The following is a 72089-nucleotide window of genomic DNA, read 5'->3' as shown; positions in this document are numbered from 1 at the left end:
ACAAAAAAATTAACAAAGATATGGAATTTTGCTACAGAGTAAACTGTAGCTAACATATTAACAGTTAATGCCAAGTATCCAAACAAAGGTATCTATGTTGTCATGTGTCATGGATTGAATTGTGTTCCCCCAAAATATCTGTCAATTTGGCTAGGTCATGATTCCCAGTATTGTATGATTGTCTGCCATTTTGTCATCTGATGTGATTTCCCTATGTGTTGTAAATCCTATCACTATGATGTGATGAGAAGGATTTGTGGTGGTTATATTGACGAAATCTACATGATTACATAATACCTTAAGCCAATCTCTTTTGAGATATAAAAGAGAGAAGCAAGCAGAGAGATGGGGACCTCGTACCACCAAGAAAGCAGTACCAGGAGCAGAATGCGTCCTTTAGACCTGAGTTTCCTGCACTGAGATGCTCCCAGATCAAGGGAAGACTGATGACAAGGACCTTCCTCCAGAGCCAGCAGAGAAAGAAAGCCTTCCCCTGGAGCCAGCACCCTGAATTTGGACTTCTAGCTTACTAGGCTGTGAAAGAATAAATACTTGTGGTATTTCTGTTGGAGCAGCACTAGATAACCAAGACATGTGTTGTGGATTAAGAAATACACTACGGCATGGCAAGACAGGTGACGCTACAACAGAACAGCCCTATAAGTCAACTCACCACCACACACATTATTACTGACATTTGGCTGTTTATATTTTAATTAGCAGCAGAGTTGTGTTTGACTCATTTATATACATGGGTGAATTGGTCATTAGCAAGATGTGGGGCCAATGAATCCCAACACACTAAATTTGTGTTCTTGGTGGTAAAATCAGTCATGTCTCACCTTTCTAGAAAGGGTATCTTGCAGCTCCAATAAAAAGACACTAATGTAGAGGATTGAAATGTAACATCCAAGATCAAGATTCATCGTAAATTCTATGTGTGTAATAATCCTAGATGATATTTGGAAATATTTTATAAACAAAGACTAGTGAGTACCCGAGTATCCCTTTATATTTGTGTCTCCAAATATTGTTCAACACTTCTTTACAGGTGAGGTTGAGCTTTGCAGGGAGAAAGAGAGGAGAAGGTAGGATGCTGGTAACAGTGCCCAGCTCAGGCCTCAATCTTTCATACCCAATAGCAAAATAGCAGGCACTGAGTTAACTGAATGAACTCTTGATAGTTCGGTGAACACCTGGCGCTACTCCAGAATGTCCCTTGTATGTCTTAGCTCTCATTCTCAGCAGTCTATCAATGTATGACCTACATATACAGTACTCTCCCTAAGACCAGTTCTGGTGAATACAGTTTTCTTAACCTTATTATATTTCTAGATGCATCCCTTAGAGGCTGGTGCATCTGCCAGAGGCCCAGCTGACCTGTTCTGTAATGTGGCTTGAAAACATCTAACCCACCAAAACCATTGCCATCGATTCTGGTTCACAGCGACCCTATAGGACAGAGTAGAACTGCCCCATAGGGTTTCCAAGGCTGTAATCTTTATGGAAGTGGACTACCATATCTATATCCTGTGGAGCAGCTGGTGGGGTCGAACCAGCTTTCAGTTAGCAGCCGAGTGCTTAACCATGGTGCCTCCAGGGCTCTTAGAAAAGTTTTCTTCTCTAGCTGAATGACCACGTGTTAACAGTGTTTATCGAGAAAAGAAATGTATTCTACCACCCTACAGAAGGCTACAAACCCTTATAACTGATATTCTATGGGACAACTGGAGGTATGGGATGATGTGAGGCTTACACAATCACAGAATCAGGGACTCATAGAGAAGAAATGAAAATAGAGGGTGTTGTTCTTTTTTTTCGGAGTCCCTGGGTGGTGCAAACAGTTAATGCACTCATTGTTGACCAGAAAGTTGGAAGTTTGAGTCCACCCAGTACCTGGAAAAAGTAATGGTGATCTACTTCTGAAAAATCAGCCATTGAAACGCTATGGAGTGCAGTTCCATCCTGACACACATGGGGTCATAAGTTGGAATCAACTCGATGGCAACTGTTAGTATTTTTTGTTGTTGTTATGTAAGTGGATGTCTCTGTTTTTTTTCTAGTTTGACCCCAATTCATGGAGACTAAACAAAGATGTAAAGGACACAAGGAGAGATCACCTATGTTGGCAAATGAGATTCTGAGGCCACATTTTCATTCCTAAGAAATAAAATCCCAGGTATGTAGTATGAGGGCTGGAATGCCTTAGAGTTGGATATTAAGGAAGAATATATATGAAACTAGAGCTGGCCTTCCTCTAATTTGCTAATAAAAAACCAACCAAACCAAACCCATGGCTGTTAAGTTGATTCCGACTCATAGTGACCCTACAGCTTGATAATAATAGCAAAAGAATAATTAAGTTCCTACATGTCCCAGGCACTGTGCTACATGCTGATGACATTGCTTATCCCTCTTTCATAGTGAGGAAGGTGAGGCTCCAAACTTTTAAGAAATTTGTTTAAGATTTTCCAGCTGGTAAGGGGTGGAGCTGGGATTCACGCCAAAGAAAATTACTTAATCTCACTCTCATTAGTAAATTGGGATAACTGTGTTTAACTCATAAAGCGATTTTGAAGATTCAACATAAACATATGCTAAGAACCTGGCATCCAATGCTAGGTATTGAGCAGTACATAGAATCTATTATTAATTTTTGTTTTCCCTAAATGTCTTCTCTGCAGACTGAGTTATGACTTCTATCCATTTCTTTTCCTAGCTATGGATTGCTGTTGTTTTTAGGTGCTGTTAAGTTGGTTCCGATTCATAGAGTCCCTATGTACAACAGAAACACTGCCCAGTTCTGCGCCATCCTCACAATTGTTATTATGTTTGAGCCCATTGTTGCAGCCACTGTGTGGGACTGTTCCCTCTTGACAAAAAGTACATGAGATGAAGTCTTGCTATATGTCATAGTTTACTAGCGCTGCTATAGTGGAAATACCACAAGTGGATGGCTTTAACAAAGAGAAATGTATTTTTTCAAAGTCTAGGAGGCTAGAAGTCCAAATTCAGGGTGCCAGCTCCAGGGAAATGTTTTCTTTCTAGGGGAAGATCCTTGTCAACAATCTTCCCCATTCGAGGAGCTTCTCAGCATGGGGACCCAGGGTCCAAAGGACTCACTATTCTCCTAGCTCTTGTTCCTTGGTAGCATCAGGTCCCCATACCTCTCTGCTCGTTTCTCTTTTATATCTCAGAAGAGATTGGTTTAAAACAAAACCTAATCTTATAGATTGAGTCTTGCTTCATTAACTTAACTGCCGCTAATCCCATCTCATTAGCATCATAGAGGTAGGATTTACAACACGTAGGAAAGTCACATCAGATGACAAAATGGTGGACATTCACACAATACTGGGAATTGTGGCATAGCCAAGTTGATAGATATTTTTTAGGGACACAATTCAATCCATGACACTCTCCTTGCTTCTAAGGAGCATTCTGGCTATACTTCTTCCAAGACAGATTTGTTTGTTCTTCTGGCAGTCCATGGGATAGTCAGTATACTTTGCCAACACCATAACTCAAAGGCATCAATTTTTCTTCAGTCTTCCTTATTCATTCACCAGCTTTCACATGTGTATGACGTGATTGAAAATACCATGGTTTGGGTCAGGCACACCTTAGCTCTCAAACTGATATCCTTGCTTTTGAACACTTTAAAGAGAGCTTTTGCAGCAGATTTACTCAAGGCAATATGTCATCTGATTTCTTGGCTGCTGCTTCCGTGGGCATTGATTGTGGAACCAAGTAAAATGAAATCCTTGAAACTTCGATCTTTTCTCCATTTATCATGATGCATCCTATTGAGCCAGTTGTGAGAATTTTTGTTTTCCTTATGTTGAGGTGCAATAACTATGGATTAAAACTCATTTAATATTTTCCTTCTATTCAGTTGTATTCCCTTTTAGACCACTACAGAGATTATTGTTCATAGTTCTGTACCTCTTGCACCATGTTTTAAAATCAAAGCAAGATATGGGAGGAAGAGTGTATTTTTTTTACTGTATTCTCTTCTTTAAAATTTTTCATCATGCATATGTATTAGCTCTTCAAAAAGTAAATATATTCATAAAATTCATTTAAGAAAGGCATTGATGAAGCACCACACCTCGTCAGTGAAGTGATTTTTTTGTCACATTATTACTGAAATGCCATTGTAAAAAGTGGCATGATGTCAGCCCTGTCTAGAGGGAGGAGAGAGAATCAAGATCAACATCAGCCCAAGGCTGATTCTGATGAGGTAGAGGTCAGACATACTGCCAGTCTCCAAACTTTTAACCAAGTCTGACACCAGCCATCCCTCCAATGACACTCTCTACTTCTCTGTTGGATTTGATAATTCATGGCAATGACCACACAGAACTCATGGACCATATTCATGATTATGGGGTTTATTAGGGAGACAATAGATACAACTCAGGGTCAGGATCAATAGGCTACAACTCAGGATCAGGACCCGGAAGCAAGCAGGCCAAGTCTGGAAGGCTCCCCTGAAGTGGACAGCACATACTTCCCTTCAGTGCAGGACAGCTTTCTCAGCTCCTCTTGGCTGTGCAAGTAAGCAGGCACCTCTCTCTGCCATGCACACGCCCCCACCCCCCACCCCCAGCAATGCAGACTTCCTCTCAGCCCCTTGACGATAGGCCTCCTCTTGGCCCCCTGAGGACAGGCTTCTCTTGGCCCCCTCATGACAGGCTCCTCTTGGCTCCCTAGGGACAGGTCTCGTTTGGCCCTGGCCTCTACCCTGCTTGGGCAAGTGTTATAGCTATTTCTTAGGTTCACCAGTAAGTGCCCAGAGGCACTCCCTCTGCCAGGAAGGCTCCTGCCCGAAGGTGTTCAGCTTTCTCGTTCCACGAATCAGCACACCCACTATGGCCGCCTCACTCTGTGAGTCAGGAAGCCCACTGTGCCATCTCTTGCTGGCCTCCTGGTTCTGCAGCTACCATTTCTGTGCCACTACTTCTCACCCTCTTGTGCAATCTCCAGTGTCACAGCTCTGTCTGTCTCTTGGGTCTAGGAGATTCTCAGCGCAGAGACCCTGGGTCCAAAGGACTTGCTCCACTCCTGACTCTTCTTCTTGATGATAGTAAAGTCTCCCCCCGCCACCCCCCACAACCTCTGGGATTGACTAGTGGGATGAGAAAACTGGCCAGTCCCCTACAGGGATTCCATGTACATTATTTGTATGGTCCCACCCCATCAAGTGTTCCATGCACCTTATTTGCTTTAACAAAACTGTCAATACCCTTGGTGGGCCACAAGCACCTTATTTTCATAGTCCCACTCAATCATTTTGTATAAGTCACAAGATCATGGCTAGAAGGGCCATACAATAGCAATTCACTGCACGGCAGCCACCTTGAATTGAAATATAGGTATTTTAGCGTGGTGAATTCTTTAGCAGAGCCCTGGTGGCACAGGGGTTAAGAGCTCAGCTACTAACCAAAAGGTCAGCAGTTCGAATCCACCAGCACCTCCTATGGGAGCCCTATGGGGCAGTTCTACTCTGTCCTATAGGACTGCTGAGTCAGAATCGACTCAATGGCAATGGGTTTGTTCGTTTGTTTGGAAGTTCTTTAGCGGTTAGGCTGATGTTTTAACATATCAAGTACTCAGGGAAAAATATATTCATCCAGAAAGTATTTGTGCAATAGAGTATCACCAACACATAAATATCTCCGGAAATACCAGTTGTTGTTAGGTGCTGTCGAGTTTGTTCTGACACATGAAGACCCTGGTGGCGTAGTGGTTAAGTGCTACGGCTGCTAACCAAAAGGTTGTCAGTTTGAATTCACCAGGTGCTCCTTGGACACTATGGGGCAGTTCTACTCTGTCCTGCAGGGTTGCTATGAGTCAGAATTAACTCGACAGCAATTGGTTTGTTTGGTTTTTTTATGTACAACAGAAAGAAACACTGCCCAGTCCTAAGCCATTCTCCTAATCGCTGCTATGTTTGATTCCATTGTTGCAGCCACTATGCCAATCCATTTCATTGAGGGTCTTTCTCTTTTTTGATGACCCTCACTTTACCAAGCATGACGTCCTTATCAAGGGCCTGGTCTCTCCTGAAACCATGTCTGAAGTACATGAGACGAAGTCTCATCATCCTCATATCCTCACATCCTCACTTTCCCACATCCTCTTGGAAGAAGTACAGCATTCTGGCTGCACTTCTTCCAAGATAGATTTGTTCGTTCTAGCAGTTCATGGGATATTCAGTATTTTTCTCCAACACCATAATACAAAGGCATCAATTCTTCTTCAGTCTTCCTTATGCATTGCCCTGCTTTCGCATGCATATGAGGTGACCGAAAATACCATGGCTTAGGTCAGGCCTGCTTTAGTTCTCAAAGTGACATCTTTGCTTTTGAACACTTGAAAGAGGTTTTTTCAGCAGATTTGCCAAATGCAATACATCCTTTGATTTATTGACTGTTGCTTCTATGGGCTTTGGTTGTGGATCTAAGTAAAACGAAATCCTTGACAGCTTCAATATTTTCTCCATTTATCTTGATGTTGTTTACTGGTCCACTTGTGAGGGTTTTTGTTTTCTTTATGTTGAGGTACAATCCATACTGAAGGCTGAAATCTCTGGTCTTCATTGGTAAGTGCTTCAAGTCCTCTTCACTTTCAGCAAGCAAAGTTGTGCCATCTGCATATCGGAGGTTGTTAATGAGTCTTCTTCCGATCCTGATGCCGTGCTCTTTTTCACAGAATCCAGCCTCTTGGATTATTTGCTCAGCATACAGACTGAATAAGTATGGTGAAAGGATACAACTCTGACACACACCTTTCCTGATTTTAAACCACACAATATCCCCTTGTTCTCTTCAAACAATTGCCTCTTGGTCTATGTACAGGTTCCTCATGAGCACAATTAATTAAGTATTCTGGAATTTCCATTCTTCACACTGTTATCCATAATTTATCATGACCTATACAGTCAAATGTTATTTCACAGTCAGTAAAACATAGGTAAATATCTTTTTGCTATTCTCTGCTTTCGGCCAAAATCTGACATCAGCGATGATATCCCTCATTCTACAACCTCTTCTGACTCTGGCTTGAACTTCTGGCAGTTCCCTGCTGATGTACTGCTGCAACTGCTTTTGAATTGTCTTCAGCAAAATTTTACTTGTGTGTGATATTAATGATATTGTTCTATAATTTCCGCATTCTGTTGGATCACCTTTCTTTGGAATGGGCACAAATATGAATTTCATCCAGTTGGTTAGCCAGGAAGCTGTCTTCCAAATTTCTTGACATAGACAAGTGAGTACCTCCAGCGCTGCATCGTTTGTTGAAACATTTCACTTGGCTTTCAGTCAATTCCTACAGTCTTGTTTATTGCCATTCTCTTCAATACAGCTTGGACTTCTTCCTTCAGTACCATAAGTTCTTGATCATATGCTACCTCCTGAAATGGTTGAATATTGACTCTATATATTCCTTCCATCTTCTTTGATGGTTTCTGCATCATTCAATACTTCCCCCATAGAGTTCTTCAATATTGCAACTTGAGGCTTGAATTTTTTCTTTAATTCTTTCAGCTTGAGAAATGCCAAGCGTGTTCTTCCCTTTTGATTTTCTAACTCCAGGTCTTTGCACGTTTCGTTATAATACTTTACTTTTGTCTTCTTGAGTAACCCTTTGAAATCTTCTGTCCAGCTCTTTTCTTCATCATTTCTTCCATTCGCTAGGCACCTGAAAAATCCCAAACAACTGACATCCACACCTGGGAGAAAAAAAAAACTGCTATTTGTCATAGAGAAACATTTCTCTTTCCAGAATTAAGACACGATTGAGTTGATATTTAAACAAAACTTCCAGACCTGTCTATCAAAAGTGAATAACGTCATTCGAGGAAACCTTATTTGGAAAACTATCAGTGTCTCTCTTTAGGTTTGCAATATTTCTCAGGCTTTGTCTGTTAAAATCTCAAGGAATCCAGGTAAGCTGGCTCTGTGGGTTTATGAGTTGGAATCGACACGACAACAACGGGTTTGGTTTGGTTTTGGTATGGGTTGATTGTATTTAAGTCCTAACCCCGTTAAGGTGAACTTATTTGAAAATAGGATCTTTGCGAATATGATTACTTAACATGAGGTCATACTGGGTTAGGGTGGGCCAAATCCAATATGACTGGGTTTCTTATGAAAAGAGAAGAGACACAGAACGCCCTGCTGACAACCTGAATTCAAACTTCTAGCCTCCAGAACTGTTAAAGAATAAATTTCTATTTAAAAAAAATTTTTTTTTTATTGTGCTTTAGGTGAAAGTTTACAGCACAAATTAGTTTCTCATTCAAAAATTTATGCACCAATTGTTTTAGGACTTTGGTTGCAATCCCCACAATGTATTAGCACCCTCCACCTTTCCAACCCTGGGTTATTTGTGTCCATTTATCCAGTTTTCCTATCCCTTCCTGGCATCTTGTCTTTGCTTTTGGGTAGGTGTTGTCCATTTGGTCTCATATACTTGACTGAACTAAGAAGCATGATCCTCACATGTGTTATTGTTTGTTTTATAGGCTTGTCTAATCTTTGGCTCAAAGTTGGACTACGGGAGTGACTTGAGTTCTGAGTTAGCAGGGTGTCCAATGACCATAGTCTTGGGGGTTCCTTCAGTCTCTGTCAGATCAGTGAATCTGAATTTCGATGTACTTTTTTCTCCCACTCTGTCTGGAGCCTCTATTGTGATCCATGTCAGAGTGGTTGGTGGTGGTACCTGCCACCATCTAGGTCTTCTGGGCTCAGGCTGGTGGAGGCTGTAGTTTATGTAGTCTATTAGTCCTTTGGACTAATATTTTCTTTGTGTCTTTGGTTTTTTCATTCTCCTTTGCTCTAGATGGGATGAGATCAATAGATGTATCTTAGATGGCCACTCACAAGCTTTTAAGACCCCAGACACTATTCACCAAAGTAGGATGTAGAACATTTTCTTTATGAACTATGTTGTGCCAATTGACCCACACGTCCCCTGAGACTATAGTCCCCACCTTCAGCCCTAGTAACTCAGTCCCTAAAGGTATTTGGATGTATCTAGAAAGGTTCTATGACTTTGCCTTGGTCAAGTTGTGCTGACTTTCCCTATAATGTGTGTTGTCTTTTCCTTTGCCAAAGTTAATGCTTGTTTACTATAAATTTCTATTGTTTTAAGTCATAGAGTTTGTGGTCATTTGTTACAGCAACCCCAGGAATACTAATACAGATTTTGTGTGAACTGCGGGGGCTAATTATATGTTTCAACTTGACTAGGCTATGGTGCATTGTTTGGTTAAACACTAGTCTAGATGATGCCGTGACGGTATTTTGTAGATGTGATTTACATTTACAGTTAGTTGACTTTAAGTAAAGGATATTACCTTTATAATTTGGAGATATTACCTTTATAATTTTATCCAGTTAGTTGAAGAACTTAAGAGCAAAAATCAAGGTTTCCAGGAGAAGGAAGTTTGTCTGAAGACTGTAACAGAAATCCTGCCTGAGTTTTCAGTCTGTCGGCCTCCCCTATAAATTTTAGACTTAAGTTTGCAACATCAAATTCTTCTTGGGTTTCTGGCCTGTGGGCCTCCCCTATGGATTTTGGGCTTCGCAGCCCCCATAATTACATGAGCTAGTTCCTTAAATCTCTCTTTCTTTCTCTAGTAAATAATAGCAATGGCCTGGGTGGTTGAGGGTAGTCGGGGTGTCAGGAAGTTTCTCAGGACTAGGTAAGTTTGGTGTCTGAAGACACCTTTGCCTATACCACTGCAATTCTAGTTCATTTTGTTTCCCCTGAGGCCATGTGGGATGGAGCCACTTCCTGGAAGAAGAAGGCCTTTCTGACTGATTTGGGGCAGATAAGCATCATTTACTAACCATATCTTAGGTTCAAAGCCTTGTCCTGATGGTTATAGGAAATGCAAAGGTAAGTCCTAGTCATTGACTTCTAAGAGATGCCACTCTATTGGGAGATATAAGCTTCATTCTAAATGGTTGTAACACAAGGGCCCTGATTGGTACAAAGAGGAGTGGTATGAGTTCCCTGGAGGTATTAAACTGAGCCTTGAAAAACAAGGAAAGCTTGGACAATTGGTGATGAGGAAGGAAGATATGGAATGCACAAAAACAGTGAAAACAGACCAAAAGTGAAGCATGTTCTGGAAACACCTCAGGGAGTCACTGGGGAATGAGACTGTCAGCTAGGTCAGCATGCACATGGCTGGGGTCTCTCCATCAAGGAGTGAAGGAACCCCCAGGCTTCTGAGTCTCAGTGTCTCCATCTATACAAGCAGTAAACAACACTAGGTGTGTGGAAATGAAGTAATAAATTGTTAGGTTGTTAGACAAACATTGGTGTCTGCCCCAGCTCTGAGAGGATTCTGATGCCTTTCCAGGAGGTCTACCAATATCAGATGCAGGCCACACCCCAAGGAAACTCCATTTCAACTGATTGGCTACTCACGGCAGATCCCATCATGGAAGTGATCACATTACATCAAATCTAATCATAGAAGTGATTACATCATCATACAACTGCCAAGCTACATCATAACTGCCAAACCACTGAGAATCATGGCCCAGCCAAGCTGACGCACAACCTTAATAATCACATAAGCCCATTAAGGCTGTCAGCAGAATTCAGTTCCTTGCAGTTGTAGAACTGAAGTCCCCATATTCTTGCTGAATGTCAGCTAGGGGCCTCTTTCTGTTCTTAGAGGCCACCCACGTTCCTTCTTACACAGCCCCTCTATCTTCAAAGCAGCAAGGGTGTGTCAAGTCCTTATGCTTCAAATCTGTTTTCCTCTTTTCCCCCAGTTGGAGAAAACTCTCCATATTTGAAGGTTCCTGTGATTACACTGGGCCCTCCAGCATAATACAGGATAACCTTTTTATTTTAAGGTCAACTGTGCCTTATAACATAACGTAATCATGAAAATAATTACATCTTATCATATTCACAGGTTCTGGGGGTTAGGATGGAATATCTTTCAGGGGCTATTTTAGAAATTCTGCCTACCATAGCTTCTCATCCACTTCCTTGTTTGTTGTTTTTGTTGTTAGCTGCCCTCAAGTCAGTTCTGGCTCATAGACATCCTGTGTACAACAGAACACGATACTGCCCGGTCCCATGCCATCTTCAAAATCATTGCTATGTTTGAGCCTATTCTTGCAGTCACTGTGTGAATTCATCTCACTGAAGATCTTCCTCTTTTTCAATGAACTCCTACTTTACCAAGTATGATGTCCTTCTCCAGGGACAGGTCCTGCCTAATGACATGTCCAAAGTACATTTGCTAATTGAAAAGTCGGTGGTTTGACCCACCCAGCGGTTCTGTAGGTGAAAGACCTGGTGATCTGCTCCTGTAAAGATTATAGCCTAGAAAACTCCATGAGGCAGTTCTACTCTGTCACACGGGATCATTATGAGTCAAAATCAACTCGATAGCAAGTAAGAACAACACAAGGATGGAGTGTATAGCTTTCTTATAAGATATAACAATGTTGAAGGAATGCAAGATACTTCTCTCAACACTTGCTCTATAAATTTGAGTTCATGGAACTCCTTACTGAAGTGTGGCTGCTAAGGGATTAAATATGAGTTTACCCTCTCTCTTAAGACCATGTGGTTCTGCTCATCTTTGATTGACAAAAATGAAATAGGCTTCCCTTCTCCAGTTAAAAAGGATTTTATCAAGTTAAATACTAATCAATACACTGTGAGTATTATACACATCATAGGAAACAGGGTGGGACCTTTTCTGGCTTGCAAAGGAAAATTCTTTGCAGAGCTGTGTAAATTTCTCACTTCGCTAGTAAATAAGTCAGCAGAAGGTTGGTGGGATTCTTGAGTTGACAGTTGACATATGCACTAGGGTTCTTTGGATAGCACAGATTTTATGGTTTCTATAAGGTTCATTCATCCTATTCAAAATGCTACTGAGAAGTGTGGTGTTTCTGCCAAAGATGCGATTCAATAAAAGAATAATAAGACAAAAAATGTAACTGACTACCAAAAAAAATAACAGACAATAGGAATAAATCCATAACAGGTTCAGATAATGGGATTATCAGACATGGCTTCTAAAATAACTACCCTTAATATGTTTAAGAAAATAAAATAAATAAATAAAATAAGATTGAGAACATTGGCAAAAAACTGAAAACTAAAAAATATAACCAAATGGATATTCTGGAATCGAAAAGTTCGATAAATGAAACCGATAACTCAGTAGACGGGCTTAATAGTGAACAAATACTATCAAAAAACTTTTCATTACAGAAGTTACTAGGTTACTTTCCTCATAGTCTAATCTCAGAAAAAGCTTAGCTTCTTAAAGTTGACAAAAGGCAATCTAATTTGTCCTAGACAGTTCATCTGGCAGGGCTTTATTCTTAGGCGAATGGGCATTTGTCATCTTTGAGTTTTGCTCTCTAAGTCCTTCGCTTTAACTGCCTGATTCAGTTTGATGTATTTAAAGAATGTTATTGGCCCTGTAACAGTTAGGTTGGAGGAACCTTCTCCAGACAGAGTTTCCAGGAGTAGAATTCTATCTTTTCCTCTCTGCAACTCTACGGCCAGCACAGAACCTGAGGGCAAAATTAGTCATTCATATGAATGCAAGAATTGGACTTGAAGAATAGAGGGAAAGTGAAGGAAGGGTTAATGAGAAAGACTTTGAAAGAACAAACCCTAGGCCAAGGCTTGAACTAAGCAACACTTTTTTTTTTTTTTTTCTCTCAAGGCAGTTGCCTCTCTGCCTGTGTTTTCCAGAGCTCCTCATCACCACTTTCAGCCTAGCCCAGTCCTCCCTTCAAAATGACAGATAGGAGTGTGGTATTTCTCTTGTTACTGAGAGATATTGTGTTTATTATTTGTGAGACTAATAAAAAGTGGAAGATTTTACCCATCAACAACCTGATTGGCGGTGATGGAGCTCGTGGTGGAGGAGCAGAGGGCTTCTTTGGTAACTCTAACTTTTTCTCCAGTCTCATTCACATGTTTAGCAGATAGCTCAAGTGTACAGCTAAATTTCATACAATATGAAGGAAATTGCAGGGATCACAATACACAATTGAAATAAGTTACTCTTCAGTTGCTTTAGCCCCAAACTAAAATATATAAAGCAGAGAAAAGCAGTGAATCAAGTTGCTGCCAGCTCTGGTGTAAAATGTAATAAGGGGGAAAACCACTGTATTTGTATTCCCTCAACATACAACTTCTCTCCCCCTCCAACCTTTGAAATAAATGGACAGTGAAGTCCATGAAGAATGAGTTTTGTCCCTTTTTTGATTTTTAGCTGCTTTGTTTAACGGAGGAGAGTTAGTATTCCTAAATGACCGCTCTGAAGGTTATTGGGAACAGTCAAGCTTTCACCTCAATAGTCCTTGGCTCTGGAGTACCTGCATGGTGCAAACGGCTAAGTTCTCAGCTACTAATCAAAAGGTTGGTGGTTTGAGTTCACCCAGAGCCACCTCAGGAAAAAGGCCTGGTGGTCTACTTTTGAAAAATCTGCCATTGAAAACCTTGTGGAACACAGTTCCTCTCTGACACCCAGGGGATCACCTTGAGCCAATGGCAGCTGGTTAGTCCTTGGATCTAGAAGACTCATTGTTACCTGTCAAATTGTTCCTGTTGTTTTTATCCACAACAGAAAAGGGCATTGACTGACTTTAGTTTAGAATTAGGGTATTAGGAGATTTGTTGCCTGTGTTACCACACCCCAGCCTCCTGGGTGTGATTTTGTTTTATGTAAAAAGTTAACAAAATAAAACAAATGTTTGTTGCCCTTGTATGTATAGAATAGCTTAGGTTGACTCTTGGAAAGAATAGCCTATGGGAGGGGTTGATAAAGGGAAGTAACTGTGAGAACTCCTGATTTTAACACAACATGCCATGGGATAAAATTAATTTTTAATTCTTAGGTGTGAGAAGTCCAATCACTCTTTTAAAGAGGAAATAACTACCACCCTGTCACATAATGTACAGTCTGAAGAAAAATGATGTCAGTACAAAGGAAATCAAATTCATTAAAAAAATAATTAATTTAATTTCATTTAAAAATTAATTAATCTCACTGATGCTAACAACTGTGCTACTGGGTAAAGTCACTATTTCACATTTTCATAGCTCCTGTTGCTTCACTTATATCAGTCTCAGTAGTTACAGGAAGTTTGGGTAATTCTACATCAAAAGATTTAGATGCAAAAAGGAAAAAAGAAATCCCCCTTAAAAGACATTTTGAAGAGTATGTTTCAAACAATTTTATGCAGCAGTCAGTTCTCAAAGAGCAAATTTTGCAAATATTCTACAAGTTTAGAATTTATAAAGGCTACTGAGTTAGTGAGATGCCAAATAGGCCAATTTTTACTGTCTAGTATTTATCAGAGAAGTCCTGGTACCACAGTGGTTAAGCACTTGGCTACCAATCGAAAGGCCAGTGGTTTGAACCCACCAGTCGCTCTGCGGGAGAAAAATGTGTCAGTCTGCTTCCATAAAGATTACAGCCTTGGTAATGGTAATGGAAGCTCCATAGACACATTCAAACTTCCTGAGGGGCCAAATTACTGGGCTGAAGGCTATGTGGAGGCTATGTTCTCATCTAGCTCAACTGGCATAACATAATTTATAAAGAAAATGTTCTACATTCTACTTTGGGGACTGGTGTCTGGGGTCTTAAAAGCCTATGAGTGGCCATCTAGGATGCTTCACTGGTCTCACCCTTTAGGGAGCAAGGAAGAATGAAGAAAACTGAAGATAATAGGGAAAGATTAGTCCAAAGGACTAATGGACCACATCTACCATGGCCTCCACCAGACTGAGTCCAGTACAACTAGACGGTGCCTGGCTACCACCACTGACTGCTCTGACAGGGATCACAATAGCGGGTCCTGGACAAAGCTGGAGAAAAACATATAACAAAATTCAACCTCACAAAAAAGACCAGACTTACTGGTCTGATACAGACTGGAGAAACCCCAAGAGTATAGCCCCAGATACCCTTTTAACTCAGTACTAAAGTCACTCCTGAGGTTCACCCTTCAACCAAAAATTAGGTCCATAAAACAAAATGAGACTAAATGGGCACACCAGCCCTGGGGCAAGGGCAAGAAGGCAGGAGCAGACAGGAAAGCCGATAATGGGGAACCCAAGGTTGAGAAGTGGAAAACACTGATATGTCATGGGGGTGGCAACCAATGTCACAAAACAATATGTGTATTAATTGTTAAATGAGAAACTAGTTTGCTCTGTAAATCTTCATCTAAAGTACAACAAAAAAAAATAAAAAAAAAAAGATTATGGACTTGGAAACCCTACGGGGCTGTTCTACTCTGTCCTATAGGGTAGCTACAAGTTGGAATTGACTTGACAGCAGTGGGTTTGGTTTTAGTTTGGTTTACTATATAAAAAAAAATAGCAAACATTGTATATCAAACCACTAATTAACAATATTATAAGGTGATTAGCCCTATAGAGAAGTCATTTATGATCCTAAATTAAAATTTGGGCACACAGCAGTTTTTTATCACTTTCTACCCTCCTAAGTCAGTATTATTATTCAAATGCAAAGGCAACTGGATCTTGACGTGTTTTGAAACTTCAGACTCAGGTTAAACTTCACCATTCAGTTCTGCTTCAACTTGTTCTCACTGTGAGTCACTTGACCTCTGAATGCCAGTTTTCCATTTGGTAATTTTTATGAGGATTTGCCCAAGTAGACTAAGTGAGTCTAAGTACAATGACACATAGAATAATGGGCTAATCTGGTAAAGATTATGAAACTTCCAGGTGAAAAAAAAACACCAATTACATAAGGATATGGGAAATAATTGGTCGTGTGTCTAAATTATGATTACTAAAATACAGTTGATTTCACTTATCTGTCCAACTCTTTTTCTGCTTCCACTTCCAAGATGTTGCTATTTTAGAGGATGAAGGCTGATTTGTAGTAGTCAATTTAAGGAACATGATATAAGTGACTGTTACGGATTGAATTGTGTCCCCCCAAAATATGTGTCAACTTGTTTATGCTATGATTTCCAGTACTGTGTGATTGTCCTCCATTTTGTGATTAATGTAATTTTCCTACATGTTATAAATCCCAAACTCTCCCTTTGGTTAATATGGCAAGATTAGATTATGTTAAAGAGGATTAGGGTGAAATGTAACACCCTCACTCTGGTCAAATTCCTGATCCAATGTAAAGTGAGTTTCCATAGGATGTGGCCTGCACTACCTTTTATCTTACAAGAGATAAAAGGGAAGTGGCAGAGAGGAGGGTCCCCATACCACCAAGAAAGAAGCACTTGGAGCAGAGTGTGTCCTTTGGGCCTGGGGTTCCTGCATAGAGAAGCTCCTAGACCAAGGGGAGATTGATGACAAGAACTTTCTCCAGAGCCAACAGAGAGAGAGAGAGAGCCTTGCCCTGTAGCTGGTGCCCTGAATCTGGACTTGTAACCTACTAGACTGTGAGGAAATAAATTTCTCTTTGTTAAAGCCATCCACTTGTGGTATTTCTGTTTCAGCAGCACTAGATAACTAAGACAGTGACATTTTAAAGTAACATGCTGTTAAGTTTCAAGGCTGATAACAAGGTGACTTAAATACTTTCTTCACAAATCGTCTTCTTATACTTCTTTGTAAATATCTGTATCATAGCATGTGTCATATTGTAGTGTGGCTATCTGTTTACTGGTATGTCAGCCAGAATGTGAGATCACTCAGGTAGGCCTTAAACACAGGTTTAGTCATACTTTTTCTTCTACATTTGGCAGACCCTATGTGCTCAGTAAAATTTTGTTGTGGAATGGATGAATTAAAGAATCAATGAATTAATGACATGTTTTAGGTGCTGTTGAGTTGGTTCTGACTCAGTGACCCTATGTACAAGAAATGAAACACTGCCCGGGCCTGAGCCATCCTCACAATCATTGTTATGCTTGAGCCCATTGTTGAAACCACTGTGTCAGTCCATCTCATTGAGGGTCTTCCTCTTGTTCGCTGACCGCCTACTTTACCAAGAATGATGACTAGAGGGAAAAAAAAGAATTGTTGCTTTTTGAGTCTTAGTATCCTCTCTAATAGGATTAAAATCTGTGATTTGACACAAAAATTAAAGATTATCTTCATATCCTGTTTTCTTCATACTGTATCTCCTAACCAGTAAGTGTTCATGATCATCTTAGGAACCACCTGCCTTGCTTTCTATTGTCATAGTCTGTTGACTTAATAACAAGAGACTGAGATGTAATAATTGATATTACTTTCAAATGCCTGAGGTCATTGTAGAGAAAAGGATCTGAGTTTTTCTCCATAACACAAAATAAATTTAAAATCTTTTGCCCACACCTAGGGCTTTGTTCTCCTTTTCTGGCCTGTATTCTTCTTCTAATATAAATGCAAGGCATTTTGCCTAGTGGCATATTTGGAAGTCCAAAGCAATATTCTCTTGAGTAGAAAACCTGTTTTGGGGTTCTTTGCCATTTAGTACAAAGATCAATGACCTGGGAGTCAGGAAAACAGTTCTGTTGCCAGGTCTGTCACTAATTAACTGTGTCATCTTGGTAAATTTTCTTAACCTCTCTGGAACTTTAGTTTCTGGATCTTAAAAACAAGGGATTTAAATAATCTTAAATTCCAGATATCAGTAGTCACATATATTTACGTGAGAAAGGATCCATCATTGTCTTCCACATCCATGAAAGATAAAAGAATACAACTTAAATCAGAGCAGATGTGATTTAGGAAAGATGAAAATAATTTCCAGCTCCAAGGCTTAGAGAATAAACATGGTAACTTCTGCATGCACTCTACCCTTGGAGTAGATGTTAAGGATGCTAAGATGAGTCCAGAGGGAACTGCTGGTCAACTCTTTATTTCCCATACCTTACATATGCGCAAGAAAGTATGAGAAGGTATGAGAGCACACTAACCTGCAGATATAGGTTTGGTTGTGGATATTTCTACATACATAATTATAGGTGCTACATACTCGACGGCACTGGCACATGTATATTAATATAGACAATAAAGCACACAAGTGGCACAGTTAGGGAAACCTCTTAGACATAACCCAAAACTTCAAGGGTAGAAGTTCCTAGACACAAAGATGAAGGACCATAGATTTGGGGGACATTTACGTCAATTGGCACAACATAAATCATAAAGACAACGTTCTGCATACTACTTTGGTGAGTATCATCTGGGGTCTTAAAAGCTTGTGAGTGGTCATCTAAGACACAGCTATTGATCCCTTCCCATCTGGAGCAAAGGAGAGTAAAGATAACCAAAGACTCTAGGGAGCAGTTAGTCCAAAGGACTAGCAGGTCACATGAACCAGCCTACATGACCCTGAGACTAGAAGAACTAGATGGAGCCCAGCTACCACTACTGACCACTCTGACTGGGATCACAACAGAGGGTCCAGGACAGAGCGGGAGAAAATCATAAAACAAAAAATCAAATTCACAAAAAAGACCAGACTTACTGATCTGACAGAGGCTGGAGGAACCTCTGAGGTTGTGGTCCTAAGACACCCTTCTGACCTGAAATTGAGGCCACTCTGAGAAACCACCTTCTAGCCAAATAATAGACAAGCCCATAAAATAAATAATAACACCTGAGAGGACCATGTTCCTTGGAACAATCAATTATATGAGATCAAAAGGACAGCGTTTGCTTAAAAGCAAAGATAAGAAGGCAGAAGAGGTAGAAAATTTGGATGAAAGGCAACTGGGAACCCAGGGCAGAAATGAGGGGAGTGTTGACACATTGAGGTAATGCACCCAATGTCATGGACCACTTTATTACAAACTATTGAGTGGGAAACTAATTTGCTCTGTAGACTTTCACCTAATGCACAATAAAAATTAAAAAAAAAAAAAAAAACCACAGTGATTAAGGTTCTAGGCAGGAATACTAAATTCATTAATTTAGTAACAAATCAAACTCATGGCAACACAAAGTTCACTTTTGTGTTTTACTAATACAGATATATGTGGAGAATGCTAATACTGCTGAACCTAGTCATTTTAGTTGTTAAATGTTCATTCAGTCCTAATTAACCATTAACAGAATTTCTCTTGGGCAATATACATTGCTAGCATTATTAGGTCTAATGCAAAATATGCTTTAGGTGGAGTTCTTCCCTTTAGCAAGGAGATAAAGTTCAGCGATAATCTTGTAGCCTTTCCAGTATTATGTTACACCTTTGGAAAACTTAAAATAGGTAGTACAGTTTTATACATTTAGGTATACAAATCTATTCTCTAATGACTTGTCCATTAACAGTACAACTAAATACAGCAATTTGGAAAACATGGGGCTATGTTAAATCATACAACTCTGCTACTAAAGCAATATAAAGTAGCATGTACCTCCTCCTCTTTTCTAAAGCTGCCAAACGGCAGTGTGCATGTATACGTACGTATGTAGACACACACATACAAGGAACATACTGCACAGCAGATTACTGAAAACTAAGGTAGCTAGGCTAGACTCAGGGTCTTATGAATATTTGTAAACAATGGTTTGCCTAGGAAGAGCTAGATTACTCTCATGGAATGAATTATGTCCTCCAAATATGTGTTTATCAATTGGGCTGGGCCATGATTCCCGGTATTGTGATTTTCCTATATGTTGTAAATCTTGCCTCTAGGATGGGCGGCAGTTGTGTTAATGAGGCAGGACTTAACCTACAGGATTGGATTGTGTCTTGATGCAATCTCTTGAGATATAAAAGATAGAAGCAAACAGAGAGACAGGGAACGTAATACCATCAAGAAAGCCACACATTCTTTGGACCCAGGGTCCCTGAGCCTGAGAAGCTCCTTGACCATGGGAAGATTGAGGACAAGGACCCGCCTCCAGAGCCAGCAGAGAGAGAAAGCCTTCCCCTGGAGCTGACGCCTTGAATTTGGACCTTTAGCCTACTTTACTGTGAGGAAATAAGTTTTTCTTTGTTAAAGCCATCCACTTGTGGCATTTCTGTTACGGCACTAGATGACTAAGACAATTACTAAATCAATTTTTATTTGTATCCTGAAAGTCCCAGGTAGATCTAATAGATGTGTGTTCTGGATGAAACATGCCTGCAAACACAAAGCTTATTAGCCTATAGGCTGCATCTCACTCAGTCTTCACGTATGCCCAAAGTATGATTAAGCAAAGGTAGAAACATTTTTTACATAGCAGGAACAAAGAATTCTATAGATAGAACTTCTGAAGTATATAAAACGTTTGTCATTCAGATTTCGGCCCAAGCGTTACCTTCTCAGAGGTCTACCACCCAGACAACTGCTTTATCATATCACTGTTTTATTTTCCTTATACCACGACTTTCTGAAATATCTTCTTCATTCACCCGTTTTGTTTACTGTCCATCTTCTAGCTTTAGAATTAAAACTGTATGAGAACAGGGATCCTATATGTCTTGTATTTCTAGCAGATGCTTAACAATACTGAATAAATGAATTTCTTAGTGTACATGAGAACAAAATAGACCGAGTCAATCGCTCTCTCTCCATTCACACGCATACATGTGGATTTACCCGCACTTCAGAGTTGTTGTTAGCTGCCATCAGGTAGACCCCCAACTCCTGGTGAGCCCACACACAACAGAATGAACCACTGCCTGGCTCTGCGCCATCCCTGTGATTGGTTGTGTACCAGACCTTTGTGATCCACAGGATTTTTATTTGCTGATTTTTGGAAGTAGATCATCAGGACTTCCTTCCCAGTCCTTGTTAGTCTTGAAGCTCTGCTGAAACCTGCTCGGCATCATACCAACAAGCCAGCCTCCACTGACTACGGCTGCTGGCTGAGCACGAGGTGCATTCGCTGGGAATCAAACCAGGTCTCTCGCCTGTAATGTGAGAATCCCACCACTGAACCACCACTGGCCCTGCGGGATAGAGGCTTTTTTTTTTAAGTATATTATTCTAAACCAGTGGTGGAATATTTTGCAGCTTTCAAGTAAGTAATATATGTTGCAGTAAAAATCACTTAAGCTTATTCAAATTGAAGAGCTTTGATGGAGATAAAACTTAAAATAATATTTTTGGGAACATAATCCAAAAGCTACCCATAGAATATAGTTTATTCCCACAACTTTATATCAGTTGAAAAAAACAGATGAAACAGCTTTAAACATGGTAATTTATTTGTATGCAGTTGTTTAAATTCACTGTTCAAAAATGTTCAAAAGGCACTTTAAAAAACGTATTTAAAAATACATTTTTCTGACTTACGGTGATCACTTAAAATAAGCAAGTCACCATTTTTTAAAACCCATTCATGACACATATTAAATTCCAAAACACAAACATTCACTGTGTAATACAACACACTGCTTAGCAGTAAGATTAGTTTCCCTCTAATAATATACTTCATGTGGGTTATTTGCAGGGCTCTGCAAAGTTACTTAAACTTAATATAAACTGACTACTACTTTTTTTTTTTACTACAGAGGTAAGGGAGTTGAAATAGGGCACAATTCAACTGTGTAAAAGGTTGTAGAGTTGGTTTCTCTAAAGAGAATTTGTAAAATTTCTTATTCCCAGCTGTGCTAAAATTTCTATTTCATCTCTGATATTAGCAATATAAGTCATTTTTTAATCAATAGAGGTTACATTTTGCCTACAATAAACCACAGGTTGTCATCCAGATTTCTTAAGTATATTTCTGTCAGATCTTCTATAAAGAAGTGAAGCAAATTACTTTTGTTTTTTGAGAGAAAAGGGAACAGGGAGAAGTAATCCATATAACTTTACTTAATAGTTGTAGATTTATAATTTGTTAAATATTGTAGATTTTTAAGTTAGGAAAGTACGCTGATTTTTAGATTTTTACTTTCAATCTCAAAGGGAAACCCAAAGTTATTAGGTATAAAATTAACAGTAAGTGATACAAATTCTAATCACTAATCATAGCCAAATTAACCTTGCGAAGGGAGCATTGAGGGTAGCTAGAAAACGGAAGTTAGCTATAAGGGAATTAAGGAAGGGCAATAAACACAAAGCAGCAGAAACTGTCAAAGACGATAATGTAATGAACTGAAAATTTAAATAAATAAAATTTTATTTATTTGAGAAAATCTAATCACTTAAGTGAGGGATTCTTTCAAGTACAATAGTGCCTCAATCTGGTACTAATATAGTTTGATAGGCTCAAGGAAGTGAAAATTAATACTCAAGAAACAATTATGAAAATAACCAGTTAGCAAATATAATGCTCAAATCCAATCACCATACTTGAAGAAATATTATAGATTGGTCACTAATTTATTTTTGAATCTTATTACAGTAACAAAAACTCCTCTGAAATGTAAGATACTTGAAAACAATCTCTGGGACAAAAACTTGTTTTTTAATCTATGAACTTTACGTTAGAAAATAAAGCATACTGTTACTAGAAACCGTAAGACTGCCTTATGTCTTGAGACCACAGTAAAATCATTTATCTGAATTTCAAAGATCGTAATCTAAAAGAAGGTCAATAAATCATTACCATCATGAAATCTGATTTTGAGCTCTAACAAAGGCTTGGAGAAGTTTTGTTTTATTAGGCCACACAAGTCAGTCAACTGATTTTTGAAAGGAATGAAATTCTAATTGATAGTATGAATTAGCAGAAAAAACATTCTGCATATTATAAAACAGCATTTTGCTACTTCTACTTTTAAAATTTTTACTTAACAACTGTGGGCATTTTTTGATGATACTCATCTGTGTATGCTTTTAATAAATTAATATGTACTTTGTACTTAAAGGACCCTACCTGCCCCAATGTGAGATTATTAAACTTGGAGAATTGCAGATTTTACCACAGCCCTGGTTATTAGTCACTCTGGAGAAGCTAAATAATTTTGCCAAAATGAATGATTCACTGACTCTTTAATTATCAGTCAGGCCTTTTACATTTAATATAATGTGATCTTGGACTACACTGGTTTAAAACATGCTTTATCTAAATCTGGGTTATCTAAATCTTTGAAAAATACCTTACTGGGCAGTAATCTTCAGTGTGTCCAAAGGCTATCTGCATCAGAATTACCTAGGCCCTACGACAACAGTTCTCAAACTTTAGCATAATAAACTCACCTGGAGGGATCATTTAAACACCAGTTACTAGCCCTCCACCCCTAAATTTCTGATTCAGTAGGCACAGGGAGAGATTCCAGAAGCTGCAGTTCCAAAAAGTTCGCCAGTGATGCTGCTGCTGCTGATTGGGACCGCACTTTGAGAACCACTGTCCTAGAGTAACTGGTAAGAATGCATACTCTTCAGCGCGATGCTAGATTCAGAATATTTGGAACCGGGGCCTTCAGATCTACATTCTAACCAGTTCCCAGGCAAGAGTATTAAGAACCACAATTTGAGAACCACTACGACAATCTGGCAGGTTAATGTGACTATTACTGACCAACGTATCACGTTACATATAAGAGAAATGGAAATAAGGCTAAATGACTAATCCCAGCCTGGCATGATGCAAATAACCCACCAGGCTTTGCGTATAAATCCTAGCTCTGTTATTTACTAGCTTTCTGACACTGGGAAAGTTACTTAGATTCTCTGAACCTCAGTTTCCTCACCTGCAATATGGGAATAATATCCAATTTGTGAGGATTAACACTAATGTATAGAGTACCTACAGGAGGCAATAAACACCAGCTATTTTATTACGTATGAGAAATATAAGAAATATTTCTTCCAGTATGATTTGATCAAAGTAGATATTTTTCATTCACTTAAATGGGATATTTATACTCTAAGGTAATAGAATAATAATAATTCATATTTACTGTTCCCTGCTCTGGGCCAGACAGTGTTCTAGGAGCCCTACATATGTTCACTCGTTTAATCCTCTTAAAAATCCTGTTGAGGTAGGCAGCATTATCATCCTGTATTTACAGAAGAGAAAACTGAGACACAAGGAGATTAAGTAAATTGCTCAAGGTTACAAAGCTAGTAAGTGATGGAGCAAGAATTTAAACCCAGGTAGTCTGACTCTAAAGTCTAGAAATCATCACAATGTTGATTTCCTATGAGTAAATTTTAAGGTCTTTGGATTTACCATAAACCATTTATACTTTTAGTACAGAATAATAGCATATATAGACTGCAAATAAATTTGCATACACAGTTGTTCAAAGAATGGAAATGAATCCCTTGATATTTTGGCAGTTGATACCAGTATGAAAGGAACAAAAAACAATTTCATAAGTAAACATCGGTCAGTGTTTTCACTCTGTGGAGACAGTAATAATTAGCCACTAAAATGAACATCCTCTCAAATATACCATCCAAAGAGGTCATAGTTTTGACATGTTCTGGCACAATAAATATAAATCATTCAGTTAAGCAGCAGAGTAAACAGCGTGGCAGACATGTAAAATTAGCATAATGATAAGCATAAGAGAAATATAAATCATTTATAACATTAAAGATAATCCTATAGAAAGTCTGTAAAATATTGTTATGACATACCCACATACTATTGCTAAAGTCAGTGAAAAGTAAAAATTTTCTTTTAGAAACTCTTTAAACAGAGGATCACTAAAATTAGAATGAAACACCTGTGAACGTGTTTTTGAAGACAGTCTAGGGTGGGTATTCTATTTTGTTAGAATTATCCCCTGGCAAAACTTAATAGTCTCAAAATAGGAAAAGTCAGCATCAAACTTCAGGCTGTTATTCATAAATTGAGTATATGCTCTTTTAATATCTCACAGCTTTTAGTTTAAGCACTCACTATTTTCTAATATTTTCAATTAAGTCTGGTCAAAATTTTGCCAGTATAACTAATAATCACCTCAGGTCCTAAAAGCAAAGGGTTTTAAAAACTGCTTTAAACAAGTTATGAAAGGCACAAACAAGTTCTCATCTCTCAAAAGGAAGAGAGTGAAAGGAACTCTAACTATGTAGTTGGAAAGACTGTCAAATAATCAGTTAAAAATGTTACTTGTAATTCCCGAGAGTGGCACTGATACACAAGCATCCCCAAATACCATTAAGCGTGCTATTTTTTGTTATTGTGTGCCGTCCAATCGATTCCGAACTGTCCCCTAGGGTTTCCAAGGAGCAGCTGGTAGATTCGAACTTCTGACCTTTTGGTTAGCAGACGAGCTCTTAACCACTATGCCACCAAGGCTCCAAGTTGACTATTAGTTTACCCATAATTAACAATGGGTACATCTGGGGACAAAACACTTTCAAATGCATGTTTATAGAATGCTATTAATGTTTTCAGTAAATAAATATTAACAGTGGAGAATGGTATTCGAGAATGATTAAACATTTAGAAAAGAGTCAATGCTGAATACTACTCATTCTAGCAAAAGATTAATCACTAATTAGAACCAAGTATATAGTCGAGGCCCATAATTTTAAAATGTGATTTTATTAACGCACTTTAGGACAAGTGCCATTTCTTTCTTTTTTTTTTTTTGAAAAATACTGCCAATTATAAATAACCATAACAAACTTTTCATTAGACTAAAACAGTGTGTGCTGAGGGAGGGGGGACCTGGTTCATTTATGTCATACTGCAAATACAAACTCCTATCTTGAGTTTACAAGTAACACTGAGAAACTATTTTCTTCTAAAATTTTCTTTTAAGGCAGATCTGTTTAACATCATGTGTGTTACACTAAGATGGTGCTGTTGTAGTTTTAGCAAATGTAAACGTTTTTGTTTCTCAGTGACAGTAACACATGTGGTCACAAACAGGCAACAAAGTCTCTTTTCTAGTTTCTCTAAGCTGGCCACCATTTAAAAAACACAAGTTCTTCATATACATATATATTACTGTATCAAAAACACATTTTAACAGACTTCACAGCTCATTTAAAGCTTCAGTTTACAGTCATTCATATGAAAGATTTCTAATATACAATGTTCACTGGGATTCCAGTGTTCTATATCAGAAATGCGGAAGTCCTTCTTCAGTGCAACGTTAGCTATTTTATCTCCGTTCGTGTTTTTCTTTCAAGGATTTCCTAATTTTACTTTTGAATCTTCATTTTTGTATGCTTCACTTATTTCCTCAGGTAAGGCAGGTTGATATCTGTATAAATAACCATATGGACGAAGATGATAAATGAGGTATTCTAACTCATACATAGTTGTAGGGTCAACATAGTGAAAAGAAACTGCAAGATCAGAACAGCACCCGGGACCCTAAAAAAAGCAGTGGAAACAGGCATTATTAATAAACAATTCATTGTTAACATGCAATAGTCACATAACAATAAAGAAAACACTAATTTTAAAGTAATTTAAATATTAAAAGCAGAGGAGCGTAATTTATTAGACTTGTGGAAGAAAACAAGAGTTCTTGGAGGTCCTGATGATTTGAAATCAAACACGAAATTGCCAAAGTACTTCTAACCAAAATAATATTCTCTCATTCTCTCTAATATTTCAGCAGAAAAAAGTTTTGAGGCTTCTTCAGATGACAGGGGCAGCTAGCTATACAAAGCATAAGGTTCTATTTTTCCAAGCTCTGCTTTCTCTTTTCATTTTCTCACTATAATTTTTGTTTGACTCAGCCTCAGAGAGACCTCTGGAGCCTTCAATGACTGTAATGGTTTTCCTATTATGTCTGCAACCTAATACTCTACCCATACGATAACCAAACAGTATAGTGTTTAGCAGAGGAAGCTCTGAATTTGAATTCAAATTTTGCCTACTAGAGTATGACACCTTGATATCAAGTTACTTACTCTCTATTAGCTTCAATTTCTCCATCTGCATGAAGTGGTTACATAAGAGAGACTATATATGTAAAGTGCCTGGGGACTTGCTTTATTTTTTAATAAATGTTACCCGTTATTGACAGGGAGCCCTGGTGGCACAGTGGTTAAGAGCTTGGCTGCTAACCAAAAGGTCAGCAGTTCAAATCCACCGGCTGCTTCTTACAAACTTTATGGGGCAGTTCTACTCTGTTCTATAGGGTCGCTATGAGTCAGAATTGACTCAATGGCAATGGGTTTTTTTTTTTTTTTTATTGACAAGATAATCATATTCAGGTGGATCTCAGCTAAGTAGGTCAGATTAAAAGAAACGAAAAAAAAAAAAAGGGAGTCCCTGGGTGGCGCAAACGGTAAATGCTACACTACTAGACAAACGGTTGGCAGTTTGAACCCATTCAGAAGCGCCTCAGAAGACAGGCCTGTGATCTGCCTCTGAAAGGTTACGGTCTTGAAAACTCTATGGAGCAATTCTACTATGTACACACGATGTCGCCATGAGTTGCAATCAACTGGACAGCAATGAACAACAGTTAAATAATTCTCTTAAATTCCTAGGAGGGTTGGCGTGAGAACAGGTTTAAAATAAAACCAGGGCTTTGAAGCGGTACAGTCATGGCAGACAAAGTGAAACCAGAATAGACCAGAATTTTTATAATTCAGGTGATCCGGAATAGTAACTGGAATGGAAAAAATTATGGGTTGAAGTCCTGGAACGGGAGACTTGGAAGAGGCTTAGGGAGCCCCTTCAGGAGCCTAATGCGTGAGACTGGATTACAGCCAAGATTATGAGAGTGACTGATGCATAAAGCCTTGCAGCAGGCACTTAATTTTTGAGCAGGGCACCTCATCTTTCCCGTTCTGGTTACCCATTCGGTTCACCCAAATTCTAAAAATTCAGGTCTGTTCCAGTGTTGTTTCCTTGGCCATAACTGAACCAGTTCAAAGACCTGAAGAAAACAGCAAAAAAAAAAAAGATGAAAGAAAACAGAAAAAGAACTAGATTGGTCCCAGAGTTAAATGGCCAGAAAGTGAACCTGGGGCTCAGGACTGGTATCTGGAGAAGGTCCCACCCAGGTGACTCCAATAAAACTTCAGGTTCTATATGTCTTTCCAAGGACTGAGGGAGAGAGATAGCCTGGCAAATTCCCACAGAAGATTCATGTTGACCTAGGGAACATTTAATAATTCATGTTTGGAAGTACGTAGCTTACAACGCAATAAAAATTACCAGGGAATTATCCATTGCACTTTCTTTGCCTTCCTTGCTGATCTTTCCTTTGGAACAAACAACGAATATGTAGGATCCTTGGAAAAGTATTTAAGAAAATCATCTGGTGCCTAGTTCTTATACTTTTAGGGAATAATATCAGGATAGGAACAAATACGAAAAATAGATTATTCAACTTGTGATTATCTAAACCAGCTTTGTTCAACAGACCTATCTGAGCCATCTAACAGTTTTAAAAATTCTAGTAGTCACATGAAAAAAGTAAAAAGAAATAGGTGAAATTAATTTTAATGTATTTATTTAGCCCAATAAATTCGTAATACAGGCATACCTCGGAAATACTGCAGGTCAGGTTCCAGACCACTGCAATAAAGCGAATATTGCAATAAAGCAAGTCACACGAGTATTTTGGTTTTCCAGTGCATTTAAGTTTACACTATAGTCTGTTAAGTGTGCAACAGCATTATGTCTAAAAAAAATACATACTTTAATTAAAAAATACTTTACTGCTAAATAATGCTAACCATTAAGTGAGACTTCAGTGAGTCATAATCTTTTTGCTGGTGGGAAGTCTTGCCTTGATGTTGACGGTTGCTGAAGGCCGGCGTAACTGTGGCAATTTTGTAAAGGAAAACAACAATGAAATTTGCTGCATCAACTGACTTTCTTTCATGGAAGATTTCTCTGTAGCATGTGATGCTCTTTGATAGCACTTATTTTGATAGAACTTATTTCAAAACTGGAGTTGATCCTCTCAAACTCTGCCGCTGCTTTTTCAACTAAGTTTATATAATATTCTAAATCCTTTGTTGTCATTTCAACACTGTTCACAGCATCTTCACCAGGAGTAGATTTCACCTTAAGAAACCACTTTCTTTGCTCATCTATAATAAGCAACTCCACATCTGTTAAAGTTTTGTTATGACACTGCAGCAATTCAGTCACATCTTCAGGCTCCACTTCTAATTCCAGTTCTCTTGCTATTTCCATCCCATCTGCAGTTACTTCCTCCACTGAAGTCCTGAACCCCTCAACGTCATCAATCAACTTCTTCCAGACTGCTGTTAATATTTATATTTTGACCTCCTCCCATGAATCACGAATGTTCTTAGTGGTATCTAGAATGGTGAATCCTTTCCAGAAGGATTTCTATTTACTTTGCCCAGATCCATCAGAGGAATTACTATCTATGGCAGCTACAGCCTTCCAAAATGTATTTCTTAAATAATAAGACTTGAAAGTTGAAATTACTCCTTGATCTATGGGCTGCAGAATGGACGTTGTGTTAGCAGGCATGGAAATAACATCAATCTCCTTGTACATCTCCATCAGAGCTGTTGGGTGACCAGGTGCAATGTCAATGAGCAGCAGTATTTTGAAGGGCATCTTTTTCTGAGCAGTAGATCTCAACAGTGGGGTTAAAATATTCAGTAAATCATGTTGTAAACAGATGTGCTGTCATCCAGGCTTTGTTGTTCCACTTACAGAGTACATGCAGAGTAGATTTGGCATAATTCTTAAGGGCCCTAGAATTTTCAGAATGGTAAATGAGCACTGGCTTCAACTTAAGGTCACCAGCTGCATTAGCCCCTCACAAGAGAGTCAGCCTGTCCTTTGAAGCTAGGCATTGGCTTCTCCTCTCTATCTACGAAAGTCCTAGATGGTACCTTCTTCAAATATAAGACTGTTTTGTCTACACTGAAAATCTGGTGTTTAGTGTAGCCACCTTCATCAATTATCTTAGCTAGAGCTTCTGGATAACTTGTTATAGCTTCTACATCAAGCATTTGCTGCTTTACCTTTTATGTTATGGAGACAGCTTCTTTCCTTAAACCTCATGAACCAACCTCTGTTAGCTTCAAACTTTTTTCATATGCAGCTTCCTCACCTCTCTCAGCCTTCACAGATTTGAATAGAATTAAGATCTTGCTCTGGATTAGGCTTTGGCTTAAGGGAATGTTGTCGCTGGTTTGATCTATCTAGACCACTAAAACTTTCACCGTAACAGCAATAATGCTGTTTTGTTTTCTTATCATCCATGTGTTCACTGGAGTAGCATTGTTAATTTCCTTCAAGATCTTTTCCTTTACATTCACAACTTGGCTAACTGGCACAAGAGGCCTGGCTTTTGGCCTATCTTGGTTTTTTACATGCCTTCCTGACGAAGCTTAAGCATCCCTAGCTTTTGATTTAAAGTGAGACACGTGAGACTCTTCCTTTCACCTGAACACTTAAGAGGCCATTGTAGGGTTATTAATTGCATTCATTTCAAAATTGACGAGTCTCAGGGAACAGGGAGGCCCGAGAGACCGAGGAACGGCTGGTCAGTACAGCAGCCAGAACACACACAACATTTATCGATTAATTCACTGTCTCATATGGATGCAGTTCGTGAGGCCCCAAAACAACTACAATAGCAACAACAAAGATTACTGATCACAGATTCATAACAGATATAATAAATAATGAAAAGGTTTGAAATATTATGAGAATTACCAAAATGTGACACAGAGACACAAAGTGAGCACATGCTTTTGGAAAAATAGCACCAAGACTTGCCTGATGCAGGGTTGCCACAAGTCTCCAATTTGTAAAAAATGCAATATCTGCGAAGTGCAATAAAGTAAGGCATGGCTGTATTGTTTCAATACCAATGACTAGTTTAAAAATTATTAATCATTTTTATTTGTGCTGTCTTTGAAATCAGGTGTGCATTTTATACATACAGTGCATCTCAATTTGGACTAGCCACATTTCAAATGCTCAATAGCCACATGTGACTAATGCTACTATAGTGGACAGCATGTATCAAACTAGAGGACTAGAGCAGGAACGGTTAATCTTAAATAGCTGATCCTCTCTTGAAGCAATTTCTATATAACTGACATATTGTAATAACATTTTAAAAAACAATTACTGCATTAATTACATTACACTTTATTATCCTGTTTTGTTTTCTTTTTACTGGATGGCCAGGGTTATTAGTAAGCTTTATAAGCAATAAAAAAAAAAAGAACTACAATTATTAGAAAGAAAACAAAACAGTTCTTTGCAGGTGATTACGGTTACTCCCAAAATTCAAGAGTGTCAAGTGAAAAATCATCAGAAATAAAGAATCCAGTAACAAATCAAAGATGTTAAACAAAAAAAATCCAGCTTTCATAAAAAAAAAAAAAAAAAAAAAACCATTGCCATCGAGTCAATTCTGACTCACAGCGACCCTACAGGACAGAGTAGAACTGCCCCATAGAGTTTCCAAGAAGCGCCCCGTGGATTCGAACTGCCAGCCTTTTGGTCAGCAGCCGTAGCACTTAACCACTATGGCACCAGGGTTTCCTTCACATATTACAGTTAAAACGGTAATTAATTTTTATAAGGAGCTCAAGTAGAACAGTAACTGAAATATTATACACCTAGGGAGGTATATAAGAAAACCGTAAACTTTACTAAGGGACTAGAAAGACAACTTAAAAAAAACAGTCCTGGGCAAAGATGTCCATTGTCCCTAAATTAATGAGTTTATGGACAAGGATAAAGACATGAGAATTGCCAAGACAATTTTGAAAGGTGGGGGGAGGGGACACACACTCTTAGATAAATAACTTAAAAGATTATAAAGCTACAAGATTCAAAACAGTATGATGCTGGGTCAAAATCAAATATGGCAATGAAACAATTGAAATCACAAGTATAGTTCCTACTCTTAGTAATAAGGAGTCCCTGGGTGGTGCAAACAGTTAACGCATTCAGCTGCTAACTGAAAGGTTGGAATTCGAGTCCACCCACAGGTGCTTGGGAAGAAAGGCCTGGAGATCAACTTCTGAAAAATCAGCCACTGAAAGCCCTATGGAGCATGCTGTACTCTGACACACATGGAGTCACCATGAGTAGAACTGACTCCACAGCAACTGGTTGATTAGTTGGTCACAGAACACGATAAAGGAGACATTTCACATCAGTAATAAACGGTACTGAAACAATTAGTCAACAATCTGGAAAAATCAGGACTCTCTACCTCCACTACATACCAATATATTTCAGATGGATAAGAGTTAACATAAACAAAACTGAAGAACTAATAGAATGACAACCAAAAATGCCTCCAGGCATTGCTAAACTACCTCCAGATGAGAACCACTGTTCTAGGCAATGACATGAAAGCCCTGGCTAGTAAAGAAGAGAATGGTAGTGCTGAGACATTAAGGTATTATTTAAATCTTAGGGTCAGAGAAAAGAAGTCATGAAGAACTAACAACTTGCCTCAAGGCATTATTAATCAATAACAGAACTGAATCTAAAAGGTTTCACAATTTTTGGTCTCATTCAATCATTCACTGCAGCAATGCTTCAACAGTAAAAAACTAGTAACAATCTACTAAATGTGTATCAGCAGGACAATGGATAAATGACAATATAGTTATACACTGGATATTACACGGCAGTTTAAATTAATGAAGTTAAGCACATATATTAATGCTGACAAATCTCAATGTATAAAAACGGCAAATTATAGAAGGATATGTATGATATAATTCCATTTACTTGAAGTTTAAAAGCCTGCAAAACAATACTATGTGTTGTTTATGCATATGTAAGTATGGAGGAAAAAATAGAAGAACATTGATGGTAATAAAAAATACTAAATTCATGGCAGTGGTTAACTCTGGGGAAGGTCGTCAGCGAATTGGTTGGGGGAAGGTACACAGGCCTCAACTATATCCGCAACACTTTTTTTCTTTCAGAAAATCTGAAGCAAATGTGGAAAAAGATTAATGTTTGATAAAGCCGGGTGGTGGGTACAAGATAGTATATTATTCTTCTATGTTTGTCTGTACACCTGAAATATTTCATAAAATAATGAACTTTAAATAAAAGTCTTGGGAATGTAAACTGAGGTGTCAAATGAGAACTAAGGTTTCGTAAGTGCTTAATGCGTGATGGGGAGTCTTTGGGTGGTGCAAATGGTTAACGCACTGAGCTGTTAACCAGAAGGTTGGAGGTTCAAGTCCACCCAGAGGTACCTCGGAAGGCCGGGCGATCTACTGAAAATCCAGCCACTGGAAACCCTACAGAGCAGTTGTACTCTGACACACATGGGGTTGCTGTGAGTTGGAATCAACTTGATGGCAACTCATTGCTGTGTGATAGGCACTGCACTAAACTGTAATCACACGGAATGAGACAGTAAAGCATTCGCACTTTACCAATGAGAACGCTGAGGCTCAGAAGTTCGTCCATCCAAGATCAATCAATTTTAAGTGGGAGAGCAAGATCTGAACCTAAGTTTTTCTGAACTTCAAAGACTTTTCATGTGTTGTTCCGATCAGTGAAGGGCTCTTTATCCAGGTCTTCATACAACTTGCTCTCAAACCTCATTTAGGTTTTTACTGTAAGTTACTCCCTTATAGACGCCTTTGGTAATCACCCAAACCAGATCGCCCCACTCTGGGTCACCTTCCACCCCCTTCCCTGGCTTTATTTTTCTTCACGGCACTTACCACTGCCCAAAATCATATTATACCTTGACTAGTCTGTCTGTTTATTGTATGTCTCCTCAACTAGAACATAGGTTCATAAGAACTGGAACTTGGCTTTATTTACTACTATATTCTCAGTGTCCAGCATACACTTAGGTATTTGGTCTCGTCTACTTTGCTATAATGCCTCTCTATATTAAAAAACTAAGGGAAATTCCTAGTCATTGGGACTAAAGAAACGTACACATTTTAGGTTAAAAAAAAAAAGTAAATCAAATTAAGTACTTACACAGTTATAAACCTTCTAAACTTACCTCTACAGGAGAATAATAGTTATAATTCCAGTACCAAAAGGTTTTGGGTAGATAACCTTTGATTAAGTGGTGTTCTGGTACAAAGGGATGAAAAGTTTCTTTTCCAGTGGTATCTCTGGAATCTCCTGCTTCTACATTTATAATTTCCATACATCTCCCCAGTGCTAAGTCTTCAATGGAGGAACTGTGTGTACATTTGTCCGTTTTAAATGCATCAACAAATCTCTTCAAGGCTTCTTTGCTCAGTACATATCCTGCTCCTCCACTCATGTAGCCCTGCTTTACATAGGGCTTAAATCTTCTCCCAAAGTAAATAGGTTTTTCAGGGTCATATTTTGAGAGTAGCCATCTCAAATTGTCTAGTACAACATATGTATCATCATCTGCTTTCATAAACCAATCAGCATCTTCTAAATAATGGTCATGAACATGCTGAAAAGCTTTAATTGTTTTCCAGTACAGTTGGTCTCTGCCTTCTTTAGTTTTTAATCCCACAGTAGGGAAGTCTTTATTTTCTTCTGAACTCATAAACAACACTTTATTACAACGCTGGGCCCATGTAGCTTTGACGTGTTTGGCCTTTTTCTCTAGATTTTGAGGCCCTGTCATCACCCAGCAAAGAATTTTAACTTTCTGATAGAGTTTTTCAGAGATGTCTGTGTTCTCATCTATTAAACAAAAGAAAAAATTATATACACAGATATAATCCAGATTATATACAAGAAAGCACTTTCATAGACAATTTCAAAGACTTCTCCCTTCTGTTCACCCATCTATCATTAGTGATTTAGCTAGAAAAAAGCAAAACTCAACCTAACGTGCACCGACATTCTGATTTACTGGTTTCATGTCAATCCTACCCAGGAGATCATTGGAGCTAACAAGAATTGTCACTGTAACTTAAATTCACACTAATCGAATTATGTTCATTGATCAAAAAGCGCAGGTATCACCTGGGATTTTGTCAGAAATGCAGACTCTCAGGCCCACTCCAGATTTACTGGAGCATAATCTGCATTCAGCCGCGTTCCCTCGGTGATTTGTGCGCACCTTAAGCATCGCCTTAAATAGCCTCTGCTTTCCACCCCACGCTACAAAGAAAGTCTCAGCTGGCTCTCAACAGTACATCGACAAGAACTTCTCACCGCTCTGAATGAGCTTCTGAAGGACAGGAAAGACATGTTGCTTACGTGGCACTTGTTATCTATTTCATTATTCTGGAGTTCACAAGAGCTGATGAATTTTCTGTAAGTACCCTGAGATGGTCTTAAAAGTTTTTGTAACTACCCCAACTTGAAGAACAGTTAAGGCAAGGTTAAGATTACTTTTGATAGTAACATACCTGATTTCAAAACACAAATCCACCAATCAGAAAGAGAACATAGGTTAGAAGTAGCACTTCCAAGACTGTCTAGAACAGTGTTATTCAAAGTACCAGTTTGCAAAGAAATAAGAAGCTTATGTCAGAAGATGAAACAACACAGTACTGCTTTAAGAAAGTCTTACTATTTGAAAAAATTCACTTAACTAAAACATCAGTTTAGAGCCTTAACTGATTAACATCTTGGTGTAAACTCCTTATCTGGGTGCAGATAGGTAACAATTCACAGGCTGTCAGGCCTAGGACTACACTTTAAGTAGCACTGGTCAAGAGGAGGAGTCCATCTATGAGACTCTAGACCAGTGCTTCTCAAACTACCTGTGCTGAAGGACCACTTATTTCTAATATTGGAAACCTATACTTCCGTAGCGTACAATAAAAAAGAATTACTGGGATAAAGTTTAAGAAAGAAATACAAAATTCTGTAGTAATTCGTAGATTCAGACAAAATTACTGTCAAATTAACACAAAAGTTTCTAAATACTTCCTCTCAATTTCCACATTTATTTTGTCATGGACCTGTAACCAGGTGTGGATCAGCACAGTCTGCAGACCACACTTTGAGAAGCAATTCTCTAGGGAGTTATCTTGAGGAAGCACCACACCCTTACAGTTAATGTCACTCAGTGAAGTACAACAAAATTTCTAGTTAACTAATTGAGATGGAGAAAAAGGAAAGGTTGGGCAGGGCATGAAAATTTTCGGGTCCCTCAGAATACCAAAACTCCACACTAAAAAAACTCCACACTACAAAAGGACAAAAGAAGTCAAATTATCCTGTTTTTAGTCAGAGAGTATTCACAGCCTACATACTTCAGAAACCCATTCTCCTAGCTATACACATATACACACCCCTGGATGGACACGGAAAACGGTGGATGCAGGAATCCTCAATCTGTTTCACTTAGAGCAAGATAGCATTAACCTCACTTCCAGGGTCTGGGAGAAAACTCCCTCTCATTCTTTCAATTATTCAATCATCACTTACTTTGTACTAGGCAGGCGCTGACACTGAAGATGAAAGAATGAGACATACTTCCTACCAGAGGAATTCACAGTCTAGTGGAAAAGCCTGATGTGCAAACCAATAATTGCCAAATACGAAGATATTCTATAAAAGAGGAATGTACCTTGGTTCAATGCACTGAGGAAAAAGAAAGTGGTAACTGACCAATCCTATAGAGCAGAGGGATGGAGGCTTGGGTAGAAAAGAGAAATGAGACATCAAGGGATGCTAGAAAAATAAGAGATAAAGGGGAACGTAGGTCTTTGAATGAGCAGACACTTACCAGAGGAAAGGACAAAAGGCATGGTGAAGTTTGGCTGAGTACAGATACATGGGTGTAGTTGCAGGTCTGAATTAGGGGAAATGCAGTGTGGCTTGAGAGGACAAAGACTTGAAATGGTAAAGCAGAACTGTTAGAATTTAGAGACAAATGGAGTTGATTGGTAGGCAAAGAAGCTTGAGAGAAAACCAACATTTAAGGGGCACTAAGTGGATTCAATTGAGAAAATCTGGTTAGAGATAGGACGCCAGGGAAAATGGAACCTTTGTAACACATCCTCAGCTTTCTACTTCCCTAGTTCTTCATGCCTCTCAAAAGGATAAGACTGATTATATTAGCTACTGATAAAAATATAAATTGAGATTTATGTACTTCTTGAATGTCTCCAGGAAAACAAGACTAAGCCAAAACAAGACAATAGCAAAAGTGAGACACAGATATAAACCATGAAAAACAAATAAGACCTAAAGAACAATTTTCAGAAACAAATCTAATCTGAAAAGTTGTTTCTTTCCCCAAATTACAGTTCCTGAACCGTTACTACTTAAAAATAATTTTAAAGTGAACGTCTTACTCCCTAAATGAATCTGGGTTTTAGCAGTTTCCTCCCTCTGAAGCAAACCAAGAATTATTGTAATTTACTGCTATGAGTCGGAATTGACTCGACGGCACTAGGTTTCATCTGGAATAGAACTCGTTTTCTCTATTAAACAAATACAGTTATATCACAAAATTCAAATAAATTTTCTCAATTCTCCTAATACTTTCATAGACTGAAATCCTATTTATATGTACTCCTTAATAAAGTAAATGATACCTGTATGTTGGCTGGCATCTGCATTGAAGTTCATCTGCCCTTCTAGATGATTATGTCCGTTATCATCTGAATGTCTAGCATGGGGATCATTATGAAGAATATTAGGCTGGATGTCCCCCTGTTCTCCCAACAAAATACTAAATAGCTGAGAACATAAAAAAAATCCAATTGCTGATCCACAGAGGAATGTTAAAAAATTCAGCCAAGATTTAGAGGCCATTTCCCGAAACTGTATTTCTGTAAAAAAAAAAAAAAAATTAGCAGGATATAAAATAATAAAACGATATACATAGCAAGAGTAAAAGGTAATAACTTTTAATTATAACCAGCTGCAGCTGAGTTTTCCTACTCATGGTGACCCCATGTGTGTCAGAGTAGAACTGTGCTCCACAGGGTTTTCAATGGCTGACATTTTGGAAGTAGATCACAGGCCTTTCTTCTGAGGTACCTCTGGGTGGACTCAAACTTCCAACCTTTCATTTAACAGCTGAGTACGTTAACCATTTGCACTACCCAGGGACCTTTCAGTTATACTGGTAGCTAATTCCTTCCATATAGGAAAATATTTCTAATAGTACTTAACTTTTGATTCCTTCCATTACTCCAAGTTTCAGACTTATATACAAATGCCTACTAAACATTTCCACCTGGACCATAAAACCAAAAAATCCAAATCTGTTGCTGCTGAATCTATTCTGACTCACAGTGAGCCTACAGGATAGAACGAACTGCCCCATAGGGTTTCCATGGGTGTAAATCTTTATGGAAGCAGACTGCCACATCTCTCTCCAATGGAGAACCATAAAAAAAAAAAACGGAGAACCATAGGGACCTCAAATTCAATGTGTCCAAAAGTGAATCATTATCTTAAACCCTTAAACCTGTTCACCTTATCTAAGTTACTGGTAATCATGTAAATTACCCACCAATGGATTCCCATTCCAACTGGAGCCATATGATTATCTAAGCTACAAGTTAGAGAAATGTCCTTGATTCTCTCCTTACCCTCATCCAATATCCAATTACCAAATCTTGCCAATTATATAACCTAAATATTTGTTTAATCATTCTTTCCTCTCCATTTCTACTACTTGTCCTACTTCAGACCCGTATCTCTTCCCTAGGCTTCTGCAATACATAACCTGTCTCCCTGCCTCAAGCGCTGTCTCTCCTCAACTCATTCCCATCTGTCACCAGAATGACCTAACTAAAATTAAAAGGTGACTATGTCACCCTATAAATCCCTCCATGGGTCCCCATTACCTACAAGACAAAAATGAAGCATCTTTAATTAACATGATATATAAATGCTCTCTTTGAACTGGACTCAGTCCAGGTTTCAAGCCTCATCTTTTGCTATTCCCTACCTAATAATTTATGCTTCAGGAACACTGAACTATCTGTAGTTCCCTAAACATTCCAATACAGTTGGCTCCTCTATTCCTATTGTCTTCTCCTATCTACAACACCCTCTTCCCTTTGCCCTCTATGCCCCAACCTTTGTAAGTCCCATTAACCTACAGTTTTCAACCTAGGCACTACTGACATTTTTGGCGGGATAATTCTTTTTTGTGGGTACTGTCCTATTCATTGTTAGATGTTTAGCAGCATCCCTGGCCTCTACCCAACAACCCATTGCTGTCGAGTCGATTCCGACCCATAATGACCGTATAGGACAGAGTAGAATTGCCCCACAGGGATTCCAAGGCTGTAATTTCTATGAATTACAGATTTGAAGTTACACACAATTTATTGTGGTTATTGCATGCTTAGCCATATAATTTATCTTATACCAAGAAGACGGAAGTAATATACAGAATCACTGTCCCAAAAAGAATTGGTTGTCGTTCAACCATTTCAGGATCAAGAACTGATGGTGCTGAAGGAAGAAGTCCAACTGCACTGAAGGCATTGGCAAAAAAACAAGGCTCCAGAACCTGATGGAATACCAACTGAGATGTTTCAACAAACGGACACAATGCTGAAGTATTCACTTGTCTATGCCAAGAAATTTGGAAGACTGCTACCTGGCCAACCTAAGGGAAGAAATCCATATCTGTGTCATTCCAAAGAAAGGTGATGCAACAGAATGCAGAAATCATTAATATCACATGCAAGTAAAATTTTGCTTAAGATAATTCAAAAACAGTTGCAGCAGTACATCGACAGGGAACAGCCAGAAATTCACGCCAGATTCAGAAGAGGACATGGAATGAGGGATATCATTGCTGATGTCAGAAGGATCTTGGCTGAAAGCAGAGAATACCATAAAGATATTTACCCGTGTTTTACTGACTATGCAAAGGCATTCGAGTGTGTAGATCATAACAAATTATGAATAACACTGCCAAGAATGGGAATTCCAGAATATTTAATCATGAGGAACCCATACATAGACCAAGAGGCAGGTGTTTGAACAGAACAAGGGGATAAGGCATGGTTAAAAATTAGGAAAGGTGTGCATCAAGGTTATATCTTTTCACCACACTTATTCAATCTCTATGGTGAGCAAACAATGTGAGAAGTCAGACTATATGAAAAATGAGGGATCAGGATTAGAGGAAGACACATTAACAACTTGCGATATGGATGGATGACACAACCTTGTTTGCTGAAAGTAAAGAGGACTTGAAGCACTTACTGATGAAGATCAAAGACTACAGCCTTCAGTATGGATTACACCTTAACATAAAGAAAACAAAAATCCTCACAACTGGACCGATAAGCAACATCATGATAAACAGCAAAGATACCAAAGCTGCCAAGGATTTCATATTACTAGGATCCACAATCGACATCCAAGGAGGCATCAGTCAAGAAATCAAATGATGTATTGCACTGGGCAAATCTACTGCAAAAAACCTCTTTCAAGTGTTAAAAAGCAAAGATGTCACCTTGAGGAGTAAGGTGCACCTGACCCAAGCCATGATATTTCTGATCACCTCATTTGCGTGTAAAAACTAGACAATGAATAAAAAAGACTCAAAGAAGAATTGACGCACTTGAATTATGGAGTTGGTGAAGAATGTTGAATATACCATGGACTGCCAGAAGGAACAAATCTGTCTTGGAAGAAGTACAGCCAGAATGTTTCTTAGAAGCAAGGCTGGGGAGACTTTATCTCATGTACTTTGGACATGTTATCAAAAGGGATCAATCACCGGAGAAGGGCATCACACCTGGTTGAAGGTCAGCGAAAAAGAGGAAGACCCTCAGTGACACGGTGGCTGCAATAATGGGCTCAAACACAGCAACGACTCTGAGAGTGGTGCAAGACTGGCATTGTTTTGTTCTGTTGTGCATATGGTCGCTATGAGTTGAAATCGACTCAATGGCACCTAACAACAACAATAATAACTTTTATGGAAGCAGACTGCCTCATCTTTCTCCCATGGAGCAGTTGGTGGGTTTGAACCTTAGACCTTTCAGTTAGCAGCTAAGCACTTAAACTGTTGCACCACAGGGCCAAATGTCCCCTGAGGGCTAAATGGACCTGGTTGAGAACCACTCCCTTAACCTGTTGAAATTAATTTATAGAAGAATCCATAAAGACTAATTTTAACACCTGTTGCCTTTGCGGAGAGAAACTGAGTGACTCAGGTAACTAGAGTGAGAAGAAAAAAACACTTTCCTTCTTCTGTTCTGACAAGTAACTAAAGTAATCCTTCCTTTTAAAGCTTAGATCATTTGCTCAAAACCGTTTGGTGCCTTCCCATCTCACTCAAGGAGAAATCTAAAACCTTGAGATGACTTTCACACAATCTGTTGTCCTACACTCACCCCTTTTGTTCTGATTTCTCCTCCTAGTAGAGTGTTTGGTGTTTCTGTAGGTAAAAAATGAATGAATAGCAGCACTTTTACAGGATAAAAGCTAACACTATCTGCTTTCCTTCCTGTGTTCTAGCTCTGGAGTCCTTGCTGTTCTCTATTGGAAATACATCTCAACCAGATACTCACAAGGCTCACCCTCTAACTCCTTCAAGTTTCTACTTCTTGGGGGTCTACTCTACAGCGCTTATCAACATTTAATATATTACAAATTTTACTCATTCATCTAATTTATTGTTTCTCTTCTCCATCTTGATCAGTGGTTCTCAAGCCTGAGTCTGTATCAGAATCACCTCGAAGTCCTGTTAAAATAGTTTCCAGAGCATGAAAATTTGCATTTCTAACAGGTTCCCAGGTGATGGTGATACTGTGGATCCAGAGGTCACATTTTGGGAACCAGTGCTGTAGAATGTAAATGCCATGTAGACATTTCTGTCCTTCTGTTTACTGCTATGTCACTAATGCCTGGTACATAATAAGCACTCATATATACGAATGAATTTAGAATTACCCAACTCTGTTCCCACTATACCCTATGCTTAAACATTTACTGAACACCAACCCTGGTGGCGTAGAGGCTGAGAGGTAGTGGCTAAGAGCTACGGCTGCTAACCAAGAGGTTGGTGGTTCGAACCCACCAAGTGCTCCTTGGAAACCCTACGGGTCATTCTACTCTGTGCTATAGGGTAGTGATGAGTCCGAATCGACTCGAGGGCAACGGGTTTTTATAAGATAAAAAGAGCCCTGGTGACACAATGATTAAGCACTCAGCTACTAACCGAAAGGTCCGCAGTTCGAATCCACCAGCTGCTCTGTATGACAAAGATGTGGCAGTCTGCTTCCATAAAGATTTACAGCCTTGGAAACCCTATGGGGTAGTTCTACTCTGTCCTATAGGGTCATTATGAGTCAGAATCAACTTGATGGCAATGAGTTTGCTATAGGATAAATTAAATTATACGACAAAGTATGCAAATAACCACCCCAAATTGTATATAATTTTTAAATCTGCCTATTATTCAGCCGTAACCCCGGTGGCATAGTGGTTAAGTGCTACGGCTGCTAACCAAAGGGTAGGCAGTTCAAATCTGCCAGGCACTCCTTGGAAACTCTATGAGGCAGTTCTACTCTGTCCTATAGGGTCACTATGAGTTGGAATCGACTCAATGGCACTGGGTTGGGTTTGGTTTATTATTCAGCTTCCATCAGTTTAAATGTGTTTTAATATACAGCTTTCATTGTGTACTAATCAAGTTTCCTGTTTCAGAATCTCCGCAATTTACTAATCACTCTCCCTCTCCTCCAACAATGTACAAGGCAGCCCATGCTACAGGTGTTATTTATTCAGATTTTCTTTTTGGCTTCTTATGGGTTTCCCTGACTCACAAATACAAGCTTCTTTATATTTTCTTGTCAAAGAGACACTTCCTATTTTCACACATCACAGATTTTGGCATCTATTCTTTCCTCAGTTATTTGAATTAGTTCCAAAGTAAAAAATTAGTATTTTAAATACACATTAGGTTCTTCTCAAACCAGATTTTAAGGTAAAATGCTAACTTCCCTTTTTATGGAACAACTCTTCTGTTTTCCCCTTCTTTTAAAAGAATGACCTTGATACTACTGAACTTTGGGTAAAAAGAATCTTGCTATACCTTTCTTTCATCCTTGCTATAGTTATATATCAGCCTCTTTACTCAAATCTCAACAAATCTTTTAAAAGTAAGACGGCTGTATTCGAAAGTTTCAAATTTTAAGGGCATCAGAAGTGTATTTCAGTAGTGAGTTGCCCATTTTCTATTTATTTATAGCTGGTCTGTCACAAGGAATTCAATCAGTGATTTCACCACACAAACTCTACTTTAAATTACTGTGATTTATAAAGTTTATAAACTGTAAAATGCAATCTTTACCTTAGTGAGCACAAACAAATACACAAATAGGAGATAAGATATACTCAGTGACACACTTTTGTATTTCTATTTCTATGACTAAGTAAACATAAATTAGTTATAACCCGAACACCCAGTGCCGTCGAATTTTTCCGACTCATAGTGACCCTATAGGACAGGGTAGAACTGCCCCATAGAGGTTCCAAGGAGGGCCTGGCAGATTCGAACTGCCAACCATTTGGTTAGCAGCCCTAGCGCTTAACCATTACACCACACATGTACTCCTGAGTAAGTCTGTGATAAAATTCTAAGAATTTCTGGATATTAAATTTACTAAAAAATATAGACTGGTAGTCTGGGAGAAAAAAAAAAGAGCACAACCATCTCTAAATGGGTAGTAACCACAGAATATTTTAAAATGCTGAGTCTTAAGTAAAAAGATACAGAAAAACACAAATTTCAGGCAAATTTAAGACAGACATTTAATAGCTTGCTACTGGTGCTATAAAATCATACTATTTTCCTGTGAAGAATTTTAAATGACTCATACTTTCTTTACTAAATCACTGTTTTACTTAACATACGGTGAAAATAGTTAACCGTTTGGTAACTTGGAACTTTATATTCACTTACACTGTACATCAAGATACTAAAGCTGGTAGGAATAAAACAAGAATAGTTTACTATGTACAATACTTAGTACTCACAGTATCAGGTGTATAAGGCTTACTTTAACATCTATCTGATAAAGAAGTGGAAAGCTGTCATCTAATTTCTAAAAACTGATATTCCAACTGTCTGAGCTTACACCAGAACCAAACAACATGAAATTATGCACAACACTTTTTCTTAGCACCAGACAGATCTCTCTATGTTCTATGCCCAATTTTTAGTAAGTGAACATAGTTCTGTCTCTTACACACTGGCCTAATTATCTCCTCTAATGCATTAAAGTTCTGACTTTGTAACTAATTCATAATGAAATCAATTCATGGTTAGCATAATACTTTTCAATCTTAAAAGTATTCAAAGGAAATACCGCAATATTTATAACAAATTTAGAGAACTAGATTATAAATTTGGTCAACTTTTCCCGAATGTGTGCTCCCCGCCCTCCCCCCGACTTTCTAAAATAACAAGGGGGGAGGGCAAGGGCTAACCCAAACCAAGGCCGTTGCAGTTGTCGATTCCGACTCATAGAAGGAAGAACAAATCCTCTCCTAAATGGTTAGCTTCTAAAAGCATACACTTTACCCGAATTCAAAGCTATATGGACAACTTGTGAGCACCTACTAATGCCATCACACTTTGCTTGGGGGTGGGGGGGAGGAGGTGAGAAAAGATGTGTGACGAAAGAAAACTCCCTCTTTCAAGCAGCAAGTGCCCTGACACACCTGGCTCATTCACTCTACCAGCAGAAAAGAAACTTAGGGAAAAAGAAAAAAAAAAAAAAGCGCCAGACAAACCTGATGATCCAAGCACGCCCGAAGCAAGTCCCCGGGCACTTCTGGAAGGCTCCCGCTCGCTGGGCGCTCGGGCGGCGCGGCAGCCCCGCGGCTCTCGGGAAGGTGCCTCAGGCAGGAGCGCCGAGTCCGGCCGGCCCCGCAGGTCAGGAGGAGGCCCGGGAGGAAGCGCGGTGGGGGCGCGGCTCGGCAGGACCGCTAAGTGGTCCAGCCGGGATCCCGCAGCGCAGCCCGCGCCTCACCGCCGCTACCCAACGCCAGCGCACGAGGGCAGGCAGACAGGACCCACGACGAGGAGGCGGCTACATGTCAACAAATAGCGGCTCGTGAGCACGCGGCCCCTACCACAGCTCCCTGAGGCGCCGGGAGCAGGAAGTGCCCCGCGCCTCGGTCAAGAGCCCGGACGCCCCTTCGCCCCGGCCCCGACCTGGGACACCTGTTTGGCGAGGCCAGGGGTTTGGTTCCACCTTCCACGCTCCCCACGCACCCTCAATACACGTACACACTCGAAAGAGGGAGGGCGAGGGGAGCCAAGACCTTGGACCCGCAGTCTGAGGGCGCCTCCGCCGGCCGTACCTGACATCAGCGGGGGCTCCCTCTCATCCCTCCTGGGGCGGAGAGAGGGACTGCACGGGGTCGGCGACCGTCGCTCCTCTCGGCAGCCGCAGAGGTACTCGGGCTGCTAGCCGAGACCGCCCGCTGCCGCCCAGAACATACCGGGGCAGTGGCAGCTACGGCGGCTGCGGCCGAGGCGGGCCCTACGCGCGCTCCCGCCCGCTCGATCCGCCCCTCCCGGCAGCGCGTCCAGGCCACGGCCCGCCTACGGCGCAGCCGCCGCCCAGGGTCTCCTAGCGCCGACGTCGCCGCCGCCGCACTCGCCTTAGGGGAGGGCGGAGCGGGTGGGGGCAGGGGGAGGCGGGGCTACGGCGACGTGCGGACGCGGGGATTGGCCACCGAGCTCACGCTCCGCCTTTCTGCGAAGGGGCCTGGGAAGTCGGGGTCTTCTAAGAGCAATAGGTTTAGACGCAACCCTCTTGTGGCTTCTCTCTTCCGGTCTCCACCTTTGTGATTCCGCTGTAGGAGACAGCAACGGTGTTTTTTTTTTTTTTAATTGTAGAGAAGCCACGGGCACTGAGGCTGGGATGCCTAAAGGACCTTTGGGGGACAGGGTCTAACCCTGCAGGAGTCCTGGCCTCTAGCCTGCTTTTAACCCGTCCATTTTTTGTGTGTTCTCTCCCCGTCCTCTCATTACTCAGCCTCTCCCTAGCCGTATTGAAAAGAAATACACCGAGATAAGGTATGCAAACGGATGTACGGTAACCACAGGAGTGAACCAGGAAGGGTTGAAAACCCAGGTAGTGATACCACAAACCCCCTGTAGGCACACGTGGTTTTTCGGTTCTGTCAGCACTCCAGGCAATGGCAGGAAGAGGTTCCTCAGGCTTTGCAAAACTCATCTCCCTTTTCGCTGCCAAAAGGGCTGTGAATCCGGAAGCTGCCTTTGGAATAGAGCTGCAGCCTATTGAGGTAACCCTACTGAAGTCAGAAGGTGAAAGAAGGTCTAGACCCTCTGGCCATTAACCATCTATCTGCAAGGCGAAGCGATGTTAGGAAAGTTAACCCGCTTCCTTTACATGCCCTCTTCAGGCAGTTCTTTAGTGGCCTATAACATGGGGATTAAGAGAATGTGGGCTCTGAAATAAGACTTCTTGGGCTGGAATCCTGGTCCCTCCACCTCATTAGCTGTATAACTGACAAGTTTCTTAACAGTATGCCTCGGAGAAATAATAAACAATTTACGTTAGTTTATTACTTTCCGTTTAATATGCCTAGGTTCCACTCTCCTATAGTTTGCCAGAACGCTCCATCAATAGATCCAAAAGAATTTTAAAACTTAAGGCATGTCTAGTGATTCTAATCCAAACCTCTAATTTTTCAGATGAGAAAACTGAAGTCCAGAATTAAACCGATGTCATCATAGAAGTGCAGATAGCCTGATTCCCCAGGTTAGTGCTCTTTCCATAGCCCACACCTGGAGACTTCTCCCCTTACATCCTTACCTCCATCCTCTTCTCTCTTCCCCAACTTGTTTACAGTTATTGCTCAGGCTCACCCCCTTCCCTTTCAACAGTTAAACCAGTTGCTCATGATGACCCTGTATGTGTCAGAGTAGGACTGTGCTTCATAGAGTTTTCAATAGCTGATTTTTCAGAAGTAGATCTCCAGGCCTTTCTTCCAAGGTGCTTCTGGGTAGACTCAAACCTCCAACCTTTCGGTTAGCAGCCAAACGTGTTAACCGTTTGTACCACCCAGGGATTAAAGAGTACTCTTTCTGACTTGGGAGACAGTTATGTCCATTGGCACAACATAGTACATAAAGACAATGTTCTGCATTTTACTTTGTTGAGTGGCGTCTGGGGTCTTAAAAGATTGAGAGCGGCCATCTAAGATACAACGATTAGTCTCTTCTTATACACAGCAAAGGAGAGTGAAGAAAACCAAAAACTAAAGAGAGCAATTAGTCCAGAGGACCAATGGACCACATGAACCACAGTGTACATGACCCTGAGACCAGAAGTACTAGATGGTACCCGGCTACCACTACCAGCTGCTCTGACTGGGATCACAAGTCCTGGGCAGAGCAGGAGAAAATTGTAGAACAAAAAATCAGATTCACAAAAAAGACCAGACAGAGACTGGAGGGACCCCTGGGACTATGGCCCTAAGATACCTTTCTGACCTGGAACTGAAGACCACCTCCCAGCCAAACAGTAGACAAGCACACGTGTTAAACGATAACACCTAAAAGAGGAACATACTCCTTAAACCCCAAAACCCACTGCTGTCAAGTCGATTCCGACTCATAGTGACCCTATAGGACAGAGTAGAACTTCCCCATAGAGTTTCCAAGGAGCGTCTGGTGGATTCGAACTGCCAACCTTTTGGTTAGCAGCCGTAGCTCTTAACCACTATACCACCAGGGTTTCCACATACTCCTTAGGACAATCAATCATAAAGGCATTATCAAAAGGTATCATCTGCCAAAAAACATAGATTAGAAGGCAGGAGGGGATAGAAAATGAGGATGAAAGAAAATAGGGAACCCAGGGCGGAAATGGGGAGAGTGCTGACACATTGTGGGGAATGAAATCAAGGTCACGAAACACTTTATGTGGAAACTATCGAATGGGAAACTAATTTGCTCTGTAAACTTTCACCTAATGCACAATTAAGAAAAAAAAAAAATAATACCTTCCCAAAGATTACAGTGCTCCAAACAGAATGCAAAACAAAACAAAAAAACTGGGACTCTATCACATTTTAACTTTATTGAAAGGTATAATGAACAAGGAATAACATTTTTCTAGTAAAAGTTAAGAAATCCTTTCAAGGTTTTGTGCCTAGGAAAATTTCGGGTAAGAAAGAATGTTGATATGAACAGTACTGGATCAAATCATCCACTTTATTTTGGTTGTTATTTTTTGAAAATAGCCGTTGTTTTTATAAAAATGGTATATACATATTCAGACAAATTCAAAATGCAAATATGCAAGGAAGATGTCATGGATTAAATCATGTCTCTCAAAAATATCTGTCAACTTGGCTAGGACATGATTCCCAGTATTGTATAATTGTCTACCATTTTGTTATCTGATGTGATTTCCCTGTGTGTTGTAAATCCTGTCACTATGATGTAATGAGATAGATTGGTGGCAGTTATATTAGTAAGAACTATAAGATTCGATAGTGTCTTAAGCAAATCTCTTTTGAGATGTAAAAGCGAGAAATAAGCAGAGAGACATGGGGACCTCATACCACCAAGAAAGCAGTGCCAGGAACAGACCAAGGCCTTTGGACCTGGGGTTCCTTCGCAGAGAAGTTCCTAGTCCAGGGGAAGATTGATGAGAAGGACCTTCCTCCAGAGCCAACAGAGAGAGAAAGCCTTCCCCTGGAGCTGATGCTTTGAATTTAGACTTACCTCATTTCCTATGAGGAAATAAATTTCTTTTTGTTAAAGCCATCCACTTGTGGTATTTCTGTTAAAGCAGCACTAGATGACTAAGACAGAATTTGGTACCGGGAGTGGGATACTGCTCTAACAGGTACCTAAAATGTGGAAGCGGTTTTGAAACTGAATGGATAGAAGACTCAGAAGGAAGTGAGGAGAACTGTTAACACTAGAGAAGGCACAGATGGTGAGAAACAGCAGCAGAGGACCGGCAGCAGCAAAACCAGGAGACCAGTGTGACATGGCGCTGGAACTGACCCACGGAGTGCAAGAGCTGAGTGTCTTTCCACAGGAGGCTTCCTGGCGGAGTGGGATGCCTCTGGGCACTGATTAGTGGAGCTAGGCTTGCTGACCCACAGAGCAAGAGAGCTGAGTGCCTTGTGGTCAAAGCTCCTGGCAGAGTGGGGTGCCTCCAGGCACTTATTGGTGGAGCTGCAGAGCTTTGGAACACTTGCCCCAGCAGGGCAGATGCAGGCATGATGCCCAGGGGTCAAGAGACCAAGAAACCAGGATGCAGAAGCCGCTTCAGTCTCAAAAGGTGTGGCCTCAACCTATGGGGTTTCAAAGGGTGGAGCTATGGCCTCTGGTGTTTCTAAGGATGGAGTCACCACTCAGATGGACTAGGAGAATGGTGTCCCTAAAGGTGAGGGAGCAGAGTTGCTGTCCCAGGTGGAACTGAAGCCCAGGGCCAGGGACCTCCACTCAGAATCCAGAGAGTGTGGCCAACACCTAGAGTCTGGAGGGCGAGGCCATTGTGTGAACTCTCTCAGAGAACAGAGGATTATTTGCAAAGCCTTGAGGGCTAATGTAATGTGTTCTGCTGACTTGATTGGTGCTTGTTATGCCTTCTTTCCCTCCCATTTCTACCATTTGTAATGGAAATGTCCAGCTTGTGCCTGTTCTGCCATTGTACTTTGGAAGCTGATAACTTGTATTCTAGGTTTCACAGATAAAGAAGAGTTTTTGGATTTTGGACTTGGAGTTGATTTAAGACTTCTGCTATGATACGATGGGATGAATACGTTTTATATGTGGCAAGGACGTGAATTTTGGGGGGCCAAAGGGTGGAATGTCATAGATTGAATTGTGTCCCCCAAGAATATCTGTCAGCTTGGCTAGGACATGATTCCCAGTATTGTATGAATGTCTACCATTTTGTCATCTGATGTGGTTTCCCTATGTGTTGTGATTCCTATCACTATGATGTAATGAGATGAATTACTGGTGGTTACATTGATGAGATCTACAAGATTAGATAGTGTCTTAAACCAATGTCTTTTGAGATATAAAAGAGAGAAGCAAGTAGAAAGACAGGGAGACCACATTCCACCAAGAAAGCAGCACTGGCAGCAGAGCACATCCTTTGGATCCTGGGTCCCTATGCCTGAGAAGCTCCGTGACCAGGGGAAGATTGATGACAAGAACCTTCCTCCAGAGCCAACAGATAAAGATAGAGTTCCCATGGAGCTGATGCCCTGAATTTGGATTTGTAGCCTACTAGACTATGAGAGAATAAATTATTCTTTGTTAAAGCCATCCCTTGTGGTATTCTGTTATAGCAGTGCTAGATGACTAAGACAGAAGATGTTTACAATTTGTGGGAATCCCATAATCTAGCCTTAACTGTGGTTAAAATTTTATTACATTCTTTCAGATACCTTTCTAAGAATAAAGAACACATAAGGACATAAATACAATATTTTATAAATTGCATCTTGCTGTGTACAAACGTTTCTTTATTTACTCAGAAGTATGCCATAAATAGCAACATTTGAAAAGTTGCGTAGTGTCCATTAAATGGAGGTACCATCATTTATCTAACCACTATTCTATGGATTGACAGTTTTTTCCCAAATTTTTACTATTACAAACAACTCTTTGATGAATTTTCTTATGCATATGCCTTGCCCAAATGTGCAATTATCTCCTTGGACAAATTCCTAGAATTAATTCCTGGCATTAATATCAGCCAACTCTTCAATGCTCTCAACTAGAAAAAAGAAAGTTGTGATTACTTTGAAAAATATACTTCATATATGGTACTCAAAACTGACCAGATCCTCCCATTTGAAACAGATAAACTTTGGACAATATTGTTGTCTGTCTGGTATTTATTGTTTTAATAATATATGTCAAAGCTCCTGGAGTAGGGTGGTAGACACTGCCAGTTGTCTGAACCAATATCCATTTGTCCTTACTAGCAGAACTTTTACTATTTTGAGCGTGACAGTGTGTCCAGTAAAAATTCATTTCCCCAGATTCCTGTAAGTCTATGTGACCTATCAATGAAATGAAAGCAGGTGTCCCTAGGAGGGGCTCATGGAAAGCTTTGTAGAAGAAATGTTCCATTATCCATTTGACCTGCACATGTGCCTTTTCTTACCTGGAACAGAGATGTGATACTGGATGTAGAGCAGGTTTATTTTGACCATAATAACAAAAGCCACATAAAATTAATAGTGTAGGAAGCCAGAAGGTGCCTGGGTTCATGATTGCTTAGTGGAGCCACAGTATCAGCTCTGCACTGCCCACTTCTGAATTGGTTGTTACTTGAGGGAAAGTAAACCCCTCCCTATTTAAGTCTTTGTTTTGGGGGTTTTCTGTGGTAAGAATTGAATGGAATTCCTAACTGATACAATAAGATAGGTCAAGTCACCATTCATTTAGTACTGTCTGTAGAATTTTGTAAGAGCGTGAGATAAAGATGGGGACACAAAATGTAAACAACAACAAAAAACCCACTTCTCTAAGAGATTTAGTTTTCCTCAGAATGCCCAAGTATTACAAATAGATTAACAAATCACTTTTATAATGACTAAATTAAATTTAATTCTGTAAAATTAAACTGTTTGGTGGTTTGGCAGTTTTAAAATACATCCACAAAATTTTTGATGTGTCTTCCTTCAAAACCACAAAAAAAAAAAAAAAAAAAATCCAACCTCTTGCCATTGAGTCGATTGCAAATCATAGCGACCCTATAGGACAAAGTAGAACTGCCCCATAGAGTTTCCAAGGAGCATCTGGTGGATTCGAACTGCTGACCTTTTGGTTAGCAGATGTAGCTCTGAACTATTACACCGCCAGGGAAGGTGGAGCTTAATTCCCCTCTTCTTGAGTTTGGGCTGTATTTGGTGACTTACTTCTCACAAATAGAATATGGCAGAAATGATAGAGTATGGCTTCGGAATGGAGATTATAAAAGATGCCAGCTTTCATCTTGTTCTATTTCTGGGATTGCTTGCTGGAGGAAGCTCGCTCCTCATGTCAGAGTACATGTAGGCAGCTTATGGAGAGACCCCCATGGTAAAGAATTGAGGCTTCCAACCAACAGCCAGTAAGGAACTGAGGCCTCCTGACAACAGCTATGCAAGCGATCCTGGAAGGATATCTTCCAGCCCTAATGAAGTCTTCAGATGACTGAATCTCTGGTCAACACCTCAACCTCAACCTCAGGAGAGGTCCTGAGCCAGAACCACTCAGCTAAGTCACTCCCGAATTCCTGACCCACAGAAACTGTAAGATAATAAATGTTTCTTGTTTAAGTCACTGAGTTTTGGGGTAATTTCCTGCAATAGATTACTAATAAAGCTGGGTATAATAGAGCCTAACACACTACCTGCCACATATGCGAGTGTTCAATTATTTGTTGTTTGAATGAATTAAAAATCAAATGAAGTAGCATGTATGTTTTTCACTTTTAAGGGCAACGTACAATGCTAGTATTATCTTTGATCCCTGACACTTAATATAAGGATTTTGTAGTATCATCATAGAGAAATCAATTGTGAATTTCACTGAGATTTGAACACCAACAGTCCTGGAGTAATATATGGTGAATAGAGCAATGGAATCCCTTAGACTTGAATTCTCCTCCTAGTTTTATTATCAAGTAGCTGAATGACCTATGGCAAGTCACTTAACCTTTCTAAATCTCAATTTCCTTACCCATAAATTGGGAAAAATTATCCCAGCCTGCCTCTAAAGACAGTCAATGAGATTATAATGACAGTGTAATCGTGAACCATTAGCATTCTTTTAATTACATTAGGATCATGAGGTCTGTCCAATTTTATATTTAAGCAATTAAGGATTAAGTATTTTAGGTAGGAACACCATAAACTTTTTTCTTCAAAGAGGTGACAACTTGTTTACTGATTTTATTGTGTACCTTTATAAATATTGACATCATTCATGGTAAGCAGCTGGGATTCAAGAATATGGCAGGACAGCAGGTTATTTGTCAGATCTCATTTTATTATCCCACTGTAAATTTATTGCACTTTAAAAGAATATGTAATTATGACTAGCTCCTTTTTCTTTTCATGAATTAATTTGTAACTCTGCCTGGGTGTCTGCCCGCTTTATGGTAACAGTGGTAGTTAAACATACTTAGTAATAAACATTCATTGAACTAGTAATTTGGTCCGAATCAAAGAGTTTACCCTAGAGTAAAATTGCACCCAACAGCAAGAAAAAAAAAATGGTAGATTAAAAATCATCAATATGAGACCAAATGGCCAACAATCACTTTAAAACAAAGATGAGAAGGTAAGGGGGCAGGTAAACTAGATTACTGACGTAAAAATGTCCCAGTGTCAGATTTCCTCTTAACTTCAGAGGGGACAGAATCAAGTTCAGCAGCATCAGTCCAAAGCTGATTCCTGTGAGGCAGAGATCAGACATATTTCCACTCTCCAACCTTTTTACCAATTCTGACACCAGCTGTCCCTCCCACAGCACTACTTCTCTTTTGCGTTCAGTAATTCATTGCAATGGCCATATAGAACTCACAGATCATACTCATGAGCTTTATTAGGGAAGGAACAGGCTACAATTCAGGATTGAGATCAACTTAAAAGTAATAGGAACAACTCAGGGCATAGTTTTTCAATCAGGACAGCTTCTTGGCCATGCCCACAGGCAGGCCTCTCTCTCAGCCCTAGGCCTTTGGCCCTTAATCTTGGCTTTCACTCTCGGTCTGGCCTCTACCCTGTTTGGGTAAGTGTTACAAAGCTCTTTAGCTCCACCCATAAGTGCTTGGAGGTACCCTACTCCACCAGGAAGCCTCCTGTCCAAAGGCCTCCCAACTCTCTCATTCTGGGTCAGGAAGCCCCTTCAGCTCCACCAAGTTCCCAGAGACATCCCATTCTGCCACCAATCCTCCTGTCTGAAGGTACTCAGCTCTCTCGGTCTGTCAGTGAGCAAGCTCACTGGAGCCATCTGCCGGCCCTGTGCCTCTGCCATCTCTTGCTGTCTTCAGTTTTACAGCCCTGTTTCCTGGGTCTAGGAGGTTCTCAGCACAGGGACCCTGGCTCCAAAGGATGCACTCTGCTACTGGCTTTTCTTCTTGATGGTAGTGAGGTTTCCCTCCAACCTCTGGGACTGGCTCCCTTTAAGTGTAGTGGGATGGCAAAACAGATCAATCCCCCGCAAGAGTTCCATGCATTTTATTTGCATGGTCCCACCTTTGCAAGGGTTCCATACACCTTGTTTGCATTAGTAAAATTGTCCAATCCTGTTGGTGAGCCACAAGCACCTTATTGTATAGTCCTACCCAATCATTTTGTGGGAGTTACATGATCATGGCTACAAGGGTCATATTAAAGCAATTCGCTGCACTGCAACTGGAAATTGAACAACCAGAACAGAAATGAGAATGTTCACGCATTGCGAAGAGTGTAACCAATGTCACTAAACAATTTATATAGAAACTGTTCAATGGCAACCTAATCTGCTGTGTAAACTTTCACTGAAAACCCACTCCTCCCTTATTGACTATCTTGTTATCTGACATTTTGCATTTATGACAATAGTCAAAAACCTGTTTTTGACTATTTTGTGCATTAATGATGTACATCTGGCAGTAATGAATGCCGAGGTGTGAGGTGAGAGTAGCACTGGCTGTGATGATTAAGGTTATGTGTCAACTTGGCTGAGTCATGATTCTCAGTGGTTTGGCGGTTATGTAATGATGCAGTTATCCTCCATTTTGTGATCTGATGTGGTCATCCTCCATTTTTGAATAACACTGATTTTTGTGTAATGGCCTGGTCTTTGGAACCTAACTATGTCGATAAGTGAGGAGTAGGTGTAAAATATTATTTAAAAAATAAACAAAATGGTAGAACACAAGTGTTTTATCAGAGAGCAGGACTTGGAGTACACAGAGGAAGGTGTTATATAGTAGATTGTGAGAGGTAGACATTATGCAATTCTTATGCACAATTTGGTGGCATGACTGACCCCAGAGGTAAATATGGGTGAATGAGTAAAATAGGGCCTTGGTTTAAGATTGAAGTCCTGATTATACAGTGGATGGATTATCCAAGTTCCCTAGTTTTTGTTGTTATATTGTTTCTTGCCTTCTGCTATTCAGCCCTGACCCAAAATCAGTTTGAAACTACTGGCTTAACTTGATTATTTGTGGTTGTAGATGACCCTTGCTACTCACCCTCTTTATTAACCTGAGTACGAATCAGAAAAATCCTAGAAGCAAAGGACGGAGCTTTTCTCATTATCAAATTAAAAAGTAAATAAAAACAGATGCCAGGAAGCTGTGATGGGGGAAATCCTTCTGGTGACAGTGTATATTTCAGAAAAGCTTCTTATGTCACATTAAAAATACCTGCCAGGATAAAGTATTTTTGCCCTATGGAAACTAAAATATTTTTCCAAATAGTTTTTATTTCTTCTAACTATGTCTTCACAAAATCTACCAAGATTTTGAGACTATTGGAAAGGCTGGTATTGTTTTCCAAATTGACTGACACATGAAGGGGTAAAGGTAGAAAACAAAGCAGAAGGAAAGAGAGAAAAAAAAAGCAAGTCTAGGAAATACTTTTAACCTCAAGGGAGAAGGACTCAACATGATTCAATATGTTAGCTTAAAAGCAGAGACTGCCACGTGTGCGCTGAGGAGCTGTGTCATCTAGAGAAATATTCTCAATTTATGGGGTTGGGCTCCCTGGGGCTATTCTGTGTTCCTCCAGTTCCCTGGAATATGAATCAGAATACTCCTTAATTGTTTTCCCTGTTGACTCAACAAAAGCAGAAAACATCTATTGTAAATGGAATTGGTGAACCTTGCTCTGGTTTAAAATCTCTTAAGCAGTAAATTATTTATCAATCTGTATGTTACCACTGTTATTGTAGAGAACTAATGGCATAATTTTTAGCTGCATAATTTTTTTTAATGTGGTATATTTCTTCTTCTTTTTTAAGTTGTATTTCTAAATCCCAAAAGATTGACTGTGATAGGTACCATTTTGAGTTTCTGTCCATCCTCTATTGAAAAACACTTTGTCCTTATGTCCTCTCCCCAATTCCCATCCACAGATTGGGTCCTCATAGCCATGTTTGTTTAAGAGGGTCCTTCTCCCTTTCTGGCCATAGCTGATGGGACAGGGCAGATCCTTGAAGTGAACTGAGTCCATCAGACTCTCTCTCCTGGCAATTTGGAATTGGGAGTGTCTTAGTTACCCTCTGGTGAGCACTGAAGCTGTAACCCAAACCTGGGTTTGTAACCTAAACATGGATTTGTATCCCAAACATGTAAACTCAAGATAAAGGGAAGCCACTCTGCAGGGAGAGAGAGAAATGAAGCAGGTGGGCTGAGAAGAGTAGTAACTCTGAGCTGTGATACTCCGTAAGAGAGAGAAAGAGAGGTTTTCCATGGCCCCCATCCCTCAAATGGCCTCACTGCTCTTGAATTCCATGAATTTCCACCCTGTCTTCTTATATTAAATTGCACTGATTTTCTTTTTTTTTTTTTTTGGTTAAGTTTGAATGGATAATTTTTTCATTCTTTAAAATACATTTTATCACTTCATTTAAAAGAGATCTAAGTAGTTCATAAACCCTGGTGGCATAGTGGTTAAGTGCTATAACTGCTAACCAGGTTAGTAGTTCAAATCCATCAGGTGCTCCTTGGTTGCTATGAGTCAGAATCAACTGGACGGCAAAAGGTTTTTTTGGATTAAGTAGTTCATTTATAAGAAGAAGCGTTTTCAAAGCTTTGACCTATAGGAATAACATAAGAATTATGAAAAGCATGCAAAAATTACAATCTTTTGTTAAAGAAAGGAATAATGGCCAGGAAGGCCAAAAACCAAACCCATTGCCGTCAAGTTGATTCCAACTCATAGCAATCCTATAGGACAGAGTAGAACTACCCCATAGGGTTTCCAAGGAGTGGCTGGTGGATTTGAACTGCTGACCTTTTAGTTAGCAGCCAAGCTCTTAACCACTATGCTGCCAGGGCTCCAATTGCCAGGAAAGGCAGATATGTTTATTGTTTGGTTTCTTTTTTCAGGGACTTTATTTATTTTTTTTATTTACAGTTACACTATGGTATGTTCTTATAGGTGATTAAAGTTTGCCTGTTTTTAAAAAAAAATACCAAAATTTATTAAATTTTATTTAAAAAATTGATTAAAATGGATAAATTATTATACATCAACTTGATGAAATATTGTATAGCCCTGAAAATGATAACTACAAAGAGTAGTTAAAGCAGGACAAAGTGAACAGGGGAGCATTGCTGAAGAAATCGCCGACCTGTGCCGCGTGTTGACAGGGTTTCCAGTTTCAGCTGGGGCCTGAGGGCTTTCCTTTTACTTTTCCAACTGGTTCCTTGTCTTATTTCCCATGGAAGTTACTTGAATTAATACCTATACTCCTTACCTATTTTTTCCAGATGGTATTTGGAAGTATGATATACCTTAACTCTCCTCTCTTCTACTGCAGACTTCCTACAACGGCAGCTTTCCGGAGTGTTGCTTCTCCTCTAGGCTGGCCTTCCAGCCCTACTCTGCTGTGGAGACCAGCCCTTCCCTCCTTCTTTAGGACCTGGCCTCATCCATTAACCTGCATCTTTTCTATATCCCCAGTTTCTCTCACTCCTCTGCTTCCTACCTCCCTTTACCCTCCTATCAAACTGCTGACCTCTTACTTTTCTTTATCACCAAATTTCTTGAAAGGGTATCCTGCATTCGCTGTCTTTTGGGAGTGCTACTTTTTTTTTTTTTTTTTTTACCGGCAGACAACCCTCAGCTGCCAGCCCTCTCAGGGAATTGTCTCAAGTGCAGGCAGCCACCTCAGGGCACCCACATCCAATGGCTGATCAATACAGGGGTATAAAGACCCAGCCCCTTATCCCAGTGTGTAATACTTTCTAGTGCCTTCCAACCTGAGAGCTCCTCATGGGGGCTGGCTGAAGCCTTTGTTAAGACAAAGTCACAGACCAACTTCTCCCTCTGTCCAAACCTGCTTCCTTCTCTTCCCTTCTCCAACTGTTGATTTCAAGAACACTCCCTAATAAAGTTTCTGTATAGTAGTGATTAAGAACTTATGGCTGCTAACCAAGAGGTCAGCAACTCGAATCCACCAGGTGCTCCTTCGAAACCCTATGGGGCAGCTCTACTGTGTCCTATAGGGTCGCTGTGAGTTGGAATCAACTCGATGACAACCTTTTTTTTTTTTTTTTTAAATACTTCCTTTCAGAGTCTGTTCCCTGAAGAACCCAGCCTATGACAAAACCTAAAGCAAGAGGAGAGCTATTTTTTCAACCTCCTTGAAATCCAAGCTCCTTTTTAAATAACAGAGGATAATAGGTGATGTAATTTTTAATAACTTCTGCCTACCCAGTGGTGCAGTGATGAAGAGCGTGGTTGCTAACCAAAAGGTCGGCAGTTTGAATTCACCAGTCGCTCCTTGGAAACCCTATGGGAGTTCTCATCTGTCCTGTAGGGTTGCTACGAGTCAGAATCAACTTGATGGCAATGGGTTTGGCCTACCTAGAGTTAGCTCTTCACAAACGGTAAACCCATTAATGTCAGTGCTCCACATGAGAAGTGAAGAGAGATAGGTCTAGTGTAACCTATCAGCCTTCTTATCTGTCCACAAATGAGCCCATTAACATTTCTGTTCTGATCAATAGCAATTTGGGCAATTACTGAAGCTTTCAACATTTTCACGTTTTCATCTGAATCTGAGGTAGAATCTTGAACTACTTTTAGTATGCCAGCCCTCTGTGTGACCATCTTTGCCTTAGGTATACCTCATTACTGTAACCAAGATGACTAGAATCTGCACTTGCGCACATATTTTAAGGATACTTGAAACAGTACATACTATAGAAAGTGTGATGGTTAAGATTGTGTGTCATCTTAGCTGGGCCATGATCCTTAGTTGTTTGGCATTTATGATGTAGTTTGGTAGTTATGTGATGATATAATCACCTCCATGATGAGATCCGATATAATGTGATCACCTCCATGATGGAATCTGCTGTGAGTAGCCAATCAGTTGAAAGGGAGTTTTCTTGGGGTTGTGGCCTACATCCAATATATGTGGACTTTCTAGCAAAGCCACGGCTTTTTCTGTGCTCTGGATCCTGCATTCAGCTTGTCATCGTCTAAACTCTGGTTCTTGGAACTTGAATCAGCAGCTTGCCATCTGACCTGCCAATCTGGGGTTTGTTAGCCCCTGCAGCTATGTGAGTCAGGAAAAGCCTCCAACCTGACGCCTGACCCACAGACTTGGGACTTTCCGGCCTCTACAACCATGTGAGCTGTTTCCTTGATACAAATCGCTCTCTGTCTCTCTCTATATACATATATGCTTCACTGGTTTTGCTTCTGTAGAGAGCCCAGCCTAAGAAAGCAAGGAAGTTATTTGTGTTTTCCTGTTTTTTCGATGTCTTTTTTTTTAATGTCTCCATTGTGATACAAGTAGATAGAGTACTGAGTGCTAGACAAGACATGTTCTAATCCTAGCTCTGTTATTTACTAGCTGTTTTCTGAGCCTTGTGGTCCTCAACTGTAAAGGGCAGATGATGACACCCATTTCTTAGATGTGGATATTTTGCTTGAATGAGAGGATACTTTCCAAGAGGATAATTTTACTAACGCATTACAAGTACTAAGTAAATGGTAGCTATTTTTATCAACAAATATAATTATGATAACAAGTAGATTGATCAAAACTTTTAAAAGGAAATATCTTGTAAACGAATATTTCAACATTCACTAACACATCTTTTTTAGTCCCCTAGCAACAAATATTAAGGAGCCCTGGTGGCATAAAATTAAGTGCGCAGCTGCTAACCAAAAGGGTGGCAGTTGGAACCCATCCAGCAGCTCGTCAGCAGAAAGGCCTGGTGAGCTGCTTCTGTAAAGATTACGGCCAAAAGGACCTCATGTGGCGGTTTTACTCTGTCACACGAGGTAGCCATGGGCTGAAAACTGCCTGGGCGGCACCCAGCAGCAATCAGCAAGTGTTGATTAGCAAACATAAACATATTCACTGTAAAGATGTTTATACTGGAATGTGTGTAAGTGATTTTCCTCCAAGGGCAATTATTAAAATAAAGGAACTGGACTGAGTGATTTCTAAGATCCATTTCTCTGATAAAAGACAAAAAAACCAAACTCACGGCCGTTGAGTAGATTCCAACTCATAGAGACCCTATAGGACAGAATAGAACTGCCCCATAGAGTTTCCAAGGAGCGCCTGGCAGATTCAAACTGCCGACCTCTTGGTTAGCAGCCGTAGCACCACTACGCCACCCGGGTTTCCATTTCTCCGATAAAAAGAAAAAAAATTTATACAGCCTCATAAATCTATGAATTAAGATGACCCTCCAAAAACAGAAACTACTGTTTCTGGGAATTTGAGTCTCTTTCTGATGAGGGCTGTTGTTAGTTCTAAGTCCTCTTGACAGGTAGTCTACCTGTCCAATGATAGTCTAATTCAGACTCTCAGTCTGTTACAGTATTGTTTGAAGTACCTGTCAGTACAGAAGTAGTCAGTAACTGTTAAGTTATTGTAAAAGGAGAAGTTACTTGTCATTATTTTACCCTAGGCTTACAGTTACGTAAAACTCTATTTAAATTTTTTGTGTGTAATGGTTCTTTACTTTTCTCTCAATACTAATTACCCCTGCGGATTAGTCCTATCTTTTTATATGGAGGTACTTCTACCCACACAGAAGGGGAGAGTTCTTCGGTTTCTCTATCATCTGTTAGTCCCAGGACTGGTTTCTCTGATACAAGTTCAACAACCACTTTATACTTTTGGAAACGTCCCTGTACGCATGCTGCCCATTTCATCTTTTGTACCTAGGAATGAAGTGCATGTATATGTCTGTCTTTAGAACCAATTTAAAGTCAAGCCTTACCTTTGCTTTGAGCTGACTTGCCTTCTCTTTTACTAAATGGATCCAGCTATCAGACATATGGGGCCATCTTTATTTTCCTCACCTTCTAAATGTCTGTCTCTACTACATCTGTCTTCCTACTTCCTGCCTAAGAAGAGGAGTCTGGCCTCCTTTCTTGTAAGAAAAGGGGTGGCATTTTGTCTTTCTCCCTGCTCTACTTCAACCATTTAATTATAGAGTACAACATTTTATATATGGAGTGCATTGTAAATTAGAATAACATTACCCGTCTTAAAAATCAGACTTTTGTCAAGGATATTACTGGTTAGGAAAATGGCAGGTGCTAGCCCTGGTGGCACAATGGTTAAATGCTCAGCTGCTAACCAAAAGGTCGGTGGTTTGAACCTACCAGTGGCTCCCTGGGAGAAAGATGTGGCAGTCTGCTTCTGTAAAGATTTACAGCCTTAAAACCCTATGGGGCAGTTTTGCTCTGTCCTATAGGGTCGTTATGAGTTGGAATCAAATCAAGTGCAGTAGGTTTTGGGGTTTGAGAAACTGGGAGAAGGAGTCCTGGTGGCACAGTGGGTTAAGCACTTGTCTGCTAACAGGAAGGTTGGTGGTTCAAACCCACCAGCTGCTCCATGGGAGAAATATGTGGCAGTTTGCTTCCATAAAGATTATAGCCTTGGAAATCCTATCAGGCAGTTCTACTGTGTCCTGTAGGGTCACCATGAGTGGGAATTGACTAGATGGCAATGGGTTTGATTTTGCTTTGGGGGCTGGGTGTTCGAGGTGGAGATTGAGCCAGAAGGTAACTTATAGTTGAAGCTCAAAAGATCTTAGTGGAAGGCAAAGGTGGTATTGCAGAAACAGAATAGAAAGAAACTTCCAGAGTTGAGAAGGATCAGAGAGAGCTCCAGTTCCCTGAGGGAGACTGGAATTTATACCCGAAGTAAAACCTGAAGAGGTACTAGGGGCAAGAAGGACACACATTTATACCCGAAGTAAAACGTGAAGAGGCACTAGGGGCAAGAAGGACACACACGTGGGGCAGAAAAGAGTTGAGGGAGGGAATAAGGATAAAGGAATTTAGTTTTGCTCCTCATGTATAAGTGGTCATTTACGGTGTTGCTACTTTTATATTTGAAGTACAGACACATCTCCCAGTTTATAAACACTGGTGGGTACAAAGTTCCCTAGGGTGTGATAAAGGAAACAAGCTGAGCTGCTGTGCTTTAGTCTACCAGGCTCCTATATGATGGCTGAGAGTCCAGTCTCCTTTTTGTTCATTACATGTTGAATATATTTTTTACAAACCATTGTGATACTGTTTATAACATTGTTTTTATATGAAACTCATTTTTACTTCTAGTTGGATTACCGTAAAATGAATTTTTGGAATGCAGCATATATGGTAACAGGGACTTTTTCCTGCTTTACTAAAATTGGCTATCTAGAAGATGCGGATAAAGAAAATTTAGGAGGAAAAACAGTGACTTTGCCAGAGGCAATACAGTCAGATTAAGCTAAAATTCAAATTTCATGCACCTTAATTAAGTTTATGAAACCTTTTTCTCTACTGGACTTCTAAGGAGCTTTTGCTTTGGAGGGATTATTTGGAGAGGAGGGCAAGCCACCACGGCCCACTTTCTTTTATTGCCTCTCTCTTCTTCTTTGTATTTCTATTTCTCTTTTAATTCATTCATTTCTTCTTTCCTCTCCTCTTTTTTTTTTTTTTTTCATTTGCTTCTTTGCCTTTTGCTGCTCTCAATATTTGGCCTTCTTCCTTCCAATCTTTCCCTTTTTATTTTTCACTTCTGGTTTTTATATCTGCCACTCCTATAAGAAAAAAGAATGTCATAATTACTGTCATAAAAAAAGTTTAAGTTCTTAACTCTTTCTCACTCTGTACCAAGCATTGTAAAAGGAAAATTACGTAGACAATCTCTAACCTCCGAAAATATGCAACCTATTATGAGTCCCAGCTATAATTTTATAACACCCTCATGATTCTTGACTTTTGTTGCTGGTGTTTTCTAGTCCCATCAAAAATCCTAAAACAGCAATGAATTGCCCCCCCAACAATAACAACAAAAAAAGCCAAACTCACAAATATACCAGGTTTGTAATTTCAGAGGACTCAAAAACTCCCTGAACTCTTTAGAAATTTATAACTTCAGTTTACAAACCCTGCTAGCTGTTGCAATACATTTCACGGATGTCACACAATTTGAGATAGGAGTGTCTTAAAACATTTTTAAAGTATACATCCCAAACATACACCAATTCAACAAATTCTACTTGTACAATTCAGTGACGCTGATTACATTCTTCAAGTTGTGCGACCATTCTCGCCCTCCTTTTCTAAATTGTTCTTCCCCCATGAATATGAACTCACTGCCCTCTAAGTTTCCTATCTATTGAGTTCCAAAATATGTGTTGTAAATCCTAACCCCTATAACAAAGGTTATGAATGGTGTCCCATAAAATACATGTTGTAAATCCTAACCCTTACACCTGTGGTTATAATCTCATTTGGGAATGGGTTTTCTTTGTTATGTTAATGAGGCGGTATTAGTGTGGGATATGTCTTAAATCAGTTTCTTTTGAGATACAAAAGAACAGATTAAGAAAGCAGAGACAGGGGAAGACAGATGCTATGCCACATGAAGATCACCATGATCGCCAAGAAACAGAGGCTGAAAAGAGACAAGGACCTTCCCTCACAGCCACCAGAGGAAGAAAGCCTTCCCCTAGAGCCAGCACCCTGAATTCAGACTTCTAGCGTCCTAAGTTGTGAGAAAATAAATTGCTGTTTGTTAATGCCACCCACTTGTGGTATTTCTGTTATAGCAGTGCTTGATAACCAAGACATCAATGGAACAATTTCTAAATGCATACTAGAAAATATATAATCAAAAAGTAAATGAAAACTAAGTAATGTCACAAAATGTTCTAAAAGAAATTAAGAAAACAATAGACCCCCTAAAAGAACAACCTGTGTAAGAACTTGAAAACTCAGAAATGAGATGGCTAGATATCCATCGGGGATTGATATGCTTCAGAACTGAGCTTAAGTTACTTTGAGGAAGTCTATTTCCAGTTCACCCTTACTGGCCCCAGTTGAAAGCCTGGGTTGTTTTCTAGACCCTCTTCTCCCTGAATGGCTTTATATTCTAATTTTTTCCTCAGCTTCATGAATCTTACCAAAAATCTGCTCAAATTCTCATCCTTCCAGCTGCTATTCTCAAATGGGTAAATGCCTCAAGGCTAAAAGCAATGCCACATGCCAGGCTTAGCACTCTGGGATTACCTTTCCTTCTGGATCATAGCCCCACAAATCCTTGCTGCTCTCTGATACCTTCAAATTGTTCTGAAGCAACCTTGTTCACCATTATCAGAAATAGAACTTGAGAAATGAAGTTTAGAAAGGAGGAAAATAAATAAATACGTGGAAATAAAAAGGATTCAAGAGAAAAATGATAAATATAGAAGACAGGAAAAAAAGATTGAACCTAAGTGTAATTTATGTTGCAAGAGGAAAATCAAAGCAATGGAACAAAGCAAACACAAACCCATCATGCAAGAATATTTTCTTGAGAATAAGAAAAATATTTGAACATCTGTATGGAAAGGGTTACCTTGGAAAAATGAACCCAGAATGGATAATGCCAAGACATATTCCAATAAAAATGGACAATAAAAAGGAGAAATGTTTGGACATTCAGGTATGAAGACTAAGTCACTTATAAAGGAAAAATAAAATCATATTTACATCAGACTTCTCCACAGCATAAGACGATGGAGCAAAATATTTATGATACTCCAGGAAAGAAAATTTGAAACGATGATTTTATACACACCAAACTTGTTTTTAAGTATAAAAAGCTACAAAAAAAAAAACAAACCCAAAACCAAACCCACTGCCGTCGAGTCGACTGTCGAGTCGATTCCGACTCATAGCGACCCTATAGGACAGAGTAGAACCGCCCCGTAGAGTTTCCAAGGAGCGCCTGGCGGATTCGAACTGCTGACCTTCTGCTTAGCAGCTATAGCACTTAACAACTACGCCACCAGGGTTTCCATAAAAGCTACAGAAAAGCAAAATACCTGTGAACATACAAGAACTTGTGGAATATTGTTCCCTGAGAAATCTACTAGAAATCAGTCTTCAGACAATCAAGAAATCATAGGAGAAGCTTCAGCTAAGCTCCAGGTGCATAATAGCTTGCAGATAAATATTAGTTGAACAAATGGATAGATGGATAGATACATGGGTGGAGGAATAAATTAATGAATTTCAGGATATACCTGGGAGAGAAAAGCAAAGAGCCATCCATACTACTAGTTACTACAGAGCTAGGTATGTAAAGTCAAAGAACATTTGTCCTGGGGGAGAAAAAAAAATGTTTCGATCAAGTACTTTCATACCCTTATTTTTTAAGAATGAATAAGCACTCAGAGGGATTTTGTTCAAGACGTGCAGATGTCCCACGGGTAAGCTAGGGATTGGATCCAGAGTTTTCTGGTGCTTAGTATGATATGCTCTTTGAAAACTTGTTCACTGAGAAAGTATTACCCTTAAATACATTACTCATTTTTCCCCCAAACTAAATTAATTCTGTTGCCTGTAAAAACAAAACAAAACTGGTTTCTGTCGAGTCGATTCCGACTCATGGCGACCCCATGTGTATTGCATAGTAAAATGTTGTTTCTTGAGGAGTGGGTCATGGCTTTTTTTTTGTCCTCATTAACTTTTAAATTTTATAAGAATAATTTATGTTTGTTAGAAAAAATTAGGAAAAAAACTGGCTTATAATTGCATCACTGAGAGAAAACTATTACCAGTTATAAACACTTTTTGTCTTCACCATTTAGAGAATCATATGGTCATATTGTTTTGTAGTCTTTTTCACTAAACATGTCATGACCATCTTTCACTATCAATAAATATGGAACTAAATTACACAACAAACTTTAAAACAGAATAATAAAAAAAAAAAAAAACCATTGTTGTTGAGTCAATTCCGACTCATAGCAACCCTATTAGACACAGTAGAGCTGCCCCACGGAGTTTCCAAGGAGCGGCTGGTGCATTCAAACTGCGGACCTTTTGTTAGCAGCCAAGCTTTTAACCACTACGCCACCATTAAAATAGATCATATATCGTAAATTTTAATGTTATCTTGTGTTTTATTTTTCCTGAGAATTTCACAGTTTTCAACCACCCCACCTAATATCAAACATATTAAAAGGCAAGCATCTCTCTCAGAAAATATAATATCACATAACCAAATGAAAGTTTAGCTACAACTGACCACTTGATTTAATATTATTTTTTTATGAACATTTAATTGGATATTTATTTCAATTTTTAATTAAAAAAAATTTTGGGCCAAATGCTTCAATTTTTTTTTTTTTTTCCCCAGGCATCAAACCATTTTACAGGGCCTTGAAGTGCTTGTAGGGCTGGGCTCTGTGCCCAATGCAATGGATAGGAAGGTTCTGATTCCAACATCTGGGTCCCCTCACCATATTAGTTTCCTAGGGCTACTGTAACAAAGTACCCCAAATTGGGTGGCTTCTAAGAACAGAAATATATTGTCTCACAGTTCTGGAGGCTAGTTGTGAGAATTCAGAGTGTTAGCAGGGCCGTGTTCTCTCCGAAGGCTCTAGGGGGAAGATCCTTTCTTGTCTCTCCTGGCTTCTGATAGCTCTGGTCTTCCTTAGTGTGTAGATGCGTCTTCATAGGAGACTTCTTTTCTCAGTCTGTCTGTGTCTCTTCTCTTCTATAAAGGCAGCACTCAGATTGGATTAGATCCCACCCTACTCCAGAATGACCTCATTTTAATGTAATATAACATCTTTGAAAGCCCTATTTCTAAACAAGGTACCGGGGGTTAGGACATCGACATATCTTTTTATGGGACACCATTCAATCCATACATTTCCCTCTACTACAAAGTGCCTTCTCTCACCATGTGTCAGACATTGCTGTGGACAGAGACCCCTGAACCTATTGGACAATGGCAATACCATATGTGGTGCAAAAGCGAAGAAAATCACAGCTAAAAGGGCTTCTGCTGACAGAGCAGATTTTCAGGGTTTTTTTTTTCCTGTGTCAAATGGACTCCCAATCATGAGTAAACCCCTAGATTCTGGGACTTATCATGAATTAGAAAACTTGAGGAGGAAACAAAAACATTCTTGTTTTTGTAATAGAGAGATCCCCACCCAAACTGCTGCTGTCAAGTCAATTCCGACTCATAGCAACCCCACAGGGTTTCCAAGGCTGTAAATCTCTAGAGAAGCAGACTGCCTCATCTTTCTCCTACGGAGCTGCTGGTGGTTTCAAACCACTAACCTCTCAGTTAGCAGTCGATCGCTTTAACCACTGCACCATAGGGACCAGAGTTACTTAGTTTGAATATTAAGTATATCATTTTAAGATATTTAATTTAATACATTTTGTATGTCCTGTTGTTGAATTAGTGAAAGTGGATTATCCTTAGAAAGTTTATAGAATTAACTTAAAATTTTACCAGTAGTAATAAGATTATGGTGGCAGACTGCTTGGATTTAATCCTAAACTCTACCATTTGGACTCGAGTGATTTAAGAAAATTATTTCAACTTGCTAATCCTCAAATTGCTCACCTGAAACAATAGAAATAATAATGCTACCAATCCCATAGGATTATTGTGAAGACATTACGGGATAATGCATAAAAATCACTTTAGTACAGAATTTGTCATATATTAATCTCTTTATAAATGTTAGCTTTTATTATACTAGTAGTATCAGTTCTAATGATCATAAAAGTGGTGAGTACCATTGCAAAAATCTGACTAGTTTTTAATATAGCCATGCCAAAAGGAATGTTTTTGTGCTAGACAGGATCTCTCCCCTTCCGCCACAAACAGACAGACAGGCAGACACACTGAATATGGTATGCATGACTTCTGATTAGAGTCATGATCTTTGCTCTAAACCAGGACTTGGCAAGCTATGGCCCATGGTCCAAATATACCCAGCACTTTTTTTTTTGTATGACCCACAAGTTAAGAATGGTTTTTACATTTTTAAATAGTTGGAAAAAATCCAAAGAAAAATAATAACTTATGACACATGAAAATTAGGTAAAATTCAAATTTCAGTGCGCATAAATAAAGTTTTATGGGAACACAGCCACGCTTCCTTGATCTACAATAGCAAAGTTGAGTAGTTGTGACAGAGACCATATGGCTCACAGAGTCTCAAATATCAACTCTCTGGCCCTTGACAGAAAAAGCTTGCCAATCCTTGACCTAAACTGTAATTGTATATCTTGCATGGTTCTGTGCCATAGCTCTGGCACTGAGTGTGTGTGTGTGTGTGTGTGTGTGTGTGGGTGTTCATAGACTGGGTGGGGGGTGTAGAAATGGGGGATAGGTCTTCACCACAGCCCTGACTTTTTGGTTTCTTTTTTGCTTTTTATTCAAATAGCTTGTATCCTCTATTGATCTTCTTGAAGTTATCTTTTATATTGCTTATTGGTTTAGTGTGGCTGTAGGTTTTCTCTACCTATAGATCCTTTAATGTTTTCGTGGTCATTCTGTGATTTATCTCTTAATTTCTGAATTGTATTTTACCCGTGGGGAGAAAATAAAGTTTGAGTATATTTTGGCTTACATAATAGATTTAAGCTTGTGAATATTACAATTATGAAATCCTGAAGAGGAAGCTCTTTCCAGCTGTCACAAAGCATAAATTGTAATAATGTGCGTTGAAAGAGAAATGATTATATAAAGAAACCTAAGACAGACTAAAAGATGAAGTACAAGAGATAGAATAATAGCTTATCCTTATTGAGTGTTACATTGTGCTGGACATCATTAAGTGTTTTATATCTTTTCAACTCCTCATGACAATGGTGTTAAGTAGATGTTTGTATTAGCTGTCTATTGCTGCATAACAAATTAACTGAAAACTTAGCAACTTAAAACAAGAAGTACTCATTATCTCACAGTTTCAGTGTATCAGGAATTTGGGCACAGCCTATCTTGGCCCCTCTGGCTCAGGGTCTCTCACAAGGCTACAACCAAGGTGTCAATGATGGCTGCAGTCTCATCTGAATGTTTGACTGAGTCATGTGGAGGGGGTGGGATTTGGAGAGGGAATCCATTCCAAGCTTATTCATGTGCCTGTTGGCAGGCTTCAGAAAATCTGCATCCAAGCTCATTCATGTGGTTGCTGGCATTGGCATGGCCTGGCTCTTTGCAACATGGGTCTCTGCACTGACTATCTGAGTGTCTTCACAGCATGACAGCTGGTGGTCCAAGAGAGAGAGCCAGAGAATGCCCAAAATGGAAGCTACAGTCTTTTTGTACCCTAATCTTGGAAGTCATATCCCATCACTTCTGCTGCATTCTATTCTTTAAAAGCCAGTCACTAGGTCAACCCACACTCAAAGGGAGAGGATTATACAAGGGCATGTGTCTTAGGCTAGGTTTGCTAAAGAAGCAAAACCAGTGAAGCATGTGTGTATGTGTGTGTATATATCCCCACACATCTGTCACTTTGCCATAGTGTGAAACAGACCATCAGTTGCTCATATGCAAGTTGAAGTTGAAGGAAATTAAAACAAGTCCATGAGAACCATAGTATAACCTTGAGTATATCCCACCTGAATTTACAGACCATCTAAAGAATAGATTTGACGCATGGAACACTAATGACTGAAGACCAGACAAGTTGTGGAATAACATTGAGGACATCATACGTGAAGAAAGAAAGAGGTCATTAAAAATACAGGAAAGAAAGAATAGACCAAAGTGGATGTCAGAAGAGGCTCTGAAACTTGCTCTTGAACATAGAGTAGTTAAAAAAAAAGGAAGAAATGATGAAGTAAAAGAGTTGAACAAAGGATTTCAAAGGGTGACTCAATAAGACAAAGTATTATAATGATGTGTGTAAAAAACTGGAGTTAGAAAACCAAAAGGGAAGAACACACTCGGCATTTCTCAAGCTAAAAGAACTGAAGAAAAATTTCAAGCCTTGAGTCGCAATATTGAAGGATTCTAATCTGGAAAATTCTAAACGACACGGGAAGCTTCAAAAGAAGATGGAAGGAAAACAAAGAGTCACTATACCAAGAAGAATTGGTCAACGTTCAGTCATTTCAGGAGGCAGCATATGATTAAGAACCAATAAAGGAAGAAGTGCAAGCAGCACTGAAGACATTGGCAAAAAATAGGCTCCAGAAAAGTGCTCACTCATCTATACCAAGAAATTTGGAAGACAGCTACCTGGCCAACTGACTGAAAAAGATGAATATTTCTGCCTATTCCAAAGAAAGATGATCCAGCAGAATGCGGACATTATTGAGCAATATCATTAATATCACACGCAAGTAAAATTTTCCTTAAGATCATTCAAAAATAGCTGCAGCAGTACATCAATAGGGACTGCCAGAAATTCAGGCTGGATTCTGAAGAGGATGTGGAATGAGGGAAATCATTGCTGAGGTCAGATGGATCATGGCTGAAAGCAGAGAGTACCAGAAAGATGTTTTCCTGTGCTTTACTGACTATGCAAAGGCATTCGACTGTCTGGATCATAACAAACTGTGGATAACATTGCAAAGAATAGGAATTCCAGAGCACTTAATTGTACTCATGAGGAACCTGTAGGTAGAACAAGAGGCATTTGTTTGAATAGAACAAGGGGATACTGTGTGGTTTAAAGTTAGAAGGGTGTGTGTCAGGGTTGAATACTTTGACCATACTTATTTAATCTGCATGCTGAGCAAATAACCAGAGAAGCTGAACTATATGAAGAATGAGACATCAGGATTGGGGAAGACTCATTAACAACCTATGATATGCAGATGACACAACCTTGCTTACCGAAAGTGAAGTGGACTTGAATCACTTACTGATAAAGATCAAAGACCACAACCTTCAGTATGGATTACACTTCAACATAAAGCAAAAATCCTCACAACTGGACCAGTAAGCAATATCACGATAAACGAAGAAAAGATTGAAGTTATCAAGGATTTTGTTTTACTGGGATCTACAATCAATGCCCATGGAAGCAGCATTAAGAAATCAAATGATGTGTTACTTTGGGCAAATCTGCTTCAAAAGACCTTTTTTAAAGTTTTAAAAAGCAAAGATGTTACTTTAAGGACCCAAGTGTGCCTGACCCAAGCCATGGTATTTTCAGTTGCCTCATATGCATGCAAAAGTTGAACAATGAAGACCAAAAAGGAACTGATGCTCTTCAATTATGGTGAAGAATACATATAGTGGACTACCAAAAGAAGGAACAAATCTGTCTTGGAAGAAGTACAGCCAGAACGCTCTTTAGAAGCGAGGATGGCGAGAGTTTGTCTCATCTACTTTGGACATGTTATTGGGAGGGACCAGTCCCTAGAGGAGGACATCATGCTTGGTAGAGAGTCAGTGAAAAAGAGGAAGACCCTCAAGGAGATGGGCTGACACAGTGTCTGCAACAATGGGCTAAAGTATAACAACGATTATGAGGATGGTGCAGAACCAGGCAGTGTTTTGTTTTATCGTACATAGTTTCACTGTGAAATTCTGTGCTCATATAATCTCCTGAGATCTTAAGCAAATCCAGTTTGAGTGAACTAAGACTCTTCTCCTCAACTTCCTAGTGACTAAGGAGAAATTATTTGGGCCTGATGCTCTTTATTATTAAACCAGTGTAAGACACTTGGTGATGTAATTCTTGGCAAGAAGGTGGTAAGGACCTCTTAGTATAATAAAATGAGGGTGTTGTTTATCAAGAAATAGAGTAAAAGTTATGTTCAAAGTAGGAATTTCTCTACTGACAATAGGGTATTTCTATAGGAAATAAGAATCCATAAAATAGTGGTTAAGAGCTCTGGAGCCAAATTACTCCACAAGCTTTAGTTTTCTTATTTGTAAAATGAGACTCGGAGAGGTACCCATCTTGGAGGGATATTTGAATATCAATTCATCAAATTATGTAATGCATGCAAAGCATTTAACATAGTTCTTGATGTTGGTGTTTTTAGGTGCTGTCGAGTCAGTTCCAACTCATAGTGACCCTATGCACAACAGAAGGAAACACGCCGGGTCCTGCGCCATCCTTACAATCGTTGTTATGCCTGAGTTCATTGTTGCAGCCACTGTGTCAATCCACCTCGTTGAGGGTTAGAATTAGTAGTTCTTAATAGGCCTCAATAAATATTGGCTGCTGCTGCTGCTACTGCTGTTGTTGTGATGATTACTTCCTGTGTGTAATTTTATAGTGGATTTTACCACTGTCTCATCTCACCCACTTACAGGCGACAGTAGATTTTCCTTGTACACCACTCTACACCTCTAGGTGTTAAAGAACGTACTCTTTGTTTCAGGGGTTTTTGAAAGAAGGTGCATCCTATGAGGGCTTATCTTGGGACACTGGCTAGCATCCTTTTGATTTTCAGATTTTTAGACTGTCTTCTTGACTCTTTATTCTAGC

The 72089-nt window shown here is 39.6% G+C and overlaps 1 protein-coding gene across 5 annotated transcripts; it reads right to left on the bottom strand.

The window, feature by feature from the left end:
* Window positions 1–25413: 25413 nt before the first annotated feature.
* C1GALT1 (core 1 synthase, glycoprotein-N-acetylgalactosamine 3-beta-galactosyltransferase 1) lies at window positions 25414–45170 on the bottom strand. 5 transcript variants are annotated; one of them, XM_064289999.1, is made up of 5 exons: window positions 45004–45170; window positions 44431–44729; window positions 37245–37481; window positions 33761–34428; window positions 25414–26166 (listed from the first exon to the last, which is right to left on the bottom strand). In XM_064289999.1, exons 3-5 carry the CDS (start codon window positions 37462–37464, stop codon window positions 25975–25977), a joined length of 1080 nt encoding a protein of 359 aa, XP_064146069.1. In that variant the 5' UTR covers window positions 37465–37481; window positions 44431–44729; window positions 45004–45170; the 3' UTR covers window positions 25414–25974. The 5 variants fall into 5 exon arrangements, with proteins under 5 accessions (XP_064146069.1, XP_023400166.1, XP_064146070.1 ...); XM_064290002.1 differs by lacking the exon at window positions 44431–44729 and adding an exon at window positions 28494–29495 and having other exon boundaries at window positions 26062–26166; XM_023544398.2 differs by lacking the exon at window positions 44431–44729.
* Between the last annotated feature and the right edge of the window lie 26919 nt (window positions 45171–72089).

The sequence above is a fragment of the Loxodonta africana genome, chromosome 8, assembly GCF_030014295.1.
Source record: "Loxodonta africana isolate mLoxAfr1 chromosome 8, mLoxAfr1.hap2, whole genome shotgun sequence".
Lineage (NCBI taxonomy): Eukaryota > Metazoa > Chordata > Mammalia > Proboscidea > Elephantidae > Loxodonta > Loxodonta africana.
Note: the sequence above shows the minus strand (reverse complement) of the source record. Positions and strands in the feature narration are given on the sequence as shown.

Coding starts and splice junctions, on each gene's coding strand:
- C1GALT1 (XM_023544398.2), bottom strand. Junction 34,429..37,244: donor AGATGCCAGCCAACATACAG/GTATCATTTACT, acceptor TTTGTTTAATAG/ATGAGAACACAGACATCTCT. Junction 26,167..33,760: donor ACTATTATTCTCCTGTAGAG/GTAAGTTTAGAA, acceptor TGCTTTTTTTAG/GGTCCCGGGTGCTGTTCTGA.